General features: G+C 40.5%; 1 protein-coding gene across 1 annotated transcript; it reads right to left on the bottom strand.

The window, feature by feature from the left end:
• Window positions 1–17046: 17046 nt before the first annotated feature.
• On the bottom strand, window positions 17047–44740 carry ST8SIA3 (ST8 alpha-N-acetyl-neuraminide alpha-2,8-sialyltransferase 3). The gene is made up of 4 exons (XM_034442483.3): window positions 44376–44740; window positions 39635–39757; window positions 19250–19807; window positions 17047–18284 (listed from the first exon to the last, which is right to left on the bottom strand). Exons 1-4 carry the CDS (start codon window positions 44552–44554, stop codon window positions 18002–18004), a joined length of 1143 nt encoding a protein of 380 aa, XP_034298374.1. The 5' UTR covers window positions 44555–44740; the 3' UTR covers window positions 17047–18001.
• Between the last annotated feature and the right edge of the window lie 27349 nt (window positions 44741–72089).

Genomic DNA, 72089 nt, shown 5'->3' with positions numbered 1-72089 from the left:
TATGAAGGGTATTGCTTAATGCATTGTAAACCGCCCAGAGTCTCCGGAAAAGGGCAGCATATAAATCGAACCAATAAATAAATAAATAAATATTTGCTCCACAGAAAGTGGTCCTGGGAAAATGATTCAACCCCAGATTGTGCATATTGGGCAAAAATCCCAGCTCCTTTTCTGAGTCAGTTCTGGCTCTTTGGATCCCCTCGCCCCCCACCCAGATTCCCATGCTTGATTTGAAAGTTTGCTTGTTACCAGTTTGTGTTAATTCTGTTGTGGCTCACCAGTGGCCAGCAGATCTGGCAGCAGATTCAGACAGTGAGGAGGTTGGGGAGGAACATGGGCTAGTCCTGGAGTCTGGGGAAGGCTCTGATGAGGGCTCTGCATCAGAGGCAGAGAGGGGGCCAGAGCTGCATGCCAGTTATCAGCTGTCTTTGGAGTCAGACATCAGTGAGGTAGACGAACAGCTGGAGCCTGTTCCCAGTGTGCACATGTGCAGAGTTGCCAGACGAAGGGAACAGCTAAAGAACGAGGGTCAATTTGGGAGTAAGGCCACAGGTGGATAATGAAGGGCCCCTCCCAGAGGGAATAAAAGAGGAGAGAAAGGGGAGTGGAGTTTGCAGGAGACAATTAGTTCATTCCTGCATTCTTGCCAAGTATTGCGGCATCTGAAGGATATCAGCCTGGCCACTCTCCAAGCCTGATAAAGGTCGGTAACTGTGAACTATCTTGGAAGACTGTGGGAGAGGAAAGACTTTGCTGGAGAGGAATTCACTGTAAATTAAATAAAAGGAGTTTATCGGAACGAGGACTCGGCTTCGTGCTGCTGGGGAAGCCTAGGTCAGAACAAATTCTGATGACAATGTTTCCCAGATGTTTTGATATAGAAATGAGTGAGCAGCTGGAGAAGAAAGGAAAAAGGAAGACACAGACAGTGGAGCGAAGTTTCAGAAATCACGAGGGGGTAGAAAATACTCAGGAGACCAAATGATTACCATTTGCAGCTTGTCCTAGCCAGCTGCTGATGAGCAAAGTCAGTGGGGAAGCTGGGTTCACTTAACAACTGTGTGATTCACTTAATGACTATGGGGGGGAAAGGTCATAAAATTAGGCATCTTACTTAACAACCACCTCACAAAGCAATGGACGTTCTGGTCCGGATTGTGGCCATAAATTGAGGACTACAGAAAAAACCCATGGTGGCCGAGTGGTTAGAATGCAGAATTGCAGGCTAAATCTGCTGACTGCCAGCAGTTGGACAGTTCGATTCTGACCGGCTCAAGGTTGACTCAGCCTTCCATCCTCCCGAGAAGTCAGTAAAATGACCCAGATTGTTGGGGTAATATGCTGAATCTGTAAACTGCTTAGAAAGGGCTGTAAAGCACAGTGAAGAGGTATATAAATCTACCTGCTATTGCTATTACAGTGTACACTGTACACACCAGCCTAGTCTTAAAGTTGTCATATCATTTTATCCTTTAGGAAGCACTTACTAGCTTGACGTCTTAAATAAGGTAGGAGTGCAGTCAGGGGTGGGCTGCTGGAGGTTCGCAGAGGTTCGGCAGAACCTCTAGCTAAAATTCTGTGCAGTTCAGAGAACCCCCAAATCCCACTCCTGGCTGTCCCCGCCCACCCTGCCCCTCCCAGGAGTCCCAACGTGGCTTGTTTTGGATGCAGGTAAGTGCAGGGTGCGCGTGGAGGCTTGGGAAAGGCAAAAAACCAGGCCTACTGGAAGTTCAGGAAGGCCTCCAGCGGGCTTCCAGAGCCTGGGGAGGCCGTTTTTGCCCTCCTGGAGGCTTGAGGAAAGCCTCTAGAGCCTGGGGAGGGCAAAACCCCCCACCTACCGTGGTGCAGGACGCTGACTAGGCCATGCCCACCCAGCAACCGGGCAGAGAACCCCTTGCTAAAATTTTTGAAGCCCACCCCTTAGTGCAGTCCATTTAAAGAAAATATCCTTTGAAGAAATGTCATTGAATTGAAGAAAAGTTTATGCATCCAAATCTGGAGTCCATCCTTCACTGACTTCAGTGGAGCTTGCTGATTAATTTTCATGCCAGGATTTTCAAATGTTGCATGTCTTTCCATGCTGCTCCCCTGAGATACATCCTATTAAATGTACATGTTACTTGGGGGGGAAAAACTTTCTATCATGGCCATTTAAGTACATATGGAAGATTGACGATCAAGGCAAACATTATCTGTTTACTGCTGTTCTTATTTGCGAAATGAATAAAATACCACTGATAATGGTAAAGTAAGTCTGCTTTTATTTACACAATTTTCCTTTTTTTTGGATCCTCTGAACTCATTATATTTTTGTTTCTTGTGTCATTTAAGTGGAGTATCTGGAGGGAATGTGAGCATGTGCATTTATGTGCATGTACATTTGTGTATATAATGTATGCCCTGTAAAATTGGATCCATTGACCTATCTCTGGATTGGGGTTCCCCAAACACTTTAACTCATCTACTCTTTTTAAAAAGTTCATACCGTTCCTGGACTCCTTCAAATAATTATAATAGGAAAATAATTTAATAGATTAGTTTAACTCAGGGGTCTGCAACCTTAAAATCTCAAAGAGCCATTTGGGCCTGTTTCCCACAGAAAAGAAAACACCGGGAGCCACAAAACCCTTCCCGTGCCTGACTATTTCTTGAGCAGCCACAAAACTAGCATATGTAGTTGAATTAAACATTCTGTTTTCTTCTGAAACTTTTCTTTTCTTGGATTTATCCATGGTTGGCCTACTGGGGGTTGAAAAGCTCAATAAATTGCGTGCTGGCGGGTATTGCATATTGGTGGTTGTGACGCATATTTTGAGTGACAGGGAGCCGCAGCAGAAGGGTGAAAGAGCCACATGCGGCTCCAGAGCTGCAGGTTGCTGATCCTGCTTTGACTAATAGCACTCTGAGTAAACTTTTCCATTCCCCACCATCCAGGCAGAGCTGAAGAAACTTCTTGGAATGAGAAGCAAAACATCTTCAAAGAAAAACAAGGAAGTCCAGTTGCCTCTTGAAAAAGCATATCTGGCCTATAAAAGTAAAAGATAAATTATGGTTTTTTAGCTTTTTTTTTTTTTTTTGAAAAAGTATGCTGAGTTGAGAAGTATTCCTGCTTAGGATTCCATTTTGGGGTTAGGACTGTTAGATGGAGAGACACCACTGCAAAATAGTTGATAAGGAGGACAGAATGGTGGAAATAGAATACCTTTGCAAAGGGATGTGAAAAGGGGTGTAGGAATTGTTAACCATTGTTCTCCTTCTCTCTGTTCTGAGAATCGAGGGAGCCCTGTATCCCTGCCAAGGGAAGACGAGAGACAGCAAGGTGTCCAGACCTTCAGCAAATCATCTGGTGTGATTGTCAGGGTTCCAATAACTCCCCCAATGAAAGAAAATTCTGAGGCTTGAGTTTCCTCAAAGTTCCATTTTATTAGAGTTGTCATATTGGCACATCTGGGAAAACCCGAATCTGAAAGTTTCTAGGCTTTTCCCACCCAAAGGAAAGTCCAAGTCCCTGCCCAACGCCCACATGTCCATCACATTGTCAAATCAAAGCACCATCCCAACTGGAGATGCTTCCCAGTTCCAGCCGTCCAGATGCAGGGCAAGATGTCCTTGACTCTCTGAGAAAGGAATGTTATTATGACTATATATCACCCATGCTCCATACAATCCCCCCTCCCAGTTTCCCACAGTAGTAAACGTGGCAGGTCTGAAGGCCCGATACAAAATATGGCTTCCAGGCCTGACAGTGATTTTCCCACAGTGAATTGTCCGGGGTGAGTTGCCGTGGGAGGGATGACTGGGGAGAGTGTGGAGGCTGGGGCATTCACCATGGAGGGGTGGATGGGGCAGTGTGAAGGGGGAAGGGTGACCACAGTAGGTCAACTGGGGGGGACATGATGAAGTGACCAGGGCAAGGCAGCTGTAGCCAATTGTCCTAAACCCCATGGATCTTTCCAGTGGTGAAATGTAAAATTTGTTACTACCGGTTCTGTGGGCATGGCTTGGTGGGGGGCGGGGAGGGTAATGTGACTGGATGGGTGTGGCCAACTTTTTAAAAAACTTTTTAAAAGTATTTTTTTACAACCTAAAAGGTTAAAAAAAGGCTCTGACGATCACAGCTGTGGCACGCGATTATCACAGCCTTTTTATTTACCTTTTAAAAGCAGGAAGTAACGACAAGTGGGTGGGTGGAGCCTCGCGCCGCCATCACTACCGGTTCTCTGAACCACCTGCCACAATCGCTACCGGATGGCCTGATCTGGTCTGAACTGAACTGAGAGCATTTCACCCCTGGATCTTTCCCTCCAAATTTAGAGATGATGAATGAAAGCTGTGACGATAATGAACAGCCCACTGAAGACCCACACAACATGTAATGTTACATGTAGTGTTAATGTTACCTGATGTCGTCCCATGTTAATGTTACCTCAATGTCATCCCAATTACATCCCGCCAAGTCAAACAAGGAGGGTATGCTGTGTATCTCATTGGTCAAAGAATTTTGACGGGCGGGATCTAGGAGGAGGGCCTTCTGTGTAGTTGTTACCCATCCTCTTACCATCCATCTTACCTTCAGAGATGAGATCGATGAAAACCATTCTGGTTTTCCAGCTGAGTGTTAAGACTTGCCTCTGCCAATTAGCATGAGGCCTAAGAGTGTGATGTTGTCCTGGGGATGGCTGGTGGCTTGAGGACGTTCCCTCCGCCTTATTGATTTTTTTTTTTAGCCTTCTTAATGTTTAAACTTTGATTTTCACTTCTAACTTGTAAGGTTTAACTTTGTTCTTAATCCTGTTTTTTTTAACTCATGGGTTTATATGGTCTGTTCAGGGGTGAAATCTATTTACCTTCCCTACCTGGTTTGGAAATGCACGCGCTACACGAGTGCGCGCGTGCCATGCATCACATGCACGCATGGACCCTCTGTGCATGCACAAATCCTGCACACGCGCAGAGGGTAAAAAATAGGTTTCTTCCTGGTTAAAACCAGGAAGTAAAAACAACCGGGCGGGTGGGCGGAGCCTCGTGCTGCCATCGCTACCAGTTCTCTGAACCACCCGCCGCCATTGTTACCAGTTTGACTGAACTGGTCTGAACCGGTAGCATTTCACCCCTGGTTCTGTTTTGTTGTTGCAAACTGGCCAGAGTCACATGCTGTAAGTGAGATGGCCTGTACAGAAATTTAATAAATAAATGAAATATTTCATTTATTTAAGTATTAGAATATGAAGATTGTATACTGTTGCAAAATGATTTGGAAGAAATACTTTCAACCTCATGTAAGAACAGCATTGTTCTGCTAGTTGTTAAATAGCCTGACTTTTTCCAATCGTTTGCACAAGCCTGAAAAAACTTTCTGCTTGCAACAGAATCATGTCAGGAAAAAATAAGTAAATCAAGTAACCAAACTTTGCTGAATAATAGACAAGTGCCACAGGTGTACAAACCTGAAAAAAAATTCATTCAAACCATTTTCAAGGCTTGAGCTGTCCTTAAGATATTTTGGCAGCTATTTTCTTGAGGAGTCAATCTTCAAATTCGTACTACTTGAACAGTGCTGTCATCTTAAAATGCATAATACATTTAAAATCTAAGTGATGCAAGGTTGGAAGGTTTTTTTCCCCCCTTGTGATTCCACAATCTGTTATAGTCCAGTATTTAAACTCTTGTTCAATTCCACAATATTTTTGTTTTGGACAAACACAACCAAAATCCAAGAACTGATTTCTGAAGAAAGTCAAAGCAAGCTTGTTTTACGCTGTTTTCACATTTGCTTTATGTACACTAGTTTTTCAAACCAAGAGGCACATAGCAAAATAGATGGTTATAAATCATGTAGATTTCTTTTAAGATGTAATTTTTGCATCAAAACAGAAAATATTAGTTGTTTCAGAAAATCTACTTCGGGCAATGCTGAGCTATTGATCCTGAAGTTGGGTTCCTTAATGAAATTTGCGGCTCTAAAATATTCAAATACTGAAATGTTAGTGATGAATATCACATGATACATAAATAAATTATTGCAGTATGACCCTTGCTTGTTAATATGTTTCTGAATTCCCATTTCTAATGCTTGAATGATTTGTTCCTTCCTTCCTTCCTTCTTTCCTTCTTTCCTTCCTTCCTTCCTCCCTCCCTCCCTCTCTCCCTCCCTCTCTTCTTTTTTCTTCTCCTCTCCTCTCCTCTCCTCTCCTCTCCTCTCTTCTCTTTTTCTGAAACCATTAAATTTAAATCAACAAGAAACAGCAGGTAAATGTCTTGAAAATGAGAGCCATTGAATTAAATAAAGCAAAGCTCAGGAATCTGATCCTTCAGTTATTGAACTACAGAACCCAACATCCTATACTATTAGCTATGGACTAATCAGGGCTGTTGGTTGTTACATTTCAACAGCTTAGGAAAAGGCAAAAATCCTTACTCCCTTTAGGTCAGGGGTCAGCAACCTGCGGCTCTGGAGCCACATGTGGCTCTTTCATCCCTCTGCTGCGGCTCCCTGTTGCTGGTCAGCTCCACAATTGATAGGGCTTTCGGTCAGGTCAGGTAGAGGAAAATGGATGCTGTGCTAGGAGGAGATTGTATGGTGGGGGAACTGACTTCCAGTTGTCAGAGGAAAAAGGACGCCATGTTAGGAGGAGACTATGATGGGGGAACCGGACTTCTGGTTGGCTCCATAATTGAATGGTGGCTTTCCGGTTAGGACCTTTGTGGCTCTTTGATTGTTTAAGGTTACCGATTCCTGCTCTAGGTGAAAATACTGATACAGAGTGGAGAAAACTGAACCTTTCTTTGTTCTTTTGAAAGAAAGATCTTGCTGATATCAGAGGGAAACAAAGTGTATATATTCCCACTCTGTTCTGTCAGAACAGAGATGCAATCAAAGTTTCCACTGCTGCAAATGATACCATTGCTGAAGATTTTCACTGAAGGAGGTCTGGTGGATCTCTAGCTGTACTCCTACTTTAATATCTACTTACATCAGAAAAGACCAAATCCCATACTGTCAATATAACAAGCATAGACCCATCACAGGACGTGAGTATCTCCAAGTTCACATCTTCAAAACCAGTGACTGGTCAGTAGGCTTTCATTAAGATAGAGGTGAGTAATATCTTTGTAGAGGGAAGCCCTTTTCTTAATGAGACCACAGAGGTCTTAAGAATTGCATTCCTAGAGAGGAAGGGGATGGGAGGTAGGCCCATTTTTTTTATTTGGAGCATGTGGTGATATTTTTAACGCACCTTTTTATGATTGTTCTCAATACAAGACAAACCGCACTGCTGTTGTTAAAGAGGCAGGAGGTGGGGTTAAGAAAAATTAAGATGGCATCTGTGATGTCATGATGAATGAAGATAAGAAAGGGCAGACTTCCACTTTCCAAGTTAGACCAACCATTCTGATTTTTTTGATTCCCTCGTAGATATCCTTGGTGTTTTGCTGTTAAATTTTGGTAGGGTAACCTCAGAAGCAGCTCCAGAAGCCAGGCTGCAGACCATAACATATTATTATTTTGAGGTGCTTTTCTTCTCTTGAAAGTACAGAAAAGCAACTGGTTAGAATATCAAATTATTATTCACTGCCTTCCTTTGTTCCACGAACAACTTAAATGCAAGGGTGAAGATCAAGAAAGGCCAAGAGAATAATCACAATTAAACAAGCGTGTCTTTTAACCACAAAGTTCTCTGTCTTTGTACATGTCTTAACACCACACAAATATGAAAGACCAGACTTCAATTGTACTGCTGAGGCTGCCATTTTGCCTTTTTTTTTTGACAACTATTCTCCAATTATTTGTGTTTAGTTCTGTTGAATAGAATAAATAATCTGTTGTGTTGAGAAAGAGCAGGGAAAATTGGACCCTGTTCTCGCATCACACCTAACACAGGCACAAATTTAGTCCAACCATTGCTGATTTCTTTGGTGGCACCCAATTACAATAACTGAGTCAAACCCTATGACACTTTGGGGTTATAGGGTCTCTCACCCACTTTTCCAAGACATTCTTGGCATCCTTATGGGCCTGTGTCATGGGGAAGCACTGGTAAGACTTTGTGATATCACTAACCTCTTCTTCATCTGCCTAGAATTCATCAAAGAATATGACTTAAGCCAGGGGTCTGCAACCTTAAATACTCAAAGAGCCATTAGGATCCATTTACCACAGAAAAGAAAACACTGGGAACCACAAAACCTGGGTGGGCATGGCCAACTCAATGTCACTCACTTCCACCAGTCACATGACCCCCCATCCACACCTACCCAGCTGGTCATTAGGGCAGAGAACCAGTTGTTAAAAAACTCCGGGAACCACAAAATCCTTTTGACATATCTCTCTCTCCCCTCCCTCCCTCCCTCCCCCCTCTCTCTGTAGCTCTCTGTCTGTGCCCTGGCCGCTTCTCCATCCCCCGCCGTCGCCCTTACCTTCTCAGGCCAGGCGAGGAGTGACTGGGAGGGCAGGGCCAGCTAGTGGTGGGATCACCTGACAGGGAGCCACAGCAGAGGGCCCAAAGAGCCGCATGCGGCTCTGGAGCCGCAGGTAACTGACCCCTGACTTAAGCACTGCAACCAAGCGTTTTGTGTGTCCTGTACTGACAGTTCTTGGCAGTGGGTGCTGTAATGGAGAGTCTCATTTTGTAGCTATTCTTTCCCTCCAGCTTGGTTTGTTTGTTTGTTTGTTTGTTTGTTTGTCTTGGAAGACAAGGAATGCACACTGATTAATTTTAGGTTCAGGTATTTCCAGAAGATGGCTATGGGGAGGAAGTTAATTTAATGCTAATAATGACTGAGTCTCTTTGGGGTTAAAATCCAACCCTTGGGATTTAACTAAGTTGGTCAATAAAAAACAAAGTGTGCTTAGAAGTGGGATTTGCCTGGCTCAATCAACCTAGTTAATGGCCATGAAGTTTTAATGAGACGTTTGCAATACTGGGCTCTTTGGTATAATTGAGCATTGACTCCCATCTTGGCTAGAGATTATGACAAGTCAACTGTGAAGTTCTGTGGGAATATCTGGAGAGACAGGAGAAGGAAGACCCACAACTGGGGCAATAAGAAAAGAGTTTACAGAAAGAATGGTGTGTGTGGAAAATATCTCAGAAGGGAGTTCCTGGAAAGCAAAGGCAAGGGGGAAGAGATAAACTTTCAGGCTTAACAAGACTCTGTTACTGTAACCTTAGGAGCTCGCACTCATGGTTTTGGTTTTCTTGTTCCCGACTATCTTGAAGGGCTCACATCAATCTTGAAAGTCTGAAAACCCATCCCTTTCCTTTACTTTCCATCAAAACAACTGGGGGGATATCACACTGAAAGTTGTCTAACCGATCAATACTTCTTAAAAACATGAAGTCTATTGTGAAAAATGAGGGGGTGGGGTGTGGCGTGATGGCTCAGTGGTTAAAAATGCCGAGCTTGTCAACTGGGAAACTGATGGACCAGTTTGAGACCAAAGCACCACACAATGGGGTGAGCTCCCATTACTTGCCTCAGCTCCTGCGAACCTAGGAGTTTGAAAGCATGCAAATACGAGTAGATAAATAGGTACCATTTCGGTGGAAAGGTAACAGTGTATAGCCATGCTGTCCACATGACCATGGAAATGTCTTTGGACAACGATGGATCTCTTGGCTAAGAAACAGAGATGATCCCCATCCCATAGAGTTGGATAAGACTGGGCAGGGGAAACCTTTAACCTTTGAGCCGCGGTGGCGCAGTGGTTAGAGTGTAGTACTGCAGGCTACTTCTGCTGACTGCCGGCTGCCTGCAATTTGGCAGTTTGAATCTCAGCCTTCCATCCTTCCAAGGTGGGTAAAATGAGGAGCCAGATTGTTGGGGGCAATATGAGGACTCTGTAAACCACTTAGAGAGGGCTGTAAAAGCACTGTGATGTGGTATCTAAGTCTAAGTGCTATTGCTATTGCTATTACGTGTCTATGGAGATTCTCGATCATCCAAGTCATAGTTGTCCCAAAGGTGCTTTTTGAAGCTGAAGGAGTTTTTTGGATGAGAAGCAAAACGTCTTCAAAGAAAAACCAGAAAGTCCAGTTGCCTCTTGGAAAAACCACCTTTGGGACTTTAACCTTTACCTATTGTGAAAAACATGATAAAGTGCCTGTGATTCAGACTCAACAAGATAATTGAGTTCTTTGAAGTTTATGTAGCATGATTTACATCAACTCCAGCTCAATGGCACTGAAATGACTGTTTCTAAATACAAATGGGCCTGTATTTTTCTGTTAGATTGTGGTTTTTTAACTGCTGTTTTGGAAAATAAAAGATTTAGAAAACAGTTGTACAACTGTTTTTAAAAAAATTGTACAACTTACTTTAAAAAATTGATTAATTGTATGGGATTTATAATCTTGCCTGAGGGAATATTAGTCAAATCTAAATCTTATTATCTATCTATCTATCTATCTATCTATCTATCTATCTATCTATCTATCTATCTATCTATCTATCTATCTATCTCTTTTAATGACCTCTTAATCCCTTGCGGGGTAGAGTCTGGGCAACTGAATGGAGCTGAATGTTTATTGGCCGGATGCCCTTCCTGTCACCAATGCGGAGGTTTTTCAGCAGATATATTCTCAGTGTGCCCAGAGAGAGAAATATCTTCCTCTATCTAGGATCGAACTCATAGCCTTCTGACTGTGATGGTAGATTTTCTCCACGAAGGCTTCAGATAGAGCAAAGCAAAAAATGGGAATCAAGAAGTGGAGGTTTGTGTAGTTGAAAAAGCAACTCATGAAACTATGGACTGGAGTTGAAATGGCTACTACCTACCATACTACCTATGGCTACTTGTGGAAAGAAAATGGATCCAGGCAGGGGTGGGCTGCTGGGGGTCCGCAGGGGTTTGGGAGAATCTCTAGCTAAGATTCTGTGCAGTTCGGAGAACCCCCAAGTCCCACTCCTGGCTGGCCCCACCCACCCCACCCCTCCCTTCCCAGGTGTCCCCACGTGGCCCGTTTTGGATGCAGGTAAGTGCAGGGCGTGCACGGAGGCTTGGAGAGGGTGAAAAATGGGCCTACCGGAAGTTCAGAAAGGCCAGAAATGGACCCGTTTCCAGCCTCCAGAGGGCCTTCGAAGCCTGGGGAGGCCATTTTCGCCCTCCCGGAGGCTCGAAAAAAGCCTCTGGATCCTGGGGAGGGCAAAAATGCCCCCCTGCCATGGTGCAGGAGGCCGACTAGGCCACGCCCATAATGGCCACGCCCACCCAGCAACTGGGCAGAGAACCCCTTGCTAAAATGTTTGAAGCCCACCCCTGGATCCAGGTAATACCTACTGAGAACATCATGGCTTACTATTACCGGAACCACTGGCAGTGATCTAAAACCTGAGAGGAGAGTGATCTCTTAGTGATTGAACTTTGCTAACATAGAGGGACCCCTCCTCCCACCACCCAATGGATTACAGGTTAGAATTGCACAGATAAACAATTAATTATTTTAATTAATTGATTCGCATTGATTTTTAGATGGATAAAATATTTCTGAAGCAAGATTACATTATGGTTTTTGGATAAAGCACATATGTCATAGCAGTGATCCTATTTGTAGATACATTCACATTTATTCTTGGATGAGGAGAAGGGACAAGGACCTCCTTCAAGATGGTGCTTTGTTTATTTATTTGGTAAACATGTCTTGCAAAACACATGTTTGTGTGTTCGCACACATGCATCTAACCCAGCCAACTCATGCTGCATCTGCTGTTTGGACGAGCAGGAATACTCTTTAATCGCTGTGATTTTTAAAATCCCAGTTACAAAAAATGTCATCGATCAAATGCTGTATCCTTTTTCCTCATGCTGGGGAATTCTGGGAACTGAAGTCCACACGTCTTGAAGTTGCTGAGTTTGACAAAACACTGTTTTTTAGAGGAATAAATATTAAGAACTGTCCTCCCAGGAAAAGCAGCGATTTACAGTGGATTAGAGTGTAGATATGGCATGAACTATCCAAAGAAAAATTCTAAAAACCACTCCAGGTTTTGGGGAAAAATCCTTTGAATTATGGAATCCTTGCTTATCTCTGAGCTTAGTTTCATTGCTCAACAAGATAGTCCCAAAGGTGCTTTTTCGAGAGGCAACTGGACTTTCTGGTTTTTTCTTTGAAGACATTTTGCTTCTCATCCAAAAAGCTTCTTCTCTATCCAGGTCAGAGCTGAAGAAGCTTCTTGGATGAGAAGCAAAATGTCTTCAAAGAAAAAACCAGAAAGTCCAGTTGCCTCTTGAAAAAGCACCTTTGGGACAACCATGACCTGGATGAGTGAGAATCTCCATAGACATTTACCCAACTAGGTAACATCTTCAGTGTAGCCTGAAGTGTAGTATCTTTTTCATAGAATGCTAGTAGCACTGAAGATGTAACCTAATTGGGTAATGCAATGTCTGCAAGAAAACAACCAAGCTCAAAGAGCACCAAAGTCTCCATAGTTCAGCCCTAAAATACAAAATATTCTCTTCTTTTAATTCCATCAGAGAAGCCTTTGTAGCATATTCACTGAAGCAGTGATATGACATCTGGATACTTAGGGTTGATGTGATAACCAGGCGATGTCCACCAAATCCTACTAGTTCATTATTTCTTAGAACATTATTCTTCAATAGGAACAATGATGTAATCCAATAAAGGAGCAGAAGGGCTACCAGATATAGGCTGCAGAAAACCAGACAGTCACTAGATGGCAGGAGAGTAATGCAGAACTGCTGCTTCTTTGCTGCCATCTAGTGTCCTCTGAATTTTTTGCTGCTTAAATTCGACAGCCCTATTCAATATCAGCAGTCACTTATCTTAATGGAAAATTGCAGAAATGCCCAACGTCTCACAGTAAAGATTATTGCAAAATTCTAAAATATGGAGAATAATGGGCATCTTGAGACTTCAGGGGCCCCATTCCGCTCAGCCAAATGGCTTCATTCACATCCAAGGCCTCATCAGTTGAAGACATGGAAGGGTTTTGTCCCAGGAAGGGGTTTTTGTTTCCTTCTTCTTTGGAAACAGTGTTTGAGAAAAGACCAGACTGACCCCAACTTCTACCTTGCTATGTACAGAGAACCACGGAGATGGCCTTGGATAAAGAATGCAACTGTTAGCAAAGATGAATTAAGCCCAGGAAAAGAAAAAAAATGCTTTAGAAAGAACCTTAAAATGATTCTGTCTTGACACTGTTTAGTATAAGAAAGGAAGGAAAATACTGTTAGGCTTTCAAGGATCTTCCAAGCCTTTTGAGGTATGCCAGGTCAGGAAATAGATTCAACAGGAACGACTACTAGAACTGCACATACAGAGAGTTTGGGAGCAAGCAACCACTAATCAACACTACTACTACCACCATCATCATAGCTGACTAACTGTCCTAGAGGTGCTTTTTCAAAAGGCAACTGGACTTTCTTGGCTTTCCTTGAAGACGTTTCGTTTCTCATCCAAGAAGCTTCTTGAGTTCTGAACTTCAGAATTTCAGAACTCAAGAAGCTTCTTGGATGAGAAACGAAACATCTTCAAGGAAAACCAAGGAAGTCCAGTTGCCTTTTGGAAAAGCAGCTGTGGGACAACCATGACTTGGATGACTGAGAATATCCGTAGACATCTGACTAACTGTGTATCCAACAATAATAATGTTGCCCCATTGAGAACAACCACAAGGAAGATCAAGGAAGCCCTGGGAATAATAAAACAGCAAATAGCCAAGAAGGTCAGTAAATATGAAGCTTGAATTGCACATTATAGGCAGAATTTCCAATCTCAGTTGAATCAGAAACACTTCTATCAATCCATCAATGGAAGGAGAGCAATGAACCAGGGAAGACCTGACAAAGAAGAAACAGTGCAGTTCTGGGTGCAAATATGGCCCCACCCAAAAAAATGCAACAAGAATGCAGCTTCAATAAAGGAGGATAAGAATAAAAAAAAAGAAGGTTATGCCCAGAATCGAAAAAATATTGGAAAAAAATACAAAATTGGTTACAGGAATTAACTGGCATCCAAATAGACTACACTCCGGAACTGTTTCTTCTGGGGATAACAAAAAAAAAAAAAAAAATGCGACAAAAAAACCAACATACATTATTCTACATAAAATAACGGTACAGTGTTGGAGAAACACAAATATACCCTTGGAAGACTTAATAATTAAAAAAGTCTTGGACTGTGCTGAAATGGATAAAATGACACTTGAGCTGAAAGGATTGATGGATTTAGAATATTATATAATATGGGAGAAGTGGTATAAATGGATTGAGAATAGAAAAAAAAATGAGATAAAGTAGGATTGAATTTAGTTAGAATGTATAGAGTATAAGTGAAATATAGTAATATGTCACAGTTATGCACAAACTTTCTTCTTTTTGTATTTTAATGGTTGAAAATCAATAAAATATTTATTTAAAAAAAGAATAAAAAAAGAAGCTAAAATGAATTAAGTTGTAATTACAACAGAAACAGTGGACCAAAGAACAAGGAAGATCAAGGATTGGTCAGCACCAGATGAAGATGAATAGTATGGTTTTTGGTTGAAACATCTGACTGGTCTACACCTACTCATTAGCAAGAAGTTTAACAACTAACTACACAAAGGTGAAGTTGAAGATTGGTTAACACCTGATAAGATCTAGCAAAAGAGGCAGCACAGGCAATTACAGGCCAATTACCTGCTCACCAACAACTTTCAGATTGCTAACAGATGTGGCAGTGAATGCAATCCAACACCGTTTTAGTGGAAAACCAGCTCTTTCCACCTGAGCAGAAAGGAAACTGTTCAAACAGCAGAGGAACAAAAAGATCAGCTCCTAATTTACAAGAAGATTCTGGAAAATTGCATGAGAAAGAAGACCAATCTGGATGTAGCTTGGATTACAAGAAGGCATTTAGACTCCCTGCCACATGATTCGATAATCAAATGCCTAGAAATAACAAGAGACAATAGAAAACATCAGCAGCTTTGGGCAAAGATCAATGGAACCATGGAAGACATCGTTGGCTGGTCAATGATGATAGATTGGAAGAGGTTAATATCAAGAGAGGAATCTTCTAAGGAGGCTCACTCTCACCACTACGGTTTGTCATTTTTATTTGATTGATTCCTCTGTCAACAATACTGAATAAGTCAGGCTATGACTATCAAATATCTGTCAAGCTATTTTACTTCTTTACAGGGATGGTCTGAAGCTGTATGGAAAAATGCCATCTGAAATAGAATCACTGTCTAACATTGCCCAAGCTATATTGTAAATATTGCCCAATAGAGTTTGGACTGGACAAACGTGCCACCCTTACTATCAACAGGGGAAAAAAATAGTGACAGCTGAAGGAGCAAGATACCTTATGGAAATAACATCAAGAGTGAGGATGAAGAACAGAAGTGGATTCACATAGCAACCGGTTCGCCCAGCACCGGAAATGTGAGTGCACACATGGGTGCGGCATCACCAAACAGGGCAATTTGCTCACACGCACCATCCACACGTGTGCGGCATCAAAAACACAGCAATATAGCACAGGATTGCACCCGGGTGGGTGGGTGGATGGGCCCACCCCCACCCGTAGGTCGCCACTACCGGTCTGGCTCAAACTGGCTGAATACCACCTCTGATGAAGAAGATCACTACAAATACCTGGGCATCCTTCACACTGACAATATCAAGCACACTGAAGTTAAGAAGAAAGTAATGAATCCCCCAGAAGAGTGAAGAAGATCTTAAAAGACTAAACTCAAAGGCGGAAATGCTATGAAAGCGATTGATATTTGGGCAATTCCAATCATTAGATACACAACTGGAATAGTGGACTGGATGCAAATTGAGCTAGAAACTTGGGTAGGAAGACCCGAAAAATAATGACAGTGAATCATGCCTTCATCTTCATAAGGAGGATGATACACTCTATTTACCAAGGAGCATAGGTGCGTATGGAACGTTACAAGATCACAAGATAGTTGAAGAAAATAATAGGGCATTGGAAGAATATACGAAAGTTTGAAAAAGAGACACTGAAGCTAATATACCATGAAGGCTTACTGAATATCAAAGAAATCAAATTAGCCTATTAAGAAAGACCAAATGAAGAACAGAATAGAAACATGATGAGGCAAATTAATATATGGCCAGTGCATTAAATAAAAACCCTAATAGGTCAAGCAGATAACAACAAGACCTTGTAATAGCTAAGAACAGGAAAGTTGAAAGAAGAATCAGAGAAGCTACTTCTGGCTGCACAAAACCACATCTTAAGAACGATTGCTTTATAAAACCAGAATTGAAAAGACAGCAACAGACACCAACCCTTCCTCTGCAAAGAATCTGAAGAAAGAGTGGATTACTTAGTTACTCACTGCAAGTGGATCGAACAGGCAGACTACAAACAACAGCATGACAAGTAGGAACAATGGGGCAATGGGATAGCTGCAAGAGACACCACTTGCCTGCAAGCAAGAACTGTTGGAACCACAAAATACACAAAATAATGGAAAACGAAGAAGCTCTGGGAAATTGTCTGAAATTCAAGCAAACACACATGCCCCAGATTTAACAATTGTGGATAAGAAAAATAAAAAGAAATCTGGTTAGTGGACATGGCAGTACCTGGAGACAACAGCAGAATAAGAGAAACAACTGGAGAAAAACACAAACTGCAGAGACCTGTAAATAGAAGAAGAACAACTGTGGCAAAAGAAAATAGTAGTACCCATAGTAATAAGCCCCTTGGGTCCAATTCTAAGACATCTGGAGCATCACCTGAACACCATAGGCATTGACAAAATCACCACTAGTCAATTGCAGAGGGCAGCTTTACACCTATATATTTAATTATTAGATGACAACTATCTATCCCAGGTCCTTGGAAAGGACTCATTAGGTAGACAGAAATGCCAAATCCAGTCTAAACGTCTGACTGACTGTGCAAGCAACCATAATAATACAGTAATCAATTCATGTTTTCCTAAATGCTGCCGCATTCTTTCTCCAAGACCATCTCTGTAGTTCTCTACATATGGAATCATGCAAGGGAAAGGGATTTTTTTTTTTAAATTTGCAAAAAGATCATTGGCAGATCAGAAACATGCTGCTTTTATTTAAGCAAACACACTGTGTGCAAAATGATGGTGTTCTTGCACAGATACCACGTGCACAGAATTATTTTTATACCAATAAGTGCCACAGAACCACATTAGCTATTTAGTCTGAATTGCACTGATTGTAGCTTCAGCAAATACTTTCACCAAGAGATCTGAAAAGAAAAAACGGCTTTGAAAATTGGGTCCAATGGCCAAATTGCCATTTTGGGTATTCTGCCGATCATCCCTGCCATCTATAGATGCTTAAATGCATGGAAAATATCGTTGACCTTTCCTTGATTTTGACCTCCAAAGAGAAAAAAACTAGACTTTGGGAATCAAAGTTCAATCGTCTCCTAATCAGGAGACATTCTCGGTGATCTTAATAGGCCCTAAACCATCATTCAGTCCAAACATCAGGAAAAATTCTCAGGCTGATCATGAATAAACACAGACATGTTCCACTATGAATAGCAATAGCATAAATTGACCCCCACCCCCCAGCAAAGAAATCCAGAAACAACAATAAGCTAGTCTGAATAAGAGCAAACACAGAAGTTCTAACCATTGATAATGTCCACCCTTTTTTTTTTCCTTTCGCAGAATGTGAAAAATATATGACTATGAAAATACTTTAATATTCTTGGCAGCATAGCTAAGACATTCAAAACTTTTCTGCTATAAACAGCCTGGATTTTCCTACTTCAGGAAGATAAGAAATACTTCGGTCTTGCAAAACTGGCAAAGCCGCCTTCCTAGGCTTTGAAAACTGGTAATTATAAACAGGAGACCCCTCCAGAATTAAATGCTTCCCCACCTTATTCCCACCAATGCCTTTCCTTTTAGAATTCTGCTTCGAAGAATTGCAAATTCAGTGGGGGGGGCATGGTTTTTTTTTTCCCTTTAAAAAAAACGACAGCAACAATCTTTGGGCACTTCAAGTATGAAATCCTTAGGCACAGTGGGATAAAGTCAGTTTCGCAAGCCCTTCGCCGTGCATTCGAAAGAGCTGCTGGAATTCGGCGGGCAGCTGATGGGATTCTTGCCATTTCGTGGTAAACTTGGTTCCTTTCTTGTCAAAATAGTGGTAGGGAAGATCCTCTCTATTGTTTGGGTTGAAGCCAAAGGGCCAAAACCCATACAGGTGGATTTCATCACAAATAGCGGACGCAAGGGTGTACATCAGGATACCTGTGCTGAGTCGCTTAGGGGCCAAATGCTTGTTTTTCCAGTACCTGTAAAATAAGAATCCATAAAGTATCATTATTTTGGGGAAATCCTATTTCACATTCATATTCTTTTCTGAGGTTCTTGGATGCTTTGGCAGAGCAGGGCCTTTTTGGTGGTGGCAATTCTCAAAGTTCCTCTACAGAAATACCCACCTATCTCCTAACTTCTAGCTTTTAGTTATTTATTACATTTATATGCTGCCCGTCTCACTGTCCCGAGTGACTGGGTGGCTTACAATAGTATAAAAGCATAGATATAAAAACATTAAAAGTGTTAAGATTAACAATTAAATTATTTAATAATAATTTATTTAATAATAATATTTTTGTATCCTAGTATGATTTATGTTGATTGCTTACTTAGTATCCACAGCTATCACTAAGTGTTGTATCAAATGTTTTATGATGAATGTATTTTTACAATGACTATGATAATGATCTATCACTATTGTTGTATGTACACTGAGAGCTTATGCACCGGAGACAAATTCCTTGTGTGTCTAATCACACTTGGCCAATAAAGTATTTTCTATTCTATTCTATTCTATTCTATTCTATTCTATTCTATTCTATTCTATTCTATTCTATTCTATTCTATTCTATTCTATTCTATTCTATTCTATTCTATTCTATTCTATTCTATTCTACTCTACTCTACTCTACTCTACTCTACCCTACCCTACCCTACCCTACCCTACCCTACCCTACCCTACCCTACCCTACCCTACCCTATCCTATCCTATCCTATCCTATCCTATTCATTTACTGTAGTTGTTTCTGCTCCAATCTGTTCAGCCCCTTCTTAGTTTTTTCAGGTGGCCAATGGAAGCTTAATGCTGTCTTTTACCTGGATTCACAAACTACCCTTCTTCCCTCTTACAACTGCCATAAATTGAATAACCTTTGGTTACACCGAAAACAATCTAAGCAAACAGCACCAAAAAGTGAATGGTGCACAACAGCAATCGCACCTGTTAACATGTTGCATTATATTTCCTGGCCAAGCCAACTGGACTTTTAGTTGTCCTCGATGCTCAATAAAGAAATCTACCAAAGTTCTGGTAATAGTGGCCGACGTATGGAAGAAAAAAGCTGGAATCCAGAGAATGGCTCCATCCAGCTTCTTCAAGCTTAGAAAAAAGTTATTGCGATCTTGAATGGTCAAAAGATTGTTGTAATACTTCTCCAGAATGCTCGGGTTAAAAGTGGTGATGTTGGTTTTCCTTCCGACGTCTTTCTGGAATGCTTCGGTGGGCGCAAAATTGCAACGGAAAACAAAATCGTACTTGTCTATCTCCTGCCCGCACTGACTGCCGAGAAGAATCCCGCTGTTTCCCACAACAGCGCAAATGTTGTAGTGCTTGTTCTGAATCGGCGAGACATCTGGAAGCAACAAGCGGAAGCTGTTGCTAATGGAGAAGACATACTTATGGCTGGAATAATCGTAATGCATTAGCTGTCCAATCCGTACCATGCTCTTTGTCAAAGAAAAGTTTTTGATGACGTCAACGTGCTGAAGGATTTCTCGTCTGAAAATAATAACAGAGAAATGATTACAATGAATGGTCTCACCAGAAACATCCAGTTGTTGGCCTTGTTTTAATATTAAAAAAAGACACGGGGATTTCGAACCTTTCATATACAGGCAGTCCAGTGATGGGTTGCTACCGGTTCACCCCTGTTCAGGCGAACTGGTAGCAGCGGTGGCGGGAGGCTCCACCCACCCACCCGGACATCATCATGGATGCTCCGTGCCTGTGCAGAAACTTCTGCGCATCGCAGAAGCCCCTGTGCGTGCGCTCCCAATAGCAAACCGGTAGCGAAGGTAAGTGAAACCCACTATTGAGGCAGTCCTCAACGTATGATGACAATTGAGCCCAACATTTCTGTTGCTAAGCAGGACATTTATTAAGTGAATTTTGCCCCATTTTATTACCTTTCTTGCCGCAGTTGTTTAAGTGAATCACTGCAGTTGTTAAATTAGTAACACGGTTGTTAAGTGAATCTGGCTTCCCCATTGACCTTTGCTTGTCTGAAGATCACAAAAGGGGATCACAAAAGGGGACCACAGGACACTGCAATGGTCATAAACATGAGTGCCTGAATTTTGATCACGTGACCACAGGGATGCTGCAATGGTCATAAGCGTGAAAAAATGGCCATAAGTCACTTTTTCAGTGCCATTGTAACTTTGAATGGTCATTAAGCAAACTTTCGTAAGTCAAGGATTACTTGTATTATGTATAACAGATGGGTGGATTTGGTTGTTCATTTTGAAAATGCATAAACTTTTAACATAACATGTATTTGTATTTTTAATAGATGAATCAATCATTAATAGGAAGGACTCAAAGTTGGGGACCCTGGTTTTCTGTTTGATTACATATCAGCTTGATTCTAATTATTCCATTTTATTTTCTCCTGATGAAACAAATAAAACCTTTTCATTCATCTTGGGGTGTCCATTCTAATTCCATGAGTAGAGGGCCCAGACCCCAAAATCCAGCATATGTGTGTGTGTCCACAACTTTATAGTTAATCCAAACTCCCACAGTAAATTTGAAAACTGATCAAAATGTCATTTATCTTTTATTTAGTATTCCTCGTATAATTTCAATTAAAAACTAAAAACAAACAATATTGATACAAATGCACATTTAAAGGCATACAGAAAAATTAGCAAGGAGGAAAAAAAACTCCAAAAGAAGCTATCAAGAAGCTACACGGATGGATAACTAACAAGTCTAAAATAACCAGCAGATCTAAAATGTAAAATGGCAACTATATTCTAATATCTCTAGAGCGCCATGATGGCACAGTGGTTAGAATGCAGTACTACAGGCTACTTCTGCTGACTGCCGGCTGCCTGCAATTTGGCAGTTCGAATCTCACCAGGCTCAAGGTTGACTCAGCCTTCCACCCTTCTGAGATGGGTAAAATGAGGACCCAGATTGTTGGGGGCAATAGACTGACTCTGTAAACAGCTTAGAGAGGGCTTTAAAGCACTGGGAAGCGGTATATAAATCTAAATGCTATTGCAATTGCAATAGGTTTTATTTAATACACTGTTAACAATTTAAAGTACCTTTCATACCAATTTCTAGTCAAGATATGTTTCCATTGTACTGTAAAGATGTTTGGTTAGCACAATTGAAACCAAGGGTGGCTTACTATGCGTTAAGCAATAGCTTTCATACTTTTGGATATACCTGCTTAGTAGGGCTTTTGGGCCCCCCCAAGCAGTGTTCTTTTTTATACAAAGTCAGCTTATTGGCCCCACAATCTGGGTCCTCATTTTATCTACCTCGAAAGGATGGAAGGCTGAGTCAACCTTGAGCCTGGTGAGATTTGAATATGCTGACTCTGTAAGCTGCTTGGGGGTGGGCTGTAAAGCATTATGAAGTGGTATATAAGTCTAAGTGCTATTACTATTACTATATATTAAATAAATTCTAGAATCCAAATTTGAGAAGTATTGAAGCACATTTCCATGTATAAAATCATAGTGCAGAAATGGTTTCCAAAGAAGACTGAATAGTAACCTTTTAGACGTCAAGTTATTCTAGGCATTGAAACACAGTTTAATCACCATTCTATACAGGAAATTAGAGATTTTTTTCCATTAAAAAGCATGTATAAAATTCTTGCAGTTATTATATACAATGCCATTTCAGTACTTTTGGAGGGCGGGGGGAACTGATCAAATAATTAAGGGCTGCATTCATTTTTCTGAAAAAGAGTGACATAGATTGGATCTATGTTTTTAATCTTATTTTACCCACCCCAAAGTAAGCATAGTTCTGGATAAGGAAATGACCATAATATTAGGGATGAACCTATTGGTTTCCTAAAAGAGGCTTTATTGGGTTTAACTCAAAGTGGACTCTTTCAAAAGAGTCCTGGGGCCTAGGGCCTCAGCAGACTGAAAACATTGTGATTAACACCAGCTGTCTGCAATTACTGTAAGTTTGAAACTCACCAGGCTCAAGGTTGACTCAGCCTTCCATCCTTTCTAAGGTAGGTAAATTGAGGACCTAGTTTGTGGGGGCAATAAGCTGACTTTGTATAAATATATAAAAAGTATGAAGGCTATTGCTTAATGCATTGTAAGCCGCCCTGAGTCTCCGGAGAAGGGCAGCATATAAATCAAATTTAAAAAAAAAAAAAAAGCAGGTGTGCAATCTGGTATCAAGAGACTCAGTTGTTCTGCCCTTGTTGGACTCAAGTCCAAAGACGACCCAGTGAAATCTAATCAAATCCAATTCTTTATTTGCTTACATCTAACAGACTGACTCTTGCCAGACTAAAGCTATAACCATCTAACCTACATTCTTAGTTTTTGAATTTCTTAAACTGCCACATATGTTTTTTAAAGTCCTCATTGTCTTTCATTCATTTGCATTCTTATTCAATTTAAAGATATGCTTAATTAAACAAGTGTATTAGGCTAAATCGGAAAGGTGAGTAGCCTTTTTTTTTTTTTTTTGCAGCCAGGGACTACATTCTTAAAAAAAATATCAGTGAATACACACGCAAACCTAAATTGATTTTTTTGGAATTGAAAACTATCCTTCTCCCAGGGAAAGCAAAAGCTCCAGAACCTAAAATTCTCAATTTGCATCACAATCCCAAAACTATAATCAGGTAAATCCAATTCTATTGGACTTCACTAAACTATGCAAAACAAAATACAAACTTTTGAGATTTCCATAATTATTATTTAATATTGCTAAATTCAATAGTAAGGGGATAAGCAAAACAATGTAAAAATATTAAGCAGACTTTTCAGCCATCTGTTTGCAGTTCAAACAACATCTAAAATGGCGTTTAGAGCTGAGAATATTTTTTTCCCACAAATTAACGCAGCTGTAATTTCTTTTTATGTACATTGAGAAATAGGTGTGTAAAATAGTTCTTGCTCCCACACAGTTTATCTCAATTGGTGGGAAATAATTTCCTAATAAAATCTCATACCACAAGTTGCTTGCTGCTGCAGGTAGCACCTGCTGCTACCGACGGCCTCCCACCGACCTGTGTGCTCCCACAGAGAGGGCCTCCTCGGGGTGCCATCAGCCAAACAATGTAGGCTGGTGACCCCCAGGGGGAGGGCCTTCTCTGTGGGGGCATCTACCCTCTGGAATCAGCTGCCCCCAGAGATAAGGAGAATCCAAGACCTCGGTGCCTTCCACCGTGCCCTTAAAACCTTCTTTTTCCAGCAAGCCGGGCTGGCCTAACACTTCTTAAAATGTTTTTAATTGTTTGTTATTGTTTTTAATCATGGGGCCAAATTTATATATATCTTTTAAATTGTATTTTAATGTTTGTAGTTTATGCTTTTACTTGACTGTTCACCGCCCTGTGTCCTCAGGGAGAAGGGCGGTATACAAATTAAAAAAAAATAAAAAATAAGTACTTGCAATTTTTATTTTCTAAGCACATCTATCTGTGAAGTTCAGAATTATTCTGGGAGGAGATGAATGTATCACTGAGATTGCCTACTTCTGTCGAATAATCAATTTCAGATCTTAGTTCTTTGATCATTAATGACATGCATTACTCCAGGGGTCTTCAATCTTGACAACTTTACAACTTGTGGTCTTCAATTTCCAGAATTCCTCAGCCAGCTAGTTGAAGTTCATAAATCATAAAGTTGCCAAGGTTGGAGAGCCCTGCATACTCCATCCTTCCTCAAATTGATGTCCTCTGGGACTAAAAATTCCAGAATTCCAAGATAGCATGTTCAAATGCTAATGGATGCCAGAGCATTCCATCACTAAGCAATGGCAGAAATTGAGCTGATGATAGAAGTTTTCAATCCTGCACGTACATATTTTGTATTCTTGGCAATTGGTTGAATCAGGACATTGCAGAGGTCCTAAAAGTAATCTTTCTCTTTGGATTAATTCCAAATTGGAAAGATGGCAATGCCAGGCAGCTCAGTCATTTCATTGGAAGTTCCCAGACACAGACTGACATCAAGACACTGGTGTCCTCCTGTTGAAATTGTATGGCACAACTCAGGCATCAGGGAACTATGGTGCTTGAAGTTCTCATTAGATGGTATTATAATACTGTGCAGAGGTGAGTTTCAGCAGGTTCTGACCAATTCTGTAGAACCGGTAGCAGAAATTTTGAGTAGTTTGGAGAACCGGTAGTAAAAATTCTGGCTGGCCCTGCCCCCATCTATTCTCTGCCTCCCAAATCCCAGCTGATCAGGAGGAAATGGGGATTTTGCAGTAACCTTCCCCTGCCATGCCCACCAAGCCACACCCACTAAGCCATGCCACGCCCACTAAGTCACACCCACAGAACCAGTAATAAAAAATTTTTGAAACCCACCACTGACACTTTGGGAAGAGAGGCGAAGGAGCTCACTGTCTGTATTATAGGCAGTGAAGAGAGAAAGGGAAAGGACAACATAGAAAAAAATCTCCTCTTGTATTGGCACAACCAGTTCCACCTGGCAGGGTTGACAGGTTTGAATTCCTTCAATTAAATCATGCCATCAATCAGGAGCCCAGAAATGTATCTTCTCTGGGCTCACAGCATACTTTCTGGAATGAAATTTTCCTCAGGGTTTCAGTGGGTCCCACCCTATTAGCATTTCAGAGACCTGGTTCATAACATTAGTGGCGTCTTCTTCGCCTTTTCTGTTGTTGCATAGTTTTTATTATTGTATTATTTTATGCTTTCTTGTGAATCACCCAGAGCAGTGGTGGGATTCAGCCAGTTTGCACCACTTCGGGAGAACCGGTTGTCAATTTTCTGAGCAGTTTGGAAACTGGTTCTTGGAAAAAATCATTAGGGCAGAGAACCGGTTGTTAAATTACTTGAATCCCACCACTGACCCAGAATCATTGGAAATCAGTCAGTTACGAATTGAAATACATAAATAAATAAATGTAACTTTCCGGCCTTCATTCAGCACCACTTCTAGAAAGTTCCAGAAAGTTCCAGAAAGTGGAAACATTATCGATTTACCTTGGCATAAAGGCAAGCAGACCTCATTGGCCTGGCAATGGAGTCACTTCCACCTGGCCTTCAGTGTCCAAGAAGATCATAGAGTCTAAGACACACTTCAGTTTTATGATTCCTTCTATTCTTTTTGTTTATTTCGTGTGTAGGAATTTAGATTACCATGACTAAGCCTTCATAATCCTAAAACTAGTCCTATCCAGTGGTGGGTTTCTACTGGTTCACCCTGGTTTCGGCGAACTGGTAGCAGTGGGGGCAGGAGGCTCCGCCCACCCACCCAGACATCATCACGGACACTCTGCACATGTGCAGAAGATTCTGCACATGTGCAGAAGCGCCACGTGCGAGCGAAGCGAGTGTGCACATGCACACGCTCACAGTTCCGAACCGGTAGTGGAGATAAGTGAATATCACTACTGGCCCTATCCCACCTCGTTACACAGCTCCAAAATCCACAGTTACAAAATACAAAACCACCTTTAACCAGTGCCTCCATGATGGGCACTTTTGGGTAAAATGAGTAAAAAAATTATGCAAATAAAAAAAATAAAATAAGAGCTGTTCCAAACCAAGATAAATTAAATGGCATCCTAAAATAGAATAATCATTTCTCAAGATATGGTATCTTAATAAATAGTCAAAGTTAGATCTTCTTTCATGGTAACAGAGAACTTATATTAGGTTATAAGTTATGATGTGATATTTAAATTGCTGCATAGCTATTAAGTGATGTGAAATTAGGCAATATGCCGATAGTTAATGGTATTTTGCAATTTAGCCCAATACACTTTGCATTAAGTAGAAGACAGTTTCTTCTCAAGCTTACTGGGGGAACTTTTGACTGACAAGTAAGTAAATTTAGATTTGTTCCAGTGAAAACCTAGCAATTTGTCCTTGACATTACTATGGCATTCTCTTTTTGGCTGTACACTATTGTAGAAGATAGTTTCACCCATGAATGCTAATATTATGATTCTTTACATTTAAGGTAAATAATTCTTACATTAGAAAGACAATATTATTATGTGATTAGAAAAATTATGGAGTGTGCGGAAATGGATAAACTTACGAAGGAGATACAAGAAAAAGAGGGAACAGAATACTACCTAGTCTGGGAGAGATGGTCTAAATGGTTGGAGGAAAAGGGGAAAAAAGGCCAAGGAAAGACTAAATAACAGTTGAATTAGCTGGAGAAATATAGGAAGAAATGGGAAGAAATAAAAATTGTGGAAAGGAAATTAGGTACACGTTTATGTCAAATGTAAATTAAAAAATTAGAATAATACAATACATTATAATGGTATATATATGATATATTAGAAATATATGTATAAAAGATATACTAAGGTAAGAGAGAGAAAATGTATAAGTATGGATTATCAACACGAAACTGTTGAAAAGAAGAAAGTGTGAATATCTCTTTTTGTTTTTTTTAAAAAAACTGTTTAATAAAAACATTTAAAAAAACAAAAACAAAAAAATAAAATAAAAGTTTCCCAAATTTTAGTGTCTAAAAAAAAAAAAGAGAAAGACAATATTATTGGAATTGATAACAGGAAATGCTGCAGAGATTTCCATTTTAGCCTAATAATTAAACTGTCTAGCCTTATTTTTTAGATACATATTTCTTCTTTCAATAGCAATAGCAATAGCACTTAAATTTATAGTGCTTTACGGCCTTCTCTAAGCAGTTTCCAGAGTCAGCATATTGCCCCCAACAATCTGGATCCCCATTTTACTGTCCTCGGAAGGATGGAAGGCTGAGTCAACCTTGAGACGGTTAGAATCGAACTGTTGAACTGCTGGCAGCTGGCAGTCTACAGAAGTAGCCTGCAGCACTGCATTCTAACCACTGCGCCACCACAGCTCTATCTTCAGCTTCTCTGGTACTCACACCTTAATAGCAGCAGCATTTAGACTTATATATGACATATATATGACACTATATGTCAGCATTGCTTCCAACAATCTGGGTCTTCATTTTACTGAGCTCAGAAGGATGGAAGACTGAATCAACCTTAAGCCCCATCAGGCTTGAACTTCAGGCTGTCGGCAGAATTTGCCTGCAATTCTGCACTTAATCTACTGTGCCACAAGTGCTCGCTTTGCTAAAGTGGAACTGATCCATAATGAGTTAAAGTCTTTCTCATTCTGATGCTTGAAGACGTGGTGGACTGGAGATGCCAGAAGCTGGAAACCAATAATCTGCCTTGCCCTGGGATGAAAAAAGGTGCGCTTCAAGGTGTTGGTTACCACCTTTAAAGCGCTCCATGGTTTAGGACCTGGCTATCTACAAGACTGCATTCTGCCACCGATTGCCTCTCACTGACCGGTACGCTCACACAGAGAGGGCCTCCTCAGGGTGCCGTCAGCCAAACAATGTCGACTGGCGACCCCCAGGGGGAGAGCCTTCTCTGTGGGGGCCCCTGCCCTCTGGAATGAATTACCCCCGGACATACGAAGGATCCCCGACCTCCGCGCCTTCTGTCGTACAGTGAAGACCCTGTTATTCCAGCAAGCCGCTCTGATGGGATAAATGATTTTAATTTGGTTTTAATGGGGTTTTTAAATTGGTTTTAAAATGAGAGTTTTAAATTCGGCCTATGATTTAATTATTTTAATCTGCTTTTAAATTCTATTTTGTACATTATTTTATTATGAATGTTCACCGCCCTGAGTCCTTCGGGAGAAGGGCGTTATATAAATAATAAAATAAAATAAAATAAAATAAAATAAAATAAAATAAAATAAAATAAAATAAAATAAAATAAAATAAAATAATAAAATAAAATAAAATAAAATAAAATAAAATAAAATAAAATAAAATAAAATAAAATAAATAAGGACAACTGGTAGATTGCACATGGCACAGAGTTCCTGTCTGATGAACATTTAGTACAATGTTGTACTGATGTGCTTGTATTGATTTTTGATTTGCATGTACAACATAATAACTCAATTGGAATACAGGAACTAGTGTTATCCCAGGTCAGTACCGTTTTACATTGACCAAAGTGGTTTTTTTTCAGTCTTTCAGGAAGGATTTTTTTTCTTCCCTTCCTGGACATGTCAAAAGTTGACCTATTTTGCCATTAAACTACATCAGTCCCCCATCTTGATGTTACAGTTTTCAAATCCTCACAAAACTATCTGGATTAATTTGACATCTAAAATGAAAAGAAGTCATGATAACTACAGTTAATAATGCTTTTATAATTAATTTAACTGGTGCTTTCTTTGCTTCATTTTCCTCTGCTTTTTTTCATCATGGATATTTAATCAGACTTTTGCTTCAATTCAAACCTTTATTGTCAGAGTACAACATGTGTACAATGAGATTGGCTGAGCCTCCCTTCGTGCCCCCCCCAACCCAATACAACTCACAGTGAAAGACAGCAAAAGAAAAGAAAAATCCCTAACCCAGTGAATCCTACTAACCAACATACAATCCTCCTGCACCATGTGGACTTATTGCACATTGCACTGGCCCCGCAAGTCAATTGTACTATGTTGTTGCAAAGTTATTTTCCATTCAGAAGCCTGACAGCTCACGGACAAAAATTGTTCTTCAGCCTATTTGTGCAGCTGCCTATGCTTCAGTGGTAGGATTCAAATTTTTTTGCTGCTGATTCTGTGGGCGTGGCTTGGTGGGCGTGGCATGGCTTGGTGGGCGTGGCTTGGTGGGCATGGCAGGGGAAGGATACTGTAAAATCTCCATTCCCACCCCGCTCCAAGGGAAGGTTACTACAAAATCCCCATTTCCTCCTGATCAGCTGGGACTCGGGAGGCAGATAATAGATGGGGGCTGGGCCAGAGGTAGTATTTACTGGTTCTCCGAACTACTCAAAATTTCTGCTACCGGTTCTTCAGAACTGGTCAGAACCTGCTGAATACCACCTCTGCTATGCTTCTATATCTCCTTCCCGACGGCAGGAGAATAAAGAAGCACTGATCAGGGTGTGAGTCGTCCCTTCTAATATAGAACAACTCATATAGAATTTCTAATGTAGAACAACTAAATAAGTATATCAGGAATCCCCAACTTGTGGACCATGGACCAGCATTGGGCTGAAACCAGCCAAAAACCGGCTGCACAAGTGAGTGAAGCCCCACCTGCGCATATTTGGGATCCAGACAGCACATGAAACCATGTCCCCCTGGGTCCGTGGATAAACTGCCCTCTGCAGAACTTGGTGCCCAAAAGGTTGGGGGGCTGAAGTAGAGTATTTCTCTATGTCAATAATATTAAGACATCAGTGGTGGGTTTCAAAAATTTTTTACTATCGGTTCTATGGGTGTGGCTTGGTGGGCGTGGCTTGGTGGGTGTGACAGGGGAAGGATACTGTAAAATTTCCATTCCCTCCCCACTCCAGGGGAAGGTTACTGCAAAATCCCCATTCCCTCCTGATCAGCTGGGACTCGGGAGGCAGAGAATAGATGGGGGCAGGGCCAGTCAGAGGTGGTATTTACTCGTTCTCTCAACTACTCAAAATTTCCGCTACTGGTTCTCCAGAACTGGTCAGAACCTGCTGAATACCACCTCTGTAAGACGTGTCATAGCAAAAATAACATAACTTGTGTGGTAAAGTCCCAAACTTTCCAGAAAGTTCAGTTGCCTCTTGAAAAAGCAAGAGGACAACCATGACCTGGATGACTGAGAATCTCCATAGACACTGTGTGGTAAAGGATTCCTTAAATATAATATCTGGTTTCATTGGAGCTTTTTAAGAAGAGATTGGAGAGCCATTTGTGTGTTATGCTTAAGCCAGGGATTGGAGTGAGAATTTAACTAGAGTTGTAGAACTATGTTATGGAGTCAAGGATTGGAGATAGAGAGAAACTCATAATTAAGTCTTTTTTTGGTAGGATAATGTTTATATGTCTATTATATAATAGACCAAGAGCCGTGATGGCGCAGTGGTTAGAATGCAGTACTGCAGGCTACTTCTGCTGACTGTCAGCTGCCTGCAATTTGGCAGTTTAAATCTCACCAGGCTCAAGATTGACTCAGCCTTCCATCCTTCCAAGGTGGGTAAAATGAGGACCCAGATTGTTGGGGTCAATAGGCTGACTCTGTAAACTGCTTAGAGAGGGCTGTAAAGCACTGTGAAGCTGTATATAAATCCAAGTATAATATTATGTATAATATTGCTATTATACATAATCGTCAACTTGCAACCATTTGTTTAGTGACCATTCAAAGTTACAACCGCACTGAAAAAAATAACTTATGAACATTTTTCACCCTTACAACCATCCCCATGGTCATGTGATCAAAACTCAGATGCTTGGGAACTGACATGTATTTATGACAGCTGCACTGTCCTGGGGATCATGTCATCATCATTTGTAACCTTCCCAACCCTCTTCCGAGAAGCAGAATCAATGGGAAAATCTATATTCACTTCATGGCCAAATGATTCACTTAACAGCTGCATAGATTGAATGAACAATTGTGGCAAGAAAGGTTGCAAAACAGAGCAAAACTCGCTTAACAATTGTCTCGCTTAGCAACAGAAATTTTGGGGTCAGTTGTAGTCCAAAGTTGGAGGCTACCTGTATTTTGACATTGCTCCTTTAAAGGCAATTGAATATGTTGTTGTTTCTTTATAGTTGTTTAAAGATTGGCTTTTGATGAAATATTACATGCATGTTTTAACAGTCATCGGATTGAATCCAATCACGTTTGCTTACACAACAGAACTACAGAAAGTTGTACCAACTTGAATAAATTGAATTGATTTCACTAGACTGAATCCAAGTACATAGAATTATTTGGAAGATGCTTTGTTCTATAAGCCACAGAAATATGGAATAGACATCCTATTCACATATAAGGATAAAAGAATGGATAATTCACCTGTTCCAAGTATTTTCTGGATTATGAAGATGGATTATTGACGTCCGTACTTGTAAACAATTGATTGGAGGGGATGAATTGTGGAATGTGGTCCAAGTTAGATTAAAAGTACTGTTTCCACAATTTTTTTTACAATAACATTATAACTAGGATGTTATAGTATTTACTTTAAGAAACACTTTTCTTCATGCCTAGCATACAGCAAGACCACTTTACCCTGTAATCAAGAAGCCAATGTAATTTTCAAACTGCTGGACGGTGAATGAAATGTAGTTTTGATTGGAACTGCAATTTGATTGCTACACAATTTTGAGAAAACCTTTTCAATAAAATAATAATATCTTCTGTTTCAGGAGGCAAGAAAGAACTTGGAAAAAGAAATTCCTTCTGGCTTGAAGAATAATAGAGCTGAAGTCCTGAAGTGAGACTTTCCAGAATAATAACTTGGCCTCTTGAGCAATATTTGTGTGTCTATCTTTTGCAGACACAGAACTCTTTAATATTCTATTTGGGGAACATTGAGAATATTAATTTTTCCCTAAAGTAAACAAGGTTAATAAAAATGCCATTAGAGTTTGCATTTGCTCATCATAAGTAAAACAACCTGGTTTTGATATAATTACTTATTTCCTATATTCATCTTCCTTTTGATACTGAAGTATATAATTTGTTCCTATCCCAAAATTCTGCAAACTGGCTCAACAGTCTTTCCAAAAGTTGAGCCCACATTGCTTTTAAATGAGATAAAGGGGTAAAATTTCTTTTAGAAGAACTAAAGTAGTCGTACCACAGTGTAGTGCTACACTACAGCATATGTAGTTCTTCATTGAAAAGTAAAAGAAGCACTTAGATATAATAGCACAATAGCTGTATTATTGTGTTTAATGAACCCAAGTTGAATTTAATGTAAGCATTGAAATATGTAGTTTTTTTCTATACAGGAATATTGAAATGAAATAGGAGATATCTCCTTATTTCTAGGTTGGATCAAAGAGAGATCTAATCTAGAATTAAGGAGAAATTTCCTATCTGTGAGAACAGTTAACCAGTAGAATGGCTTGCCTCCAGAAGTTCTGGGTTCCCCAACACTGGAGGTTTTTAAGAAAAGATTGGACCACCATTTGTCTGGAATGGTATACGGTATCCTGGTCAAGCAAGGGGTTGGACTAGAAGATCTCCAAGATCCCTTCCAACTCTGTTATTCTTTATTTCTATTCTGGTTTCATCCATGTCTTTGTCTTATCTCACTTTCAGTGGATGCCCTAACACTTATCAAAAATCAAGTGCCTCTGTTGGTCCATTAAAAGTTGTGCAATATAGAAATATAGCTGTGGGATGGAAAAATATATGCTATATCTGACATCAACATTACTCCTAGAATCTGTATTAGTCTAGATTCTTCCATTTCTCCTGTAACACCCAAGACATCTTTCCTTGTGTCTTTAGGTGGCTTTTGTGCATGTGAGGAAGGCAGGGGTTGCCCATGTTTTGAGTTGTCTTCCACCACAGCATGGAGTATGGCAGAACAACATCTGTAGTATGACGGTCCAACACAGACTGAATATTACAGAAAGCTATCCCCATTTTTTAAAAAGGAAATCAAACTATTCACTAAGGCTGCATTACTATTACTATTAGTCTTCTCATCGCTCCTATCATCCATCTCCTTCCACTTGACTGTAACTTCGTTGTTTGTAGGCTTACGATTTATATTGATATTGATGGTTTCCTGATTGCTTATTTGTATCCTATGACTATCATTAAGTGTTGTACCTTATGATTCTTGATGAATGTACCTTATCTTTTTATGTACACTGAAAGCGTATGCACCAAAGACAAATTCCTTGTGTGTCCAATCACACTTGGCCAATAAAGAATTCTATTCTATTCTATATAAGATATTAAAAATGTATCATTCTAAAGCAACATTGGAAGTTATGCATAAGATGTAAGAGTTTTATTTTTAATTTTGCTGGATGTTAGTGCTGATATCACACAGTTTTCCCCAGGGTGGGGGAAATAAATATGGGTGGGAAAAATATTGGGATGGGGTGGAATGAAGAAATATCAAGGAAGGTCTGTGCAATCCCTTTTCTTGCACCTCTTCCTGATTACCAATTCTGGACTATCTTACATTATAGATGTGGTTCCAGATACAAATCCATAGCTCAGAAATAATTATAATTATAATCTTATTCTCTCTTTCTTTCTCTCTCTTTTTCTCCCACCACTCCTCTCTCTCATATTTTTGGAGACTCCCTAGAGAAATCCCTTGCCTTTTCTAGACAAGGTTTTTCTGAAGTGATTTGCCATTGCCTCCTTCCTACACTTTCCTTTTAGAAAGCTAGCTTGGTTTAGTGCAGGGGTCGGGAACCTGCGGCTCTGGAGCCGCATGTGGCTCTTTCATCCCTCTGCTGTGGCTCCCTGTCACCGGTCTATGCCACAATTTTGAGAGGAGCTTCCGGTTAGGGGGGGAAAGCACGATGCGCCAGGAGGAGACTCTATGGCAAGGGGTGGGTTTTCCGGTCGGCTCCACAATTGATAGGGCTTTCGGTTAGGACAGGTAGAGGAAAAAGGATGCCACACTAGGAGGAGACTCTATGGTGGGGGAACCCGACTTCTGGTCGGCTCCAGAATTGAATGGGGGGCTTCTGGTTAGGACCTTTGTGGCTCTTTGAGTGTTTAAGGTTGCCGACCCCTGGTCTAGTGGCTAAGGCACCAGGAGGAAGCCAGGAGGCTGTAAGTTCTAGTCCTGCCTTAGGCACAAAACCACCTGGGTTGCCTTGAGCCAGTCACTCTGTCTCTCAGATCTTGGGTTAGGATTAGGGTTAGGTCTAGTGTTAGGGTTAGGGTTAGGGTCAACCCTTGAAAACAGACAAAGCAAACCACTTCTGAAAATACCTTGCCCAAAAAAACTGCAGGGACTTTTCCAGGCAGTCTCCATGAATCAGACACAATTGAACAGAATAAATAAACACTGTAGTTAATGGGATGGCATACACTCAGTTTGTATGTATCAACATTTGAGACCTAACAGAGTCAGGAGTTAAATCTGTCCCTCCCTCCTCCCATAAAATTAGCAATTTTTCACTTGGAATCTAGAGTTTGATGCTTTTGTATTTTTAGGTATAAATTAAAAATCTGATTTAAAAATTCCCAGGAAACTTTGAAAGGCCATGTGGAATTCTTCCTAGGACGAATGAAGGCAAATATACATGTCCCAGGATAATGTTGCAGGATCCAATCAGGGTTGGTCATTGGGACCAGAGGTTTAGTCTTCTGAGCTTTCAGGTTTGTGCTGGAGACCATCCTCAGGGAACTTGGTGGTGCAGTGGACTAAAGTGCTGTTAAGTAGCACTTAGCTGCCAGTTGCCTGAAATTACTGCGAGTTCAAATCTCACCAGGCTCAAGGTTGACTCAGCCTTCCATCCTTCCTAGGTAGGTAAAATGAGGACCCGGATTGTGGGGGCAATAAGCTGACTTTATATAAAAAAGAACACCGCTTTGTATAAAAAAGAACACCGCTTTGGGGGGAGGGGGCAAAAGCCCTACTAAGCAGGTATATACAAAAGTATGAAGGCTATTAACGCATTGTAAGCCGCCCTGAGTCTCTGGAGAAGGGCGGCATATAAATCGAACCAATAAATAAATAAATAAACTTCTCTCTGCTGGAATATATGCTTTTGGGCTACTCTATGTGTAGTATTTATGTGATGCCTGGTTGTGTGTGGTTTTTTTATTTGTTGATTAGGGTATTGATGGCCAGCTATTAAGTTGTTGGTTGCTGATTTTTTTTTTTCAATGAACAAGGACATACTTTCAATTTTGCAGCTACTGAGATTGTTGGCTGAGCAGGTACAAAAATAGCCAGGGAAATGATGGAAGCCTAGGAAATGGGCCCCTTGTCAGTCAACAGGAGTTCTGATTAGCATCAGATTATCAAGTATTTAGGAACCTAGGATTTGGCAGCAAATTTCTGGAAGAGAATTCTGAAAATCATTCAGAACACATAGCTGTGATTTATTTTTTTTTATTTATTAGATATTTATTCCATTCTTATTACTTTCTAAGTAACTCAAGGATGATGAACATATCTAATATTCCTTCCTCCTCCTTTTCCCACCCACAACAACATCCTTGTAAGGTGAGTTGGGCTAAGGGAGTGGGACTGGCCCAAACTTACTCGGCTGGCTTTCATACTTAAGAGCAGGGGTCCTCAAATTTGGCAGCTTTAAGACTTGTGGACTTCAACTCCCAGAATTCTCCAGCCTGGAGAATTCTGAGAGTTGAAGTCCACAAGTCTTAAAGCTGCCAAGTTTGAAGACCTCTGCTTAAGAGGATTAGAATTCATAATGTGGTATGTTGGCCAACATTTTAACCACTACATCAAACTATGTTGACATATACTATGTTAATAATATTACATATTGCAGATTACATATTACACAGACATTAAGTATAAACGTACTAAATTTGATATAACAGAATTTGTATTTGAAAGCCAATCTTTCAGCTTTATCTATAAAAGTACAAAAGCGATATTATATTTATCTGACTAGAGAGTCCAATTTTACTTCCAAATAAATTAGTTTTAAAATGGAAAGATAGTTCAGTTTTAATAGCACAGTAACAGAGGGAGATTATCTGGTTTTTTTCCTGCTTAATATTCATTTGGGAGTGGGTTATTTTAAGTACAGTTATCTTCCTTTCAGGCAATTATGAGGGGAAGAAAGGAGATTTCTTTTAAGAGTAATATAATATGAACTGCATTGCCTATTTAGGGAATTTGTTGAATGCATACTGAGAATGGGGTATTTTTTCCCCCCTCTCTTACTCACACATAGAACAAAACTTAAATTATTCATAATGAAATTAATATTCTTGATAGGAAGAAGATATTTCTTCTTCTTTTTAAAAACCTGTTCTGGATATAACAGTATAAAGAAAGTTGCGGTATGGTTCCCTGGAAATAATATGGCATTGTGACCCTCTTGATGGAGAAATTCTATAATGAAATTGAAGCTGAATGGACTGTTGCTTCTTTAATGAAATTTTATACTGTGTTTGTGTCTATCCTATCTAGAATATTAGAATGGAAGCTGAGTTGATAACATACCTCACCCAAATTCCATTGCATTTCTTTTCCATTCCAATTTTTAAAGCTATATAATCCACCATCTAGCTTCTCTTCTGTGCAATACCGAATAAAATGTAATCAAATCAACTGTTAACATATCTACTCTTCTTACACAGAACTGAAGCTATTTCCATCCCATTTCATTTTATTTGATTCCCATCTCCATCACTCCAAAATTGTATTTAAAACAGTGCAATATTGAAACAGCTTGATTATTTGAACAAAATAGGTAATTTCTGGCTAGGTGGGAATCCATGTATTTCACTCAACATGGGTAGCAGTAATCCTGGCTCTCTGTTAGCTAATGATTAACACATTATTACAGAGATTTAAAGAATGAATAGATTGCGAAGGGATGGCTCATATTTCCCATATTCCCTCTCTTCTTTGAAAAAAAAAATTCTCCTCATGGTATTGAAAGCTGAAAAATATTTGGGAGCCACTGATTTTATAGTCAAAGCTAACCAGGATGCGGTGGCTCAGTGGCTAAGATGCTGAAAGATCGGCAGTTCAGCGGTTCGAATCCCTAGTGCTGTGTAACGGGGTGAGCTCCCGTTACTTGTCCCAGCTTCTGCCAACCTAGCAGTTCGAAAGCACATAAAAAATGCAAGTAGAAAAATAGGGACCACCTTTGGTGGGAAGGTAACAGTGTTCCGTGCACCTTTGGCATTTAGTCATGCCGGCCACATGACCAAGGAGATGTCTTCAGACAGCGCTGACTCTTTGGCTTTGAAACGGAGATGAGCACCGCCTCCTCGAGTTGGGAACAACTAGCACATATGTGTGAGGGGAACCTTTATCTTTATCTTTTTAACCAGGATTTATTACAAGTAGAATCTTTAAACACTGATTATACCAAGAATCTTGATCGGGTTGTTTTTTTTACAGTGCCATCTAAGCTGAACAATAAACTGGCTAAAATAGATTAGATTGAGAAATACTTCCATTAGCAGGGCGTCCTGCCAGTTAACCCCAGAATCTGCCACCACAAGTTTGAGTAGCTACATTGTCATACTAGCAGAAACATTGGGGCAATAAAAGCTATGGAGAAGGAAGTAAATTATCCCAATCTTCCAAGACCAATGTCTCTCAACCTTCGCAACTAGTCTGCATGCTAGCTGGAGAATTCTGGGAGTGGAAGTCCACACATCTTAAAGTTGTTAAGTTTAAGAAACAGTGCTGTGGACTATTGCTTCTTACACAATTCCAGCCCTAAAGGCTGAACTGAGTTCTCCTTTAAAACCATCTCATTCTGAAACAATGATAACTTCAATAAATATAATTCAGGGGTGAAATGCTCCCGGTTCGGACCGGCTCGGGCGAGTAGGTAGCGATGGCGGCGGGCAGTTCGGAGAACCGGTAGCAAAAATCCCTGCCCCCGCCCCCCATGCCCAGCTGAACCCCGTGATCATCAGAGCCTTTTTTTCCTTTTAAATGGCTCTGACCAGCCAAGCTCTGACATCCCAGCTGAGTTGCCTGCTAATCAGGCAACTCAGCTTGGATCGCCAGAGCCATGTAAAAGAAAAAAAAGTTTCTTTTTTTTCTCTCACCCCCCCCCCCACCTCCAGCTTGCTTACCTTAGCTGCTGATTGCATGACAATCGAAATCCATGCATCAGCAAGCAACTGAATCTCCCTGCCTGCAATCAAGCTCATTGGTGAGCAGCTCTTTCTGCCTGCCTGCCTGCCTAGACTTGTGGACTTCAACTCCCAGCAAAACTGGCTGAGGAATTCTGGGAGTTGAAGTCCACAAGTCTTAAAGTTGCCAAGGTTGGAGACCCCTGTTCTATTGGGTAAGTTTTTTTCCCCTTTGGGAGCTTTAAAAAAATAGTTAATTGGGTTTTTTTTAGTTGTTCTTTTTTTTAGACCTAGCCATTTAAAATTTAGGAAGTTTTAAATTTAGTTGCTTTTACATAAAAATAAAAATAAAATAAAATAAAATAATATTTGTGCAGCTTTCTGAGATTTAGTGTGTTTCTGTAGTGTTTCACTCTAACTACACAAACACACAAAATCTCACAAAGCTGTATGTGGAATTTTCTGTGTGTAAAGTGTGAAAGTTGGTTTTTTGGGCTTTTTGTGGCTGTGTGAGGTTCCTGCTTGTTGCAGGGGCCATTTTGGGTCTAGCACAGCTGTTTTTACATTGTGGGTGAGCCAGTTGTGTTGTGTTGTGTGTGTGTAAAGTGTGAAAGTTGTTTTTTGGGGCTTTTTGTGGCTGCGTGAGGTTCCTGCTTGTTGCAGGGCCATTTTGAGTCTAGCACAGCTGCTTTTACACTGTGGGTGAGCCAGTTGTGTTGTGTTGTGTTTTGTAGGTTAAAAAAGGGCAAAGAAGTGACATTGACTTGGCCACGCCCACCCAGTCACCTTACCACCAAGCCCCGCCCACTAATTAAGCTACGCCCACAGAACCAGTAGCAAAAAAATTTAGATTTCACCCCTGATATAATTCAGACTGGGTAGCCTTCTGACTGCTTTGGCAAGTTAGTATTAGGTATGTAGCGGCAGAGACTTCATTAAGGCAAATTAATTCTCCAGGAACGTGACAGGTGGAGGAAGCATGCAATTTCACTCTGTTTTATTGTTCTAGTTACTTATATATTACTCTTCAATTAAATTATAGCTATATTGCATTTATTCTTTAATTGTCTTGCAGTTGCTTCACTCTATTTGGTAGTATTTGTGTCTTCACCGATGCATTTAATGTACAGTGTATGATAATACCATCCTGGGACAGATGCCTAAACCGGAAGTCTCCATAAATTTAGAGCAGAGGTGGGGAATGATTGCCCTTTTATGACTTGTGGACTTCAACTCCCAGAATTCCTGGCTCAGGAATTCTGGGAGTTGAAGTCCACAAGTCAAAAGGGCCATCGTTCCCCACCCCTGATTTAGAGTCTTGGTACAACCTGACCTATTTTAAATGTACAGGGAGCAAAACTACTAAAAAAAGAATAAAATTAGCCCACTATACCATTTCTTTGTGGTTTCTTTGCACTGTATCTTGTATACTCTTGGCAGGAAAAATTACAACCTCATTCCTTCTTAGCACATCTTGGCTTAGTTCATATAATTTAAAACAGCAAGATATCCAATTTAGTGTCCCCAAATGATCCCTTCATCTCTCAACCTCAAATGACTTGAGAGACAATCAAAATACCTGGTGGTAAATGAGTGTTTCATACATGCGGACATAGAATGCATCTCAATATTTGGGACATTTATTCTCTAGGACACTGATACAGATGTTGGATATTTTTTGACAACGTTCCAGGGCACAGTTGTTTGTTGCCAAGCGGCCGTGTTTAAAAACTAGCCTTAGGGTAGATTTACCCCAAATCTAGAATCGTCCTGATCCTAACATCACTTTTCACTTTTTCCCCCTCACCTTTGTTGTAAGAATGCCGTTCTGTTGAATTTCCACTTGGGTGACTTGTCCTGCACCTCCTGATTCAAGGAATTTGTGTTGGGTACAAAGGAAGGATCAAGGAACTTCAGAGCAAACTGTGACCTGAAACAGATCCCATATTTATGCAATCAGTCAAACTATTTCCAACATAAAGGGCCAAATTAAGGATGTTATCATTTCTACTCACTCTTATCACCATTGTCGATTAGAAGAAGACATTCTCTGATGTATGGCTCTCAACATCTAACCATGTTCAGATGGGTGGGAATTACTGATTTGCTTTTCAAATGAGCAGCTTGTTAGAAAGGCTATTTTTCTATAGGGAGGAAGGTCTTCATTTCCCAGAGGGAAGCACAGGTAGTCCTTGACTTAGAATAGAATAACAGAGTTGGAAGGGACCTTGGAGGTCTTCTAGTCCAATCCCCTGCTTAGGCAGGAAACCACTTACAACCACAACTGAGCCCAAAATTTCTGTTGCTAAGCGAGATAGCTGTTCAGGGATTTTTGTCCCATTTTACAACCTCCTTGCCACGGTCAAGTGAATCACTACAGTTGTTAAATTAGAAATACAGTTGTTAAGTGAATCTGGCTTGCCCCTTCGACTTTGCTTGTCAGAGAGTCACAAAAGGGGATCATGTGATCCAGTGGTGAAATCCAATTTTTTTTACTACAGGTTCTGTGGGCGTGGCTTGGTGGGCATGGTGTGGCTTGGTGGGCATGGCAGGGGAAGGATACTGCAAAAATCTCCATTCCCACCCCACTCTGGAGCCAGCCAGAAGTGGTATTTGCTGGTTCTCCGAACTGCTCAAAATTTCCGCTACCGGTCCTCCAGTACCTGTCAGAACCTGCTGGATTTCACCCCGATGTGATCCCGGGACCAGTGCAAACATGATAAATACGAGTCTGTTGCCAATTGTGAGAATTTCAATCAAGTGACCATGGAGATGCTGCAACGATTGTAAGTGTGAAAAACGGTCATAAATTACTTTCTTCAGGGCCGAATGATCACTAAATGAACTATTATAAGTCGAAGACTACCTGTATTCCAAATATGATCACCCTTCTCACAGCCCAGCTGCCAGGAAATATATTATAATTAGGTTGCCTTAACTATAAAAATTGTTCGCCGTGATTAGTTTGAAAAGGGAATCAGAATAGTTTAGCAATTCAATTCCGAATTCCTGAAACCGTAATTGCAGATCCCATCACCTGGATATGTTTTGGGGGTTTCTTCTTTTTCCTGTAATATGGATACTTCATGATTCTGAGTATTCCACAGCACTTAACCAAACTTTATTGATCTCCAAAGAGCCAAGCTGGTTAGTACTTGGAAGAGAGACAAGTATATGAGTCCATGGAGGCTAGACTTTAAAAGTTTATGTCTATCTATCTATCATCTCTCTCTATCATCTATCGCAAATGACTTCTATAGTGCTGCACTTTTGACCTGTTCTTCCTCTTCTCTAAGCTCACTTTTTAATCTCTCTTTTCAAAGATCCAATATTTCTTCCGTCTAGTTTTCCATGAGTATCTGCTCTCTAACGATATGTTCTCTACTTCCAGGCCCTTTTTTTGTTTAATACCTCCTAATTCTGTCTTTCATTTCACTGTCCGGTTTGTTCCCTTCCTTGAAAAAATTATGTTTCTGAGATTCCCTCTGTTGCAGAGATTAATCACATTGTCAATTCTTTGAATGTTGACTTGTATGCATCTAAATTGAAAGCATTCATGAACGTTATCATTAGGAAAAGGGGGAAAAAACCCATCCCATTAAACCAAGAATTGGAGATTTTAAGCGATTGTCCAAAGATAAACAATGGTTTAAGCTGAAAGGAATCCCTGGAAAATCAAGAGGGAAGGGAAGAAATGAAGCTAACAAGCAGCTAAATGGGGAACAGAAACTTTCCAAAAAGCAGAATTAAATTCTGTGATATTGAGCTACAATTTCCATTATTTTGTACCAGAAAGTAGAGATTGTGAGAAATATAATCCCCAATTTCTGATACCTTCCAGATTCAGGAACATAGGACTTTTCTGTTGTTGATTGATATTTACACAGCAGTTTCCAAAAATTGGTTCAAGCTTATAAAAATTATAACTTTTCTAAAGGTTGTGCAAATTCTTTGATTTCAATGGAATACTTTACTAAATTTTCATGAAATGCAAGCAAAATGACTATTCATAGGCATCACTTGCCTTTATAATATAACATTAGCAACCAGAAAAACAAACAAACAAAACAAAAAAAACCCACCCATGAATAAAAACTTGTCAAAATGAATTTAACTGATTATGAATCAACAATATATTGAAAATAAAGTTTGGTTCCATAGTTACTTTCCTTAAACATCTGAATGTAGGTAAGATTGACTTCCAACTGAAAATTATATGAGTACTTTGGTCAGAAATATGGGATATTAGTCCTAATATAAAATAATACATGACAGTCCCACATGCAAATTTGTGGAAAGTAAGTCCACAAATTTATGCAATGATCATATCTGATAAGTTATGTGAGAATTTCAAATTTTCCTTTAAAAAAAGGGTGGACAAAATATAGACTTCAATTTCTTACTGAATCACAACTCCTAGAAGCCTAGACAATCTGTTAAATGTAGTTCAAACATGTGGTGGACCACATATGTCCTCCTCTTAATCTAAAACATCCTTTAGTCTGCATATATATTTCTAATTTATTCATTTATCTGTCTGTCATGATTGAATCAATATTCTTTAAAATATCACTTTGCATAGATGATAACTTCTCCATAGCAATGCCATTAGAAGATGGAATAAAATTATTTACTCTTGTCCCATGGCCTGAACCAATGCATTCAAATGGCAACAAACCATATGCTAAATCACAAGAAGCAGTCTTGATAATTAGGATTTCAATTAAACCTGAGAATCAACTTCTTGATGGTGCCAGCTATTAGACAGTAAACAGACAGACCTTAATAGTAGTGGGCTGTTTTTCATTAAGAAGATGGTTACCTGCCAGAATATATATAGCTGTATATTCTTTCCATAGCCAGGAGCTCTACTAGATGAACATGCAATGGGTCCCCCCCCCCCCGCTATTCTATCTATGTGTAGAAACCTGATCAGATATTTCTGGTGAGTCTCTATGACAAGGAATGCTCTGCACAGAAAATATACAAGCCGGGCTTCCCCAACCGACTGGAGCAAGTTGGGAGTTGCTACATATTTAGGAATCACTAGCTTGGAAAGGGATGCTACAATAAACCAGATGGTTAATGCTGACTATGAAATGGCTTTTATCTGCTAAAGTCAATGTTAAAGATCACAGAAGCAGTTTCCCAGCAGATTCCATAAAAATAAAAGGACCCTTGTTAAGCTTGGTATTGTTTACTCTGATCGGCAGACTAAAGCTTACTAATAGGTGGCCTCTTTCATTCCTTTGGATGCTTTGAACCACCGGGAACAATAATATTCATATGGAATGTTTGAAAGCCGGAGCCTTCCAAACGAATAGCCAGATCGTTAGGAGCCTGAAGAGCAGAAAGCGGAGGCGCGATCAGCACCATGGACAGTGGCCTCGCTACTCAGCCTCCCTTGCGCGAGGGTTGCCGCCTTCTTCTTCCGCTTTTGGCATCTCTGCCCAATTTTGACTCTTCCCAGCCATAAATCACAGGGCGGTGGCACAGATGTCAAAGACGATCCCCTCCCCCCCCCAACGAGCGTGGGTGGGTGTCTCTGTGTCTCTGTGTGTTCCACTGGCCAAGAGACCCTCCCAAACTGCCCTAGTTTAGCTAGGACATATTTTGTGTCTTTGGGCTCCCCAAAGAAGGCGAAGAATGAAGGAGCTTGAATTATTCCCACCACTTCCGGCTCACGCTTTGGCTGGAACCACCCTTCCCCCCCCCCCCCCAATCACACACACACACTCCTAATTTTCTGGCCTTTGGCTCCCCGGGCTTTAAACGGGAGACCTAAAACACGGGGGAAGCCCAGCAATGAGGAAAGGAAAAGTCAAACAAAGGAACCCTCCGTTTGTCTCCTGCCCGGCTAGATAGGAAGAGCCCCCCCCCCCCCCCCGGACCGGGAGTTGCAAGGAAGGCAGATGGGAGAGAAGGAAATTGCGAGGGAGATTAGAGAAATAACCCCCTCCCCCCCCCATCGCTTTCCATTCCATCCCTTCCTCCGCTTTGCTCATTTAAACACTGCGTATCTGCGATTCCCCAGCGTGGGGGGTGGGGGACACCGGGATCATCTCCCTCCCCCCCCCACGGCCGAAGAAACAAGGCGCCTGCGCCATTAGTCCGTCCTCCGTCCGGAATATACATGAACCGGCCAAGCCGTCAGCTGCCCATCATATATTATATGTCTTACCCCCCCCCACCCCCCTCCCCACACACCTCACCCTACCCCACCCCGCTACCCCCGCCGGCCACTGATGCAAAAGCTCCAAAGCAACGCTCCCCGATCGATTTCCACACAAAGCAATTTTAAAGGAGGGGTGGGGGGTATTGTATGGTGGGCACAAAAACCAGAAGAAAGGGGTAGGGGTATCCCGGAGCGTGGATTCAATAATAATGTTAATAATAATAATAATAATGATAATATTCCCCTCTCCCCCTCCTCCTCGCTTCTTCCTCAGCCGGCATACCCTCTACCCATCTCGCCAGCATGCCTTTCCTCGGGGAAGGGGGAGGGGGGGAAGGGAAGGGAATCTATGTATGATTTGACAAGCACTCACCTAAATCCGGCATGAAGCATGTACATTCTCGGCACTCCCGTGTTGGCATATTTGGGAGTGGTGAAGATATTGTCTTTTTTCAGGGACACGTAGCTGATCAAGGACAAAATCAAGAGAGCCACGCTGACCATCACTAGCCCCAGAACACTTACCACTCTGACCATCTTGCAGCTTCGCATACCTAGGGCGGGAGGGGGGAAGAGAGAGAAGGGGGGGGGAAGAGAGAGAGAGAGATACCCTGGGTTGTGAGAGCTACATTGGAGTTAACACACCCAGAAAGGAGGGATGGATGGAGCTGATGCGTGTGTGTGTGTGTGTGTGTGCTTGAGTGTGTGTGTGTGTGTGTCTCGATATGGCTAAGAGCTAAGGAGGGGGAGGGAAAAAAACACATGCAACTAAAGGATTAATGCACAGTGTAGCGGCACACAGATGCACATGAGCTCAGGCAAGTAATAATCATAATGAAGTAATGCTGGTTAAGATCAAGACTGTTCAAGGAAGGGAGGGAAGGCTTTATTTTTAGTGGCTCAAGAACAAGCTCTGCAGACTAATTGCCGGACAAGCAAAATTCCTCATGTAACAAAACAACAGTAAACATTGCCTTTGTAGCAGAAAAAAAATAAATAAATTACGATTGATCACTGACTGTAGCAAAATTCCACCAGCTGACTATAAGCAACGTCATGACCGAATTGCTGAAATTATTCATTGGAAAGTTTGCCAGAGGTTTGGATTTAAATGTATTAAGAACTACTGGAACCAATAAGTTGAGAAGATTTTTGGCAAAGAGTGAGTTAGGAACTTAGGGGACCTTAACATTCAAACACATCTTGTTTGTAACATGCCTAATATAAAAGTTACTGAAAAGAAGAAAGTCTGGTTCACTCATGTTGCTATACCAGGTGATGATGGGATAGACGGAAAGTAATTAGGGGGAAAATTTGCAAAAAATAGGGGGACTTGCAGATCGAAGTGGAATGCTTATGGAAAAAGAAATCTCCTGTTACATTACTAGTTGTGATGGAGCTCTTGGGAAAATACATAATGGATTCCCTTGAGACTTGGAAATTTTGAATGTATTGTACCTGAGCACCTTAATTCTACCAAAAACAAACAAACAAACAAACAAACAAACAAACAAACAAACAAACATCTTTGCTTGGCATTGTCTACATTCTCAGATGCTTTAATATGTCTTATGTTCTTGGCTAGGACTTGAGTTATTACGTTTCAACAAGTCTTTGTGAATCTAATTCTAGATATGTAATATTAATTTAATATCATGTCTCCTCGAATGGTGATGAAACCTTTGCAACCAAATTGCCAAGCTCGGAGCTCAAACCAACAGCCTAATTTAATATCAATATTATGAAAATGTGGCACTACCTGGAGACAACAGAAAAGAGAAAGAACTGTAGAAAATGACAAAATACACAGACTTACAAATAGAAATTGAACAACTGTGGCAAAAGAAAGCAAAGGTGGTGCCAATAGTAATAGGTGCCTTGGGTGCAATCCCAAAACATCTGGAGCATCATTTGAACACTATTGACCAAATCACCATCTGACAATTGCAAAAGGCAGCTTTGCTTGGAACACACATCAACATCTGCCTATCCCAGGTCATGGGAAGAATTCAAAAATGCCAAATCCAGTCTAAACATCTAGCTGACTGTGTGATCAGCCATAATAATAATGCAGTATGGAAATGGCAGCTTTGAAATAGCAGGGGGAGGGTTGCTTTAGAACAAAAAATGGATCCTGAAAGGAAGAAGAAAATGCTGCTTTCTTGTGCAGGAAACTCCAGAATCTAGATTCAAATCAGAATCTAGAATAGAATCTAGAATAGAATCTAGAATAGAATCTAGAATAGAATAGAAATAGAATAGTTTAGTTTAGTTTAGTTAGTTTATTTGATTTGTATACCGCCCTACTCCCGAAGGACTCAGGGCGGTGAACAGCCAAACAATAAAATACATAGATACAAAAAATTTAAAAACCAGATAAAATCAAATTAAATCATTTTGGCCCAGACAGATTAAAACACCCCAATAATTTAAAAACAGATTAAAATTTACATATTAAAAAGAGGGAAGAGATTAGGCCAAGCCCGCCTGATGGAATAAAAAGGTCTTCACAGCGCGGTGGAAGGTGCGCAGATCCGGGATCCTCCGTATCTCCAGGGGGAGCTCATTCCAGATGGTAGGTGCCCCCACAGAGAAGGCTCTCCCCCTAGGGGCCGCCAGTCAACACTGTTTGGCTGATGGCACCCGGAGGAGTCCCTCTCTATGAGAGCGTACTGGCCGGTGGGAGGCTATTGGTGGTAGTAGGCGGTCCCGTAGATAACCAGGAATAGAATCAGAATCTAGTTCTACAGAGGAATTATTGAGTCTGTCATCTGCACCTCCATAACTGCCTGGTTTGGCTCTGCAATCAAACAAGACAAACACAGACTTCAACCGATAATTAGAACTGCAGAAAAAACAATTGCTACCAACCTGCCTTTCATTGAGGATCTGTATACTGCATGAGTCAAAAAGAGGGCTATGAAAATATCTACAAAACCCTCACATCCTGGACATAAATTGTTTCAACTTCTACCCTCAAAACGATGCTATAGGGCACTGCACACCAAAACAGCTAGACACAAGGACAGTTTTTCCCCGAATGCCATCACTCTGCTTAACAACTAATTCCCACAAGACTGTCAAATAATTTATTAAGACGGTATTACTATTATTCTTCTCTTCCTTTCTAGTATCTATCTCTTCCCATTTATTACTATAACCATGTGCTTGTATCTTTCAATTTACATTGTTTTTTTCCTGTTTCCTAGTATGATCTGATAGCTTATTAGTAACCTTGACTATCACTAAGTGTTATATCTTTTTATTCTTGATGAATGTATTTTATTCTCCTTATGTACACTGAGAGCATATACACCAAAGATAAATTCCTTTTGTGTCCAATCACACTTGGCCAATAAAAGAATTCTATTCTATTCTATTCTATTCTATTCTATTCTATTCTATTCTATTCTATTCTATTCTATTCTATTCTATTCTATTCTATTCTATTCTACTCTACTCTACTCTACTCTACTCTACTCTACTCTACTCTACTCTATATAGAATAATGATGATGATGGATGATTGTCCAAAATTGGAACCACGTGAGATCCTAGAAAACTTTGGAGAGACACTTTGGTTTCCCTTTGGGGTTTGGCCATAGCAGAACAGGACCACAGATGTCTTTGGCTAAGGAGAAAAAGCTCCAGAGAACAATAGCTTTCTTGAAAAAAGAACCCTGCTTACAAAATGTCAGGGTTTTAAGTAATAGATCCATAGCAAGCAAAACTCCAAGGCAGGTGAATTCCTCAAAGAATAGCTTTATTGGAAATACCATATTGGCACATATCTGGTGAAAACCATCTCTGAAGCCTCCTGCGATCTTCAACTAATTAAAAGTTTTTCTACTTTCTCAAAACAATCAGTCACATGGTCCAATCATGGTGCAGAGTAGCCAGCCAGGTAGCATCACTCCATCTTCCTCCAACCAGGTGTGAGAACGTCCTTGATTCTCAAGAGAAAATAATTTGTTTTTGCTACCGAATCCCCTCTATCTCAGATCCCCCCTCCCTACCCCTCAGCTCCAGTGGGGCAACACTGAAGGGGTCAAAAATGGTTTTGGCCAGGTCAGCGTCAGGGTTGACAATCAGAAGAGGGCCATTTGCAGCAGAGAAGAAATAATATCTGAGGCATTATTGATGATTTCTTTATAAAGCTAAATGCACCAATATTAGAACTTCTTAGGAAGGAAAAAAGAAGACTCTTGGCATTTAGGTCTGCACCAAAGGGAGGGAGGGAGGAGCCAGAGAGGAAGGAGACCCAGGAAAGAATAACAGGCTGGGAGAGTAGAAGACAAAGTGAGGTCTAAGCATAGGAACGTAAATTACTGTGTTGTGGATTGTAGATGATCAGGGGCAGCTTGTATATAGTCTAAATCAGGGGTCTCCAACCTTGGCAACTTTAAGCTTGGTGGACTTCATCTCCCAGAATTCCCCAGCCAGCTGGTTCAGGAATTCTGGGATTTGAAGTCCGTCAGGCTTAAAGTTGCCAAGGTTGGAGACCATTGGTCTAAATAGCTAGAATGTGTTCTAGATAAACCAAGGGAAGCTATATAATCCATCAAACACTGTACAGGTTAGTCAATTTATGGACATACAGTAACTGGGACCAGAATTTCCTTTGCTGAGCAAGGCAGTTGTTAGCTGAGTCCCGGGGTTCCGCCCGATTCCGCTGAGCCAGTAGCGGTGATGATATGACGTCACCGAACCGGTTCTGCCCCCCCACCCCCCTGTATTATTCTTACCTTTTATTTGGCCCCACCCCCAATCTATTGCTGCCTCCTGAGTCCCAGCTGATTGGCTAGAGGGAAAAAAAACTGTTGAAACTCTTGCTGCGGGGCTTCATAGGGCCGCCCTACAGCTGATCAGTGTTAAAAGTAAACAAATGAGTAGACCGGTGCCTGCAAAAATAAATGGGTAGACCAGTTCCTGCAAAAATAAATGAGTAGACTGGTGCCTGCAAAAATAAATGGGTAGACCAGTGCCTCCAAAAACAAATGAGTAGATCGATGCCTGCAAAAATAAATGGGTAGACTGGTACAGCTCTGCAAGCAGTTAAAAGCCTGGTAGACCAGTAGCTCTGCTAAATCCTAAAGAATTGTCACATGACCATCAAGCCACACCCATAAAATAAGCCACGCCCACAGAACCAGTAGTAAAAAATTTTAGAACCCACCCCTGCCTTTTTCCCATAGTTATTAAGAGAATCAAGGCAGTTCTTAAGTGAATCATTTGGTTGTTAAGCAAATCTGGTTTTCCCCATTGATGTTTCTTGTCAGAAGCTGCCTGAGGAAGTCATAAACGGTGATCACATAACCCTGGAGATGCTGCAACTGTCATAAATACATGCCAATTACTAAGCATCTGAATTTTGATTACGTGATTGTGAGGATAGTGTGACGGTTGTAGCTGTCACTTTTTCAGTGCCCTTATACCTTCAAACAGTCCCTAAATGAATGGTTGTAGTCAAATTGAGGACTACCTGGAGTTCATATGTATGGCTGACTCTTACACCTAGTGGCTGAAGCAACAAATCTGTCCAGCAGTAGAGGTGGTCAACAGTATTAAGTATCTAGGGGTGCAGATAACTAATAATCTGTGTTGGTCCCTCCACACGTCATCCTTAGTGAAGCATGTAAACCAGCATCTGCATTTCCTGCGTTGGATGAAGAGAGCACATCTTTCTCCTTCTGTCCTGGCCACTTTTTACAGAAGCACGATTGAGAGCATTTTAACAAACTGCATCCCAGTTTGGTTTGGTGGTAGCAGCATCTCAGATAGGAAGTCCATACAGAGAGTGGTGAGGACAGCAGAGAATATTATAGGAAGCTCGTTTCCCATTATTCAGGATACTGCTTATAAACGCTATGTGCTTAGAGTTCGAAGCATTGTTAGAGACCCCCCACATCCACTTCATGGTCTGTTTCTGTTGTTCCCTCTGGGAGGAGGTTTCAAAGTATTTCTAGCAGGACTACCAGATTCTGTAACAGCTTTGTTCCCTATGCCATCCATCTGATAACCTCGCAAGATTCATTTTTCTTGCCATGTACATGTATACATCTGGACTAGATTGTGTTGTTTCACTGTGTCATATAATATCTGTGGGTATATGCATAATTTTGTATTTATTTATTTATATTTTTGGCATGTTTATGTAGTGTATATTGGAGGTGGTGAGCCTTTGAGAGCTGTATGTAATGAAATTTCATTTTAATGTATGGCCATCAGTGTACATTCAAAGTGACAATAAAGATGCTATGCTATGCTATGCTATGCTATGCTATGCTATGCTATGCTATGCTATGCTATGCTATGCTATGCTATGCTATGCTATGCTATGCTATTGATTTATGGATAGTGGAAGCTATGGTTGATCTGAGCCATGCAAAGCTTCAAAAAGGTGTTTTGCTTCAGTGATGCTTCATGTGAAACTCTTCATTGAAGGGCTTCAAGATGCAATTTGTTCTCCTACTTCTAAAGAGCAAAGTACATTGTTTTGGTTTGTGTCCTTTTGACAGCCTCCAACAGCACTTCCAGTAGTTGGAAGAAGCTTCTCTTCACCGTAGAACTATCTTGTGGAGAATATTAGAGAGAGCCCTTGGGGACTGTCTTGAAGTACCTTGAGAAGTCTGAACCTCATGGAAATGAAGAGCACATTTGTAGTATGAAGTATTGGTATCGGTATCGGTATGCTGAACCGAACTGCTCAGAGGAGAAACCTAATTTATCTCAATCTATCTATACATAAACCTGGTCTGGAATCTAATCTGGTTAAGGCAATACCAAAGCAGTCAAAATGTTTTCAATGACCTCTGTAGGACAATTTGTTTCCTCAGTGCACTTTCCTGAATAGAGTTGCTAGAGTTCAAGTGAAAGTTATGAATGAATCCAATGTGGCATGTCACAAGTCAAGTAGAAAACACGAGAAGACTTGACACAGTATTTGTGGTCCCACCAAAGTGGCTTTAATTGATCCAGCTCATTGCTGCTCTTCCCACAGTGCTTGTTCACCTGTAAAAACCCACGCCTGGCCAGGTTTTCCCCTTCAAATGGAAGATTGGGATGAGATAAATCATGGAAGGCACACTTTTCTTCCTATGTCAAGTAATAAAGGAAATAATCTGGGCCTGGCCCAGGTATTAGCAAAACCGTTTGTTCCAAGGCATTCTGGAGTGCAAGCAATCCTACTGCTGTCACACCGTCTTCTGACAACCTGTAAACCAGCTTCCCAAAGTTAATTCACCATAAGTGGCTTCCCATGTCAGACAAACTGTCTTCTTGTAGAGCTACGTAAGAGCAGGACATTTCCAAGATGTTCCAATATGCCGCGCTGGTTTGAACACCGAAGGGGAAAAAAACTTTTCAAGGTCATATGGATAATTGCAGCAAGTTAAGAGAGCTTCCACAGTAGCTCTCAGGTCTCTGTCTTTGTCCTCTCTCTCTCTCTCTCTCTTTTTTGTTCGTCCTGTTTGAGGAGGGAAGCCCCAGGACCATGGAGCTGTTAAATTCTGCATTCCACTGACTTGAATGCCATCCTCCTGGGTTCTTTCAGACATGATTCATTGAACTTTTTTCTTCTTCTTCTGGTTGTAAAATGTGATTGCAGCCATAGTGGTGTATGGGCGAGAGCAGTCGAGGTTTTGAAAATAGGACTTCATACTGACTACTTTAGAATGTGCCTTTAAAAAAAGACCCATAGGCTCAGGCAATTTGATTGCTTCCCTGCTTAGCTCAGCTGGGGCGTAAGAGTAGAATTACCCCTTATTTAGCCACCCCAGGAAGGATGGCTGTGGTGCTAAATGACTTATTTTATTCCATCTCCCTGGTTTCCTTTTCGTTCAGCATAATGAAAGAAAGCAGAAATATTTAGGGGGGAGGAAAAGCCCTCCCCCACACACATAATGGAATGGATCATCCAGATTTAGTCATGCTTTGGATAGGTATAGTAAAGTAATGTTCAGTAACACCGAGGCTTTTAATCTGGAAATAACCAGGTAATTCAATCATGTGCATGCATGATCAAACCCCTCTAAATTAATAGGGGCTCGTTTCTTGTATGCAAACATATTTCTGTATTAATAGAATGGTGGTGAAAAGTGGCAATTATATCTGATCCAGGCAATATGGAATATATATTTATATATATATAGCCCGGAACTGGGGACATTTTACAACTAGCACAACATCCATTGCAAAAGTATTAAAGGTGCAAAATATGTTGCAGACTCACAAAGAGGTCTATTGTAGAATATAGATTCACAATTTCTTTTGTTTATCTCTCTCTTTTTTTAAAAAAAAATGTTTTTTATTAGTAATTAAAAATTAAAAATATTGGACATAGATATGACATCACTGGTCCCAAGCATCTTCCAACACTTTAAGTTAATACATAATATATTAATGATAATATAATAATATATTCCTTACACCTTATATGTTATTTAAACATAGTCATTTATACCTTATTCCTATACAATTATACATATCTATACCTACATATACCTATCTATACAATTCACATACATATTTATCTATAATATCATATATAATTCTAGTCTAACACTACACATTTGTCTCGGCTATCCTCCTTTTATCTAACCATTCATAGAATTTTGCCCTGATTTTATAATACAATGTTTCGCTTTTATCCTTGAGTTCCAAGGTGAATCTATCCATGTCTGCGCAGTTGAAGATTTTTAGTAGTATTTCCTCTTCAGTTGGGGTATCTTTCTCTTTCCACTTCTGCGCAAAGGCTATCCGTGCCACTGTAAGTATATGCAGTAGTAGATAATTTATGTCTTTCTTGTATTTGCCCTCTGTCATTCCCAAAAGGAAAAATTCCAGTTTGACTTCTATGTTTATTAACAAAATTTCTTCCAACCAACTCTTTATCAGATTCCAATATTTCTTTGCCTTTGGACATTTCCACCACATATGATAGAAGTTCCCCGGAGCCACCCCGCACTTCCAACATTCTTTTGTTTATCTCAATGTACTCTAAACAAAATTAGGGTTGGGCCACTCCTTTAAAATGGGTGACTTGACAAAGAGCATTGGTGCTTAAATCCTGTAATTGAATTGCATGCAGAAAAGGCAACGTTGAAACCACGAAAGAAATGCCTTAAAAAAAAGGTATATAAAGAAACCGTGATTTGTGAATGGCACAAAAGTAGAGCTGTTTAGCTCTTCAGCCATTCTAGGTTTTGAAAATACCATGATGACTTTGAGAGCTTTTTTTTTTTTCTAAAGAGAGCCAGAACATCCATCTGATCAGGAAGTACATCTACTAAATGCGCTGGAATTTAATCTTAGATTAAAGCTTTGATTAACCATTTGATACCATTTGATCACACAGCACTTCCTCTTGCCAAAACATGATGAAAATGGCTCTTTAGCAGTTTAAGACCATCTGCAACAGCACAGATGTTTTGGCTCTTGACTCCTATTGCCCTAATAAGCATGGTTTATGGCAGGAGATTCTGAGAGTAGTAGGGAAAAAAAATATCTGGAAGGTTTTAGGCTGCCTATCCCCACTTTAAGTATTAAATATTTTTACCGAGGTTAGGGAAATAAGCAGGCAATATCCTAATCTCATAATCTGAGATTCTAGTTCTTGGATGAGGTCACAGAGAACTTCCAAAACTGCTATTAAATTATAGTTTTAAATGTGATCTTAAAAGAAAAACGATTTGCATTTCTTCAGAATTTGCAATGCATGGGCAACATCTGGCAAAACGACTCAGGCTAAGACTGTCTAGGAGCAGGGGTGGGTTCTACTTACCTTTACTACTGGTTCACAATGGGATCACATGCGCAGATTGCTTATGATGACATCTGGGGCAGTGGGCGGGGCCTCCTGCTGGTTTTACTACCGGTTCTTGCAAACCGGTCTGAACCGGGGGCAACCCACCACTGGTCTAGGAGTTGTTTGATCGTCTGAATCCTGAGAAAGTGGGCACACAGGTAGGTGTAGCTGGATTCAAGAGATGGCTAATGTTGAGCACCTGAAGGCAGAACGAAGAAGCAATGGCTGGAAAGTAATCAAGGAGAGAAGCAACCTAGAACTAAGGAGAAATTTCCTACAGTTAGAACAACTGTGGAACAACTTATCTCCAGAAGTTGTAAATGCTCCAACACTGGAAGTTTTTAAGAAGAGGTTGGATAACCATTTGCCTGAAATGGTATAGGGTTTTCTGTTTGGGCAGGGAGTTGGATTAGAAGACCTCTAAGGTCCATTCCAACTCTGTTATGTTTAAGGGAGAGGATAATAGCCTCTGCCTTCAAAGATGTAGTAAAACCTCAGCTGATGAGGCCAGAACTGAGTAGAGGAGATCTCTGAAGTAACTCAGTCCAGTGGTGAAATTCAATTTTTTTTACTACCGGTTCTGTGGGTGTGGCTTGGTGGGCGTGGCAGCGGAAAGATACTACAAAATCACCATTTCCACCCCACTCCAGGGGAAGGATACTGCAAAATCTCAATTCCCACCCTACTCCAGGGGAAGGATACTGCAAAATCTCCATTTCCTCCCCACTACTGGGGGAAGGATATTGCAAAATCTCCATTACCACCCCACTCTGGGATCAGCCAGAGATGGTGTTTGCTCTGAACTACTCAAAATTTCCGCTACCGGTTCTCCAGAACCTGTCAGAACCTGCTCGATTTCACCCCTGACTCAGTGCCACGTAGGGCTTTATAGCAGGGGTCTCCAATCTTGGCAATTTTAAGACTTGTGGACATCAATTTCCAGAATTCTGGGAATTGCCAGCACCTTGAATTGAACCTGGAAGCAAATTAGTAAACTCTGCAGTTCATGAAGCAAAAGTGTCACATATTCAGATCTAGGTGAGCATATAACAGCCTGCGCCATTGCATTTTCTACCAACTGAAGCTTCTGAATGCTCTTCAAGGGCCATCCCATGGACAATGCATTACAGGGTTTTTTTGACTTACAACCATTTGTTTGGTAACCATTTGAAGTCATTTGGTAGTACAGTGGTCTAAAGCACCCTGTTATTAAGACCAGCTGCCTGCAATTACTTCAGGTTCGAATCTCGCCAGGCTCAAGGTTGACTCAGCTTTCCATCCTTTCTAAGATAGGTAAATTGAGGACCCAGTTGTGGGGGCAATAAACTGACTTTGTATAAATATACAAAAGGATGAAGGCTATTGCTGAGCACATTGTAAGCTGCCCTGAGTCTCCGGAGAAGGGCGGCATATAAATCAAATTAAATAATAATAATAATAATAAAAAAAAATAACAGCATTGAAAAAGTGACTGTTTATGACTGTTTTTTCACGCAACAGTTGCCGCATCCTTACGAGATTACCCTTTGCAACCTTCTGACAATCAAGACCAATGAGGAAACCCGATTCACTTAACAACCTTGTTACTAACTTAACAACTGCAGTGTTTTGCTTAACAGCTATGGCAAGAAAGGTCATAAAACGGGGAAAACTCACTTATCAATTGTCTCCTTTAGCAACTGATTTGGGGCCCAATTGTGGTTGTAAGTCTGTATAGTAATCCATATAGGAAGTGACTAGGGCTAGGAATAGTCCCAAATACTTACAGAAGAATTCTTTTCCCTCTTAAAGCCAGCAAGTTATCTTGACTAATCTCTAGAAAACTAAGTACATCCTGATTGGATAGCACTTGTAGAGCCACCTGAAGGTAATCCTAAAGCTATGGGTTAGATTGAGAAGCCAAAACACATCCTGGAGAAAGGCCGTGACAGACTGCTTCCAGGGTTCTTTTTAAGAAAACTACATGGAAAGGTAGGAATCAGACTTATCTTAAACCTTAAATTTCCATTGAATGAATACACATATATTTATCATATTTAAGAACTGCCCGTCTCCTTTACAGAGGGTCTCTGGGCGGTGTAAAATAAAATATTGCTTCAATTTTAATGAATGAATAGTATTCAAATGTACTCCTGGTCATGTTTTACTCTGGGCTTGGTGACCCTTTTGCAAAAATTCCAAATTGCCTCACAAGAGCCATTTGCCACCCCTGGGGGGTTGGGCAAGGAAAGTGGGGACTCGACAATATGGTAAGCCACAAAACACGAATAAAGTAGAACACAACATAAAGAAGCTTGGAGATTAAAGGTCTACGGTGACTCTCAGTCATCCAAATGATGGTTGTCTCAAAGGTTCTTTTTCAAGAGGCAACTGGACTTTCTGGTTTTTCTTTGAAGACATTTCGCTTCTCATCCAAGAAGCTCTAGCTAAGATTCTGTGCAGTTTGGAGAATCCTCAAATCCCACGCCTGGCTGGCCCCTCCCACCCTGCCCCTCCCAGGAGTCCCCTGTTTTGGATGCAGGTAAGTGCAGGGCATGTGCAGAAGCTCGGGGAGGGCAAAAAATGGGCCTACCAATTTCCGGCCTCCAGAGGGCCTCCGGAGCCTGGGGAGGCCGTTTTCGCCCTCCTGAAGGCTTGAGAAAAGCCTCCGGAGCCCAAGGAGGGCAAAAACACCACCCGCCATGGTGGAGGAGGCCGACTAGGCCATGCCCACCATGGCCATGCCCACCCAGCAACCAGGCAGAGAACCCCTTGCTAAAACTTTTGAAGCCCACCCCTGATGAGAAGCAAAACTTCTTCAAAGAAAAACCAGAAAGTCCAGTTGCCTCTTGAAAAAGCACCTTTAAGATTTGGAAATTAAAGCTAATCATGTTGATATTGTGAAATTTGTGAGATTTTTAGCTTACCCGATTATACTATCTTGGGCAAATGCAAATCACTTTCGTTTCCCACTCAGTGTTGCTCTGAAACCCTCTTTAGTGTTAGTTTGAGCAGGATTTCTCTGTTCAGGTAGGTGGATTGGTGGATTCATTGGGAGGCATCCAATAGGAGAACTGGAGAAAATCAGAATAGAATAGAATAGAATAGAATAGAATAGAATAGAATAGAATAGAATAGAATAGAATAGAATAGAATAGAATTTTTTATTGGCCAAGTGTGATTGGACACACAAAGAATTTGACTTGGTGCATAAGCTCTCAGTGTACATAAAATAAGATACGTTCATCAAGAATCATAAGGTACAACACAATGATAGTCATAGGTTACAAAGAAGCAATCAGGAAACAATATCAATATAAATCGTAAGGATACCAGCAACAAGGTTACAGTCATACAGTCGTACGTGGAAGGAGATGGGTGGTGGGAACGATGAGAAGATTAATAGTAGTGCAGACTTAGTAAATAGTTTGACAGTGTTGTGGGAATTGGTTATTAAGCAGAGTGATGGCGTTCGGGAAAAAACTGTCCTTGTGTCTAGTTGTTCTGGTGTGCAGTGCTCTATAGCGTCATTTTGAGGGTAGGAGTTGAAACAGATTATGTCCAGGATGCGAGGGGTCTGTAAATATTTTCACAGCCCTCTTTTTTGACTTGTGCAGTATACAGGTTCTCAATGGAAGGCAGGCTGGTAGCAATTCTTTTTTCTGCAGTTCTAATTATCCTCTGAAGTCTGTGTCTGTTTTGTTGGGTTGCAACATTGTAGTTTTGTAGTTCATGTAGTTCATTGATGTGCAACTTTGTAGTTTTGTAGTTCATGGTTTCTATACAATCTTGTGTGAACCACAGTAATTTCCAGCATATTCAATAAACCACAGTTAAAAAGCAACAAAAATCTGCTTAATCCAATGGTGAACCCTGTCTGTAATTTGGAGATCAGTTTTAATATCTAGAAGCATAGGTGTTTGAGCATTCTGAAGTGGTATGAACACTCTTTGGGTAATGAGCTTACCTAAAAGGAAGTGATGCTCTTTTTAAACTAAGATCAAGATGTTGAATTTAACACACTGAATGAACATGCAATCTCTGCATACATAAATATGAGTGGTAATAAGGGCAGGTTTTGCTGACTGGAGAGATGCTAAATCTCCACCTTAGGAATTGTTGGGAAAGCTAGTGTTGTCCAGAATGGGGCTGTCAAACTTCCAGCCACGGGCCACATGTGTCATATGCTGGCCACGTCCATACCTGGTTTAGTGAAGGGGGAAAAGTCCCGATACGTCATGTGACGCCACTGTGGCAACCTGAGTTTGACACTCCAGGTCTAGAAAGTAGAGCCTTAAATTTGTTCCAACATCATCGTCATCTCCTCCTCTTCTTCCAGTGTTTTTCTAACTTGGTCTGTTTAAAATGTATGGATTTCATCTCCAGAAGTCCACAACCAGCATTCCCCCAACATCTTTAGGCTGATATCTGGATTTGTGTTTGTGTGTTTGTGTCTCTTTAAATGGGAATCCTAATATCTTTTAAGTGAACCTAGTGTAAAAAAGAAATCAAGTAAAGTTAGAATTAAATACATTTATTTTGAGTATCAATTCAAGAGAGATGGTAGGCCTTATTACTCGGTCTGTTGTGTGGATGTTTGGGTAGTTTGGGGGTGGGGAAATTGTGGTGGGTGGGAGTGTGTTTGGGGATTGTTATGTGTGTTGGACCTGGTCTTTGAGTGTTAAGTGAATTTCGTTGTATGGGTATACTGTGTATACACTTACAATGGCAATACAGTTATTATTGTTGTTGTTATTGTTATTGTTGTTGTTGTTGTTGTTGTTATTATTACTCATTTCAGCAACATAGTTGAAATTTGAGAGAGAGATCATTTGGGGCTATTTTGTTGAATATTTTATAAGAAATAGTTATCCATCAGTTGCAATTTGCCCGAAACCTAAATGTAACTTCTACTCACTTTTATAGAGCTATTTCATTCAATCATCCATTGACCCGTTACTGGGAATGATCATATCAGATTCTTCTTCTGCCTGTTATATACAGATTTCTAATCTAAATATATGGATTTCCATTTATGAAACACTATTTTGTTACATGAACGAGGCAATGAAATTTAGAGGACTGTGAAATTTGGAGGATAATTATAGTCTAGTCTGCATAATGGTGAAGGAGATACAGGTGGGGTCAAAATGAGAAAATGAGTGAATTCTTAAAGAAACCTTTGTAATTGCTCGTCTTGATTAAGTTTTCATATCTGTATTAGTTCTACTGAATGTATCGAAATAGTTAGTGGTTAGACAAGGAGACTCAAACTCATTGGTAGCCTCACACTGCAATGCATAAGGACATGCATTCAATTTTACAGCTAATACAATTGTTGGCCAAACAGAGACAAAAACAGCCAGAGAAATGACTGAAGCTTGGGAAATGGGCCCCTTGTCAATCAACAGGAGTGATGATTTACCACCAGTTTATCAGGTACTTAGGAGCCAAGGGTGGAAAGAAGGAAACAACAACCAATAATTTAATAGCCAGCCAACAACACCCTAATTAACAACTAAAAGCTGCACAGAACCAGGCACCATATAAATACAATGCATAGAACAGTCTTGTGCACATATTCTGAAGAGAGAGAGAGGAGAAGTTCCCTTATGATCAGGGGTGTGATTCACATAATTTACCTACCAGTTCGCCCAGCACCAAAAATGTGAGCGCATACACATGGCCTTCCACGCATGTGCTTTGCTCGCATGTGTGGCTTCCACGCATGCGCCCGCATCTTCTTAAAATGTATGTTGTTCCAAGTAGCACAGCCTTTTGCAGCTTCACTGGCGCTACAGCAGGAAGCTGCTGCTTCTTGATGTTTATCATCATCATCATCATCATCATCATCATCATCATCATCATCATCATCCCTTTTATTCATCAAACATAAAACTCAGTCAACTGGACATTTAAAATTGTGCCACAAATACCATTGACTGGTGCTAATGGCTGATATGAGTTGCTGCCAGCATCCTAGGTATCAATCAAGTATCTTCTTAAAATATACGATGTTTCTAGTAGCGCAGTTTTTTGCAATTCTGCTGGTGTTGTTGTTGTTTTTATTATTATTATTATTATTAATTATTATTATTATTCCAGTAAGAGTTGTGTTTTAAGATGGATGCTCATACAAATCAAATAGTTTTAAAGCTAGTACTTCTATTAAGTGAAAAACAAGCTTAAAAATAAGTTGCAAAAATCCAGTCAACCACTAGATGGCACTTGGGGTTCCCCCAATATACCTTTGCTGCCCTCTGGTGATCATCTGGACTGAAAATAGTAGCTTTAAAGTAATATTTAAAATCTGGCAGGAGCAGTTAAGTAACACCAGCATGGAAGGTGTTCCACTGTAATAAATTCAGCCGAATGTCTCTTGTGTTGGAATATTTTCCAGGAGGAAACAAAGGGCAGGGATTTTCTTTTTTTTTTGAACTTCACATTTTTTTAGAGATAGTAGGATGTCAGTAGTCCCCAAGAGGGAGTGAAAGTAAATGAATCATTGCAAGAAATTGAGGGATATCATCCGTTCTGAATGGTGAAAAGAAGTCCAGAATAGTATCTTCATTGATTTTTCTATAATTGACACAGAAGCTGAGTTTGCCTTAGGGCCTCCAAATGAAAGAGGTGGTAAGGCCTATGTACAGGAAGCGGCTTTCCTGTTACAACGGGTGCAAAATTGCTCCTCAATTAGTTGTGTTTTTCAAAAGGGCAATAATGCTTCAGACAAGCGTCTAGGTTGATTAGTCTGCATTTTCCATGGTTCATTCAGGGAAATTAAGCCATTCTCATGACATGGCGTGGCTGGGAAAACAGAAAAAAGCATAGCCAATGAAGGACCCGACATACTTATTACAGGTCTATGCCTTCATTGGGAAAGACATTAATATCAAATACAAGGGCTGACAGCGCCTGCTTTCCGATACCGTTGTGCAAGATTCCTTCCTAATTGGGTACCAATGAAATATAATATCTTGTAGATTTGCTCTGTAGGGTGAGACATATGCCTGATTGAAGTTTCAGGAATGCACTTCCAAAATAGGATGTTCAAATCAAAATTCATGGTATGATGTGCCATTTAAAATATCGAGTCGGTATCCATTTTGTTTAGTTATGTTTACTGTTTCCAGGCTGATTTTCTTATTGCTTCTGTTTGCCCACCCCTCTCCCCACTCTTGTCTTAGTGGTTTGGCAAAATTATCCGCTTTATGAAAATATAGCCAAATGATGATTGACTTTAAAACCAGATGGTTATTCTCAGCTCAGCTAATTAATTGCCAGTGTGGTTTAAAAAAATAAATAAATAAAATACTGGGGTTGGCAAACTAAAGCTGCCTTCAGTTTTTCTGGTAGTAACTCCATACGTTGTTCATATTATTTATTGATTTTATAATAAAGTTGATGTCCATTCTGTGATTCTGTGAAGAGTCTGGAGAGCAGCCCTTGGGCAACCGATGACCTTACCACAATGGGCAGCTTTTGGCCTAATTACATGCCTAAATTCAAAGTCCTTCTGCATCTCATCAATTCTGTCCTTTGGGCGAAAGTAAAATGTCAGATGTAAATGCCTTATTCTCCAATGTGTAAATAGTGTACAGACAGGGTATCAGGGGTTAACTTATTCTTCACTTCTTAATGTATTCATAATTCACCACTCCCACATATAGCTCCACCCATTGTATATATAAGGAGCTACCTACACCATTTCCCTCGCTTCTATCTGTGAATATTCAGTGAATATAGAATGCCTAATGTAAATAAAAGAATATATAGTTAAATCTTTAACTCTTGTTGATCTTATTGAGTCTGATCCTGAAAATATTGCAACAAACTGGTAGCAGAGGATGGTTAATTGACTCAATAAAAAGCTTTAAAATGTCTAAGAAAGATAGGCCCAACACCAGGGCCTACAGCAAAGAAATGGAAACGGAACAAGAAATAATCAACGAATCCAAGAATGCAATTTCGAGAGAATCCGAAGAATACACCACTGAAGACGAAGAAATAATTGATGACCAGGAGGAAATCGAAATAGAAAATAACGAACTCAGGTCAGAGATATTAAAACTATTAAAAAGCCAGAAGAATGATGAAAGCCTCATCGCGAACCTCCAAGATATGCTAAAGAACAGCGGAGCAGCGAGAGAAAAAAACATCACCAATGAAAAACCCAAAGATCCAAAAATAGTGAGTAATATGACTGCGGAGAAAATCATTACAAAGAAGAAAAACGATGATCCCGCGCAAAAATTTGAATGGCGGCCATCTTGGTTTCAACCGGCCTCCAAGATGAACGAAGAAGAGCCAATCAGCAATCTCAATTCAAAATTTCTGGCGCGAAAAATATTATCGGACAACGAAAACGAAAAGGAAGACTCAAACACCTCAGAAGAATCAGAACCAGAAAGCGAGGAAGATCCAACAAAACACCAAATAAAATCAGCGATGAAAACGCTCTTTGCTGCATTTGGGCCAAAACTGAAAATTACTAAAAAGACACTAAAAAAGCGAACGAGCAAGCCAATGCCTCAAGACCTGCCCGCTCCCATCCTGACTACTAGAACGCTGACGCCGGAACCCAGAGAGCCCTGCCGATACCGCCCTACGCCGCAGACCGAAGCAAGCACCAACGCTTTCAATAGAAGAGGAAGAACAGCCACCGTCGCCAGAACCCCCAAAGTCGAACCAGAGACCGACTCATCTGAAGAGGAGCAGAGCGAGCGGGCCGCAATGAGGAGAACCTTCCACGACGACGCCGAAGAAGAAATGGACAACGCGCATGCGCGAAACTACGCTGACGATCCGGGAAGACATGAACAGGAGAGAAGATCATGCAGACTCGTAGCGAGCATCCCCATGCCGTTTTGCAATTTTCTGCATTTACGAGACCACGGACTAGCTCAGGTTGTAAGTAATGGACCCAATAATGTCGGAAATTTACCCAGTGACTTCCCAAAACTAAGGGTTGATGGCATTAATTTACAAGAATGGTATCAACAGCTCCAGGTTGTCTTTATGAAGGAAAACTTACTGTTTTTTATCACTAGTCCCCCAAAAAGACCTTGGACACTAAAAATAGATTGCTTACACCATAGAGCTTTTTTCTTAATAATATCTAGTGTGTCTCCTGCAATGTATCACAGCATTAAGCCAAATTTGACTGTTTCAGAAATTATTCAATGCATGTTTAATTTGTTTCACAGTGACAGTGTAGCCACCACCACAAGGATATCTAAAGACTTCTTTTCATCTAGGATAAAACCAGGGGTTTCCATAAGTGAACATTTAATATCTTTGAACAAAATAAGAGCTGAACTGCATTTGAGGGGGGAAGTGATTTCAGACCAAACAATGAAAAGTGTCATTATCAACTCACTTGACCCATCATGGGACAATTTTATGTCACATTTAGACACAATCAATCTAGGGTATTTATCCATAGAAAGTCTATCTAACAAATTGATAACAGAAGATAATTCTAGAAGGAATCGTTCTAACAATCACACAGAACATAAACCATATAGGAAAGTAGCTTTCCAAGAAAAATATAGTGGAACATTTAAATGTCATAATTGTGGATCCAGGGAACACAATAGAAGAGATTGCCCAAAATTCTTAAAAGAAAGATATAGATCAGAATACAGAAACAAATACGATTATAGACAGCCTTCCATAGAAAGGCATAGATATAGGAGCCCACCAAATCACAGAGAGAATAGAGGGGGCAGAGACAATTCAAAGGATAGAAAGTCTGGTTCACTGAATGGATTAAATAAACAAGACAACACTAACACACAACAAAGTGAGAACAATAATTGGCTCATTGATTCTGGAGCAACTAATCACACCACTAATAACAAAAGTATATTGTCTTCATTTGCAGAAGATAAATTTGTAATTAAGGTTGCTAACCAAGAAAAGGTTCAAGTATTAGGTAGAGGAAATGTAACCTTGCCTGGTTTAGGAAAAATAGAGGGGGTATTACTAATACCTGAAATACCTCATAACATATTAAGTGCCATAAAACTAAGCAGAGATTCTGACATTAACATTGTCTTTTCAAAAGGAAAGGCAACTTTGGAAAAGAATAAAATAAATGTAGGCACTGTGGTGACTAAAGGAGGACTACCTTACCTAATAACAAAAGAAAAATGGCTACATAACATTGATTCAAATATGGAAGATTGTATTGAAATAGATGATGAGAATGTTAGCAACAGTGACAATGATGAATGTAAAATATCTCATGATCACACAGATGCACACAACGATAAGAAGCCAAAGATAGGTAAACCAATTCATGATGAGTGTGCTCACATATTGCATAGGAAGTTAGGACATGCCAGTTTTCCTGTAGTGCAAAAAATGACTGAACACGCAGAAGGTGTTAAAATAAAGAATTGTGAAAATTATCTGGAATGCTCAGTATGTAAATCTACAAAACTAAAAACTAGTCCCAGGCCAAGAAAATCTACCAGATCAACTAACAAAATTTTTGATTTAGTACATATGGACTTAGTTGGTCCATTAACTCCATCAATCACTTATAGGAAACGTTACTTCCTGACAATAGTGGACGATTATAGCCGCTATGGATTTGTTTACACACTAAAACACAAAGATGAAACATTTCAAAAATTTAAAGAATTTTACAAACGCATAGAAACACAACACAACATCAAAATAAAACAAATTATGACAGACAGAGGGTGCGAATTCATGTCTAAAGAATTCTCACAATGGTTAAAAGACAAAGGAATGTTACATTACACATCTAGTCCATTTTCTCCGTTCCAAAACGGGATTGCAGAGAGAAAAAATTCCACATTACAAACCATGATTAGATGCACATTGGAAGATGCTGGCTTAAGCAAACAATTCTGGTCAGAAGCCTTACATTATTCAAATTACACACAAAATAGAACATGGTCCAGCATTATAAATAAGACACCATATGAAGTGATGTATAATAGAAAACCAAAATTAGCACACATGCATATATTTGGAGTCACAGCAGACGTACACATACCTAAACAATTAAGAAGAAAGGGAGAAAATGTGTCCAGGAGACTCAGATTTATGGGATATGAGACTGGCACTAAAGGATACAGATTCATTGATAGTAACAACAAATTTATAGTCTCCAGAACAGCTGTGTTCCATGAACAAGCTAACTGGTCTAAATTACATCTTAATGAGATATTCCCAAATAAACATGAAGATACAAAATCTCATGAGAAAGGGACTATAGAAAAACAAAATATCAACAAATATAAAAACAAAACCAAAACTTGGACAAATAGCCAACTCAAAATAAAGACAGATACACTAACAAAAAAGGAAGCAAGATATTTGCATGATAACGATAGTAAACCCGAGAAAATCATTAGAAACACCAGAAATCAAATGCCAAATAAATACAAGGATTATGTAATGCACATGAATGGTGAACTAACAACACCCAATACATACGAGGAAGTGTTAAAACTTCCTCACGAAGAAAAAGAAAAATGGGAATTAGCAATGAAGAAAGAGATGGAAAGTTTACAAGGACTAAATGTATTTACACCTACATCTGCGCCTAAAGATAAGACAATTATTGGTACCAGATGGATATATAAAATTAAGAATTTAGAGGGAGGAAATACTCTATACAAAGCTAGATTGGTTGCACAGGGTTATGCACAGAAATATCCAGAGGACTATACTGACACGTATTCCCCCACTGTAAGAACAGAGAGTGTCAAAACAGCTCTAGTGGTAGCTTCAGCACTCAATCTAGATGTATTCCAATATGACATACAGACTGCGTACCTACACGCAAAATTAGATAAAGAAATATACGTGAGAGCACCTCATAGTCCATACACAAACAGAAATGAGACTTGGTTGTTAAACAAGAGTTTATACGGGCTAAAACAATCTGGTAAACGGTGGTATGATTGTTTAGTAAAAGTACTTAAGACCATGGACTTCAACGCTACCACTGCTGATAATTGTTTCTTTATCAAGAGGGGTGATGATTATATTGAATTTGTATTGATTTATGTGGATGACATTTTATACATAGGAAAACATAAAGAAAGAAGAGAAACTTTTGTAACTAAACTAAATGAACACTTCTCATTGAAATCTTTAGGCAAGGTAAACAAATACCTTGGTGTCCAAATTAATAAAACAAAAAGGGGATTCAAACTTACCCAGAGAGATAAGATCATAGATCTTTTAAATAAATGCAACTTAAACAATGCCAAACCTTGTGATACCCCTATGCAAACTGACTTTCTAAGGAATTCTGATGAATCTTCTCCCGAGTTCAAGGACAATACATTCTATAGATCAATCATAGGTTCACTCCTTTACATATCTAATTGGACTAGACCGGACATCGCTTTACCACTCAATTTATTATCCAGGCATGTCAGCAAACCAACGATGTACCACTGGGAAGCTGTTAAAAGAATTTTAAGATATTTAAAAAGCACACTAGACTTTTGTTTAATGTTAGAACCTAATGATATTAAAGAACCAAAGCTTACGTGTTATGCAGATGCAGATTGGGCTGGAGACACCTCATGCAGAAAAAGCACATCTGGTTATGTATTTCTCTTAAATGACTGTCCAGTTTACTGGTACACTGGTAAACAAGAACTAGTGGCTACTTCAACAACAGAAGCGGAATATGTTTGTTTATCCAAGGCCGCAAATAATCTTGTATGGTTTAATGATTTAATTTCAGATGTCTGGAAAAAACCTGCTCTGCCTTTTGTTATGCATGAAGACAATAAAGCAGCCATTGAAATATCTAGGTCTGATGCCATTGGACAAAGGTCCAGACATATAGATATAAAATTTAAACATGTAAGACAATTATCTCAGGATGGATTTATTAAAGCAGTGCATTGCGACACTTCAGAACAATTAGCTGATATATTAACGAAGCCTTTACCTTCTAAACAGCATAAATACTTAACCTCTAAGTTGTATGTTTTGTATTGTCCTGAATCTGAATGTAACTGGTGTTGTATAACGAATCGGCATTTAGAGGGGGATTTGTCAGATGTAAATGCCTTATTCTCCAATGTGTAAATAGTGTACAGACAGGGTATCAGGGGTTAACTTATTCTTCACTTCTTAATGTATTCATAATTCACCACTCCCACATATAGCTCCACCCATTGTATATATAAGGAGCTACCTACACCATTTCCCTCGCTTCTATCTGTGAATATTCAGTGAATATAGAATGCCTAATGTAAATAAAAGAATATATAGTTAAATCTTTAACTCTTGTTGATCTTATTGAGTCTGATCCTGAAAATATTGCAACATAAAAGATGTCCCTTACCTTGACAATCTGGTAGGTGGGAAAGGGGAGAAAGAGAGAGAGACAGAGAGAGAGGGAGAGAGAGGGAGAGGGAGAGAGAGAGAAAGAGAAAGAGAGAAAGATGGAAAAAGAGATGTAAGAGCCTTGGTGGCACAGCAGACTAAAGTGCTGTTAAATAGCACCAGCTGCCTGCAATTACTGCAAGTTTAAATCTTACCAGGCTCAAGGTTGACTCAGCCTTCCATCCTTTCGAGGTAGGTAAAATGAGGACCTGGTTTGTGGGGGCAATAAGCTGACTTTGTATAAAAAAGGACACCGCTTGGGGGGGGGGCGCGAAAGCCCTACTAAGCAGGTATATACAAAAGTATGAAGGCTATTGCTTAACGCATTGTAAGCCGCCCTGAGTCTCCGGAGAAGGCCGGCATATCAATCGAACCCATCAATCAATCAATCAATCAATCAATCAATCAATAGGGACAATGAGATCCATCTACCCCAAGGGTGTCAAACTCAATTTCATTGAGGGCTGCATCAGGGTTGTATTTGACCTTGGGGGCCGGAGTGGCCATGGCCAGCTCAATGTCACTCGTGTTGGGGGCACCTGTGGTGGCCCGAGTGCTCTACCAGTGAAAACGGGCTCCTGATCTCCATTTTATTTATTTTATTTATTTATTTGTTTAAATTTCTATACCGCCCTTCTCCAAATAGGACTCAGGGCGGTGCACAGCCTAAGTAAAAACAAAACATACAAAATTTAAAAAACAGTATTAAAATAATTAGATATTCTGGCCGTAAATTAAAACAACCCAATTTAAAACCAATTTAAAATTTAGCTCAAGCCAGCCCAGCTAGTTGAAATAAATAAGTTTTCAGGGCCCGACGAAAAATCCGGAGGTCTGTTATTATACGTAACTTTCAGCTGCGACGGTCTCCTGCAACCTTCTGCCAGTGAAAACAGAGCTTGGAAGGGCCGCGTGAAGCCCGCCCAAGCTCCATTTTTGCTGGCAGAGGCACCGTGGGCTGGTCCTTTGCTGTTTCCAGGACAGCCCCGCAGGCCAGATCTAAGCATCCTGTGGACGGGATCCATCCCGTGGGCCGGATTTGGCCCATGGGCTTTGAGTTTGACACCCCTGATCTACCAAGTGCATATTTCTCCCCACCCACTAAGTGTCATATATCCTTCAATAGATCCTCTCAATTTGCCTAGTGAAGAAAAGAAATATCTTCTCTTGTAGAACACATTTTTATAAACTATAAACCCCAATCCTCCCATCTGTGGCCCGGTACTGGGCTGTGGCCCATTGAAAAACGGGCCACACAAGCAGTGGGTGAGTGCACAAGCATGTGAAGTTGCATTTGTGCAAATGTTGTGTGTGCATGCAAAACCATTCCCTCTCCCCTTCCCTGCCACCACCTTCTGGTCCACAGAGCCGGAAAGATTAGGAACCGCCGAACTATTGAATTAAAATCTTGAGGATGTCAGAGACGCTGTAATGGATCCTGCCTGGAGCAAGGAGTAGAACCAGATGCCTTTCAAATTACTTTCTAACTTTAAGGTTTTATGATCATTTGGATGTGCGTTTGTTGTGTGTTTGTAAAAGTATGTTCTCAAGCTTAATACTGAGCCCAGTATGATACCAAAGTAGCCATGTATTTCCAACTGGAAGAAAAACTTTAGTGTATGCATATCGGTGTGCTAGTGGGATACCATGCTTCAACAAAAACTGCTTGGGTTGATGGACCATATTTTTTGGAGTATAAGACGCACTCCCCCCCACACCTCTAAAAGTGGGTGAAAATTTTGGTACATCTTATAGACCAAATACGGGTCTGTTTTTGGCCTCCTGAACCTTCCAAGACCTCGGTGCCTTCTGCCGTGCCCTTAAAACTTTCTTTTTTCAGCAAGCCGGGCTGGCTTAACATATTTTTTAACATATTTTTAATTTTTTAATTGGTTTGTTAATCTTAAATTGGGGCCAAATTAATATATATCCTTTTAATTGTTTTTAATGTTTGTATTGTATGTTTTTACCTGGCTGTACACCATCCTGAGTCCCTTGGGAGAAAGTGCGGTATATAAATTCGAAATAAAATAAATAAATAAAGAGAGAAAATAAAAATTTTCACCCTCCCCAGCCCCTAGAAGCACTCTGCAGTGCTCCACACGTCCCATTTTCAGCAAAAACAGGCCTGTTTTTGGCCTGCAAAGTGCTTCTGGGGGCCAGGGAGGGCAAAAACGGGATGCGCGGAGGCCAAAAACTATTTTTTCCCCTTGTTTTCCTCCTCTAAATCTAGGTGCATCTTATAGTCCGGTGTGTCTTATAGTCCGAAAAATACGGTCATTTCCTAAGGTAGTATTGATTTTCAATCTGTTGATCTCCAGAAGCACAGGTAGTCCTTAACGTACAACCACAATTGAGCCCAAAGTTTATGTTGCTAAATGAGAAATTTGTGAAGTGAATTTTTGCCCACCCCCGTTTTATGGCTTTTCTTGCCACCGTTATTAAGTGAATCCCTCCAGTTGTTAAATGATGAACTCGGTTGTTAAGTGAAACTAACTTCCTCATTGAATTTGCTTGATAGGAGATAGCAAAAGAGGATCACATGACTCCGGGACATTGCAACGGTCATAAATGTGAATCAGTTGTCAAGCATCTGAATGTAAATCACGTGACCATGAGGGGGATGCTGCAATGGTCATATGTGTGAAAAATGCTTTGATTGGGAGTAACCAGAGGTGGTATTCAGCTGGTTTTGACCGGTTCTAGCGAACCGCTAGCGGAAATTTTGAGTAGTTCGGAGAACTGGCAAATAGCACCTCTGGCTGGCCCCACCCCCATCTATTCTCTGCCTCCCGAGTCCCAGCTAATCAGCTGGGTCTTCTTTTGTTGCCCTGCACAGGAGAATGGAGCTGGAAAGCAGGTTAGTGGGGTGGGGAGGGAATGGAGATTTTGCAGTATCCTTCCCCTGTCACACCCAACAAGCCACACCACACCCACCAAGCTATGCCCACAGAACCGGTAGTAAAAAAATTTGAATCCCACCACTGGGAGTAACATTGCAATGATATGCAAGAATCCCAGCAAGTATCATTGTCTTAAGATGTGGACACCCTTTATAGACAATTTGGTCCTGGTGGATTCTGTCTCTCTTCCCTTCTCCCTTCTGGTGTAACAGAGAGGATACCAACCTCTTATGCGAATGTGAATGTAGCCCAGGGGTGAAATGCTCCCGGTTCGGACTGGCTCGCCTGATCCGGTAGCGATGGAGGCCGGTGGTTCAGAGAACTGGTAGCAAAAATCCCTGTCCCCCCCATGCCCAGCTGAACCATGCAGTCATCAGAGGCTTTTTTTTTAATTTTTAAAAGCATTTTTTCTACAACCTCTTCGGCCAAAAAATGCTTTTAAAAGTAAAAAAAAAAGCCTCTGACGATCGTGCGGCTTAGCTGGGATCGTCAAAGGCTTTTAAAACCATTTTTTCTACAACCGGTGAAGAGGTTGTAAAAAAAATGGTTTTAAAAGCCTCTGATGATCCCAGTTGACTTGCCTGATCGTCAGAGGCTTTTAAAAGAAAAAAAAGCCTCTGCCGATCAGGCAGCTCACCTGGGATCATCAGAGCCTTTTGAAAGCATTTTTTTACAACCTCTTCGCCGAAGAGGTTGTAGAAAAAATGGTTTTAAAAGTAAAAAAAAAAAAATGGCCACGCCCATCCAGTCACATTACCCCCCCACACACCAAGCCACGCCCACAGAACCGGTAGTAACAAATTTTAGATTTCACCACTGATGTAGCCTTGTCTCATAGCTCAGGAAGCTATTAGCTCTTCCACTGAAGACAAGTGCTTTGGGGAAGGTAACGATGCTCTGTGGTCTACCGATACTAGGGGTGGACAAAGGTCATGCTAAAGTGGAAATGGAGCCATCCCCCAAAGACACCAGCTAGCATATGTTAATGAACAAGTTGTAATACCAGCTTTAACTCTAACTGAAATGGAGTAATAATTCACTCTGTAGCATGGAAGACCGTAACCTGATGACCTTCAGGGCCACTCGTTCTGCTGTCCAAACTCTACTCCCTTTTCTTATGGTTCTTTATTTTTGGACTGACCTTGGGGCAAGATGAATAAAATGCCACTTCCACAGTGGGATCTTATTGTCTTCTCCCCTGCTGTCCTTCCAAGATTCTCAGCATTTCCCCTGGTCATTGGAAAAGACTTGGATGGAATATAGAAAGGAGCTCATCAAAGATTGCCTTGTGCCAGGAATGGAGGAACTAATGCTATTTCTATTCAGAAAGAATAGAATAGAATAGAATAGAATAGAATAGAATAGAATAGAATAGAATAGAATAGAATAGAATAGAATAGAACTAGAACTAGAACCAGAACCAGAACCAGAACAGAACAGAACAGAACAGAACAGAACAGAACAGAATAGAATAGCAGAGTTGGAAGGGACCTTGGAGGTCTGCTAGTCCAACCCCCTGCTTAGGCAGGAAACCCTACACCACTTCAGACAAATGGTTATCCAACATCATCTTAAAAACTTCCAGTGTTGGGGCATTCATAACTTCTGGAGGCAAGTTGTTCCACTGATTAATTGTTCTAACTGTCAGGGAATTTCTCCTTAGTTCTAAGTTGCTTCTCTCTTTGTTTAGTTTCCACTCATTGCTTCTTGTCCTACCCTCAGATGCTTTGGAGAATAGCTTGACTCCAGTGATGAAATCCATTTTTTTTTTACTACCGGTTCTGTGGGTGTTGCTTGGTGGGCGTGGCAGGGGAAGGATACTGCAAAATCTCCATTCCCGCCCCACCCTGGGGTCAGCCAGAGATGGTATTTGCCGGTTCTCCGAACTACTCAAAATTTCCACTACCGGTTCTCCAGAACCTGACAGAACCTGCTGGCTTTCCCCCCCTGCTTGACTCCCTCTTCTTTGTAGCCGCCCCTGAGAAATTGGGGCATTGCTATCATGTCTC

Source organism: Pantherophis guttatus, chromosome 2 (genome assembly GCF_059756535.1).
Source record: "Pantherophis guttatus breed Tessera chromosome 2, ASM5975653v1, whole genome shotgun sequence".
NCBI classification, from domain to species: Eukaryota; Metazoa; Chordata; class Lepidosauria; order Squamata; family Colubridae; genus Pantherophis; species Pantherophis guttatus.
This window is presented reverse-complemented; position numbering and strand designations above follow the sequence as displayed.

Coding starts and splice junctions, on each gene's coding strand:
- ST8SIA3 (XM_034442483.3), bottom strand. CDS start 44,554: ATGCGAAGCTGCAAGATGGTCAGAGTGGTAAGTGTTCTGGGGCTAGTG. Junction 39,758..44,375: donor ATGCTTCATGCCGGATTTAG/GTGAGTGCTTGT, acceptor GATCTGTTTCAG/GTCACAGTTTGCTCTGAAGT. Junction 18,285..19,249: donor ATAATGCAACATGTTAACAG/GTGCGATTGCTG, acceptor CTTATTTTACAG/GTACTGGAAAAACAAGCATT.